This window comes from Amblyomma americanum, chromosome 9, assembly GCF_052857255.1.
Source record: "Amblyomma americanum isolate KBUSLIRL-KWMA chromosome 9, ASM5285725v1, whole genome shotgun sequence".
Taxonomy (NCBI): domain Eukaryota; kingdom Metazoa; phylum Arthropoda; class Arachnida; order Ixodida; family Ixodidae; genus Amblyomma; species Amblyomma americanum.
The window spans coordinates 68,966,881-69,038,969 of NC_135505.1; the positions used below are offsets into that span (position 1 = coordinate 68,966,881).

At 45.4% G+C, this 72,089-nt stretch overlaps 1 protein-coding gene across 1 annotated transcript; it reads right to left on the reverse strand.

Annotated features, from left to right (window-relative positions):
• Window positions 1–31,893: 31,893 nt before the first annotated feature.
• Window positions 31,894–37,150, reverse strand: LOC144103406 (uncharacterized). The gene is made up of 4 exons (XM_077636132.1): window positions 37,081–37,150; window positions 36,181–36,263; window positions 34,411–34,749; window positions 31,894–32,751 (listed from the first exon to the last, which is right to left on the reverse strand). Exons 1-4 carry the CDS (start codon window positions 37,148–37,150, stop codon window positions 32,734–32,736), a joined length of 510 nt encoding a protein of 169 aa, XP_077492258.1. The 3' UTR covers window positions 31,894–32,733.
• Window positions 37,151–72,089: the final 34,939 nt, after the last annotated feature.

Consider the following 72,089-nt stretch of genomic DNA (forward strand, 5'->3'; position numbering starts at 1 on the left):
ACCCTGAGTTGCCCATATTTGGTTATAGCGATGGTGCGCAGTCGACGTGGGCAGGACTTACTTTCAGATTCCTGTCCCGTCCCCTTGTTGGGCTCCATGCTGGGTGGCTGGCACCATGACCGACGGACACACTTTTTATGACTGCCTCTCTCCTTTCAAATGATCACCCTCTAAAAAGAGTGCGCAGCGAGTCGCCTCTCAGTTTTTCAGCAAAAAAAAAACTACGTTCCCAAAATATCGCATCGTTCATAGCGAACAAAAAGAAAATCCAGCCAGACTTGTATCCCCGTTTCTAGTATCCAAAGTTCTCACAGATTCCGTGGGCCCTAAGTATAAAGTCACGAAACTAGCTTGTGCTGACCTTTTTCTTGAACTCCTCGATATCATTCAGATTTGAAAGCTGGCTAACATCGAAACCTTTGGTGATATCCCTGTCTCCGTCACCCCACACAGATCTTTAAACACTGTGCGCGGTGCGATTTCTGACAGTGACTTTCTTCATCTAACAGAAGAAGAAATGCTCGAAGGATTGTTAGATAAGAATGCGACTAATGTACACAGAATAAAAATCCGTAAAGAAGACAAAGAAATTCCGAAAAAGCACCTGGTGCGTCCGTTTCCCTCCTGCAGCCTAGCCGAGTCCATCGAGGTAGGATATGCAAAAATCTCCGTCCGTCCGTATATACCTAACCCTCGACGCTGCTTCAAATGCGCGAGATTTGGCCATGGCTCCCAAAGCTGCCGCGGCCGCGATACTTGAGCCAAATGGGCCTCCAATGATCATCGATCAAACAACTGCTATGCTGCGCCGCGCTCAGGAAACTGCGAAGGCGACCACGCCGCTTAATTATTCAAGGTCGTGCCCTGCATGGAAAAAAGAAAAGAAAATAATTACCATAAGGACCTAAGATAATATAAAATTTAATGGGGCAGACAGCGGTACGAAATGACTCAGGGCCCATTCTCTTTCAGTGCACATACAAACTTCGCCGATGTCGACCGTGGGCGCGTCGCACCACACGGGCCTTCGGCACCTGCCCAGCTCACGCCTAGTGAGGCTGACGCAGGGCCATCCGCGCCTCCGGCAGATGCAAGGGCCCGCCAACCCTCAAGTCGGCAGCCTGCAAGGCTTCCCCCGTTCGGGAGAAGCCCACAACCTCCCCTCCCCTCCGGCCGCGGGTTCGGCGCAAAAATTGAACGCCTGCAGCGAGGCAATGAACATAATTCAGAGCTCACCTCCGCCGCCACTCTCTTGATAGCAAAAAAGATAAAAAAACACTAATAACAGGCCCTCAACAACGAGGGACCTAAGGTTCTCAATACATTCCCCCCTCACCCCCCCCCCAAATTATCATGGCGTTCCTTATCCATTGGGACTGCCGCCGTTGAATTCTAATTAACTATCGCGACACAACAGATATCTTAAATTCTCTATCTTTTGTAGCTCTGTGTCTGCAGGAGACGAACTTGGGACCTATCCATTAAAATATTTTCAGCAAGTGTAAAGACTCGCCGTGACCGTGAGCAAGCGAGTAGGCTCTGTGGTAGAGTTGCTGTTGTAGTTGAGAACGGTGTTGGAACCCGCGAAATTAAGCTAAAAAAATACAAAGCAGTTGCAGTCACCGTTCTAAATTTTAAAACAATTACTATACGTTCTGTATATTTTCCACGATACCTCACCGTCACAGTACAAGCTCTTGAGCAATTTTTACGGGATTAGCAGAGCCATATCTGATAGTCGGGGATTTTATTGCTCACTCCTCCTCTGGGGGAGTAAATAGAAAGGCACCAAAGGTCGGGTTTTAGAAGATTTAATTCTGTGCTACAACGTCTGGCTGCTCAATACAGGCAAACCCACATATTGCTCTCGATCATCAGATAAGATGGGATGTATACACTTTTAACTCTTCATTGGTTTTTAACAATTTCAAGTGGGATTTTCTTGACAACATATGAGGAAGTGATCACCTCCCAGTGGCATTTACCTTTTCATCACCACCACCAATCATTTCAACTAAACCGTGCCTTTGGAAGCTGCACTTAGCGGACTCGCCACTATTTCGAGAAAAGGCATGTCTGGAGAAATAAAATTTCGGATAATATTAGGATTGACAATCTAAATTAGAGTTTTACATGTATCATTGCGGCGGCACGTCTAGCTATTCCGCAGTCATCTGGAGTAGTACGCCAAAACCACAAGATTTGTATAACCAAGATTGCAGAGAAACAAATAGGAAACAGAGTAAATCCTGGCGAATATTTCACAGCTTCTCAACGGCAGAGAACCTAATACGTTTTAAAAAGGCGCTCCCAAAAGCTCAAAATATCCGTCGCAAAGCTGTAAAAACTTCATGGAAAGGCTATGTGTCGTACATAAATTGTTCAGTTACACCAAAACAAATGTGGGAACAAGTCCGCAACCTAATAGAAGCTGTTTGCCTTGCACAATTCTTTTCCTAATAGCTCCGGATACACAAACAAGTAGTAGCGAATAGGCCGACAAACTGGGGGAACACTTCGCCCCAGTTTCTAGTCCCTCACACTACACACAATCATTTTAATGTATAAGAATAGAGCTGAAATACAACGAATATCGACAAGGGGCAGCTCAAAAGAATATTACAATAAATTAGACTACAAGAAATCCGTAGAGTACTGTCGGCCGGGAAACAGATGGCACCAGGCCCTAATGAAATCCAATATGAAATTCTTTCCCACCTCTCGGAAGATGCTGCAAAAGCTCTTGTGAAATTCAGCAAAATATGGAAGTCTGGAAAAATGCCAGAGGCGTGGAAAAATGCCGTCATTGTGCCATTCCTGAAATCTGGAATACCGCCGACCTCGGCTGGAAGTTACAGGCCAATAGCACCTGCGATTTGGCTTGACAAATGTTTTGAAATTGTGCTCTAAATTAAGTTAATGTTCATTATTGATTCACCACGCAATCTTCTTCATATCCACCAATGTGGATTTAAAAAAGCATGCTGTACAAAGACCATCTCGTCCGTCTTGAAAACACAGTCCGTGAAGCATTGATACAAAAACAGCACTGTCTTGTAGTAGTTTATGTCCTGGAAAAAGCTTATGATCCCACTTTGAGGTTTCGGATTCTTGTAACCTCGCAGATATAGGTATCCGTGGTAGGATGCTGAGCTGTTTTAAAGACTTTCTTTCTCACCGTTCATTTCGTATACGCCTAGGTTGCACGCTTTCTAAAAAAATCATCAAAGAAAATAGGGTAAAAATGAACTCAATAGCGCAAATAATTCCAACGTCCATCTTCAACCATTGTCAAGTCTACTTCAACCGCTGCAGAGCTTGTGGGCCTTCGGGAATCGATTCGCCACATCTGCGGAGAACCGCCTCAGGAGTGGTGCATTTTCACTGACTTTAAACCTGCGCGACACATTTTAGGATGCTTCCTACGCCACACAGCCTACCAAGCTCTGGCTCTTGATGTCATTAGTCTCGTATCATTTGCTCAGGGGAGCGGCCACCGTATAGTGTTTCAATGGATCCCCGGACACTGCGGACTCGATGGAAATGAAACCGCCGACGGTGAAGCAAGGAGCGCCTTCAGCAGTGGCCTGCGTACAGCTGTACCGTTCTCTATAGTGGACACAACTTGTCTCCTTTCGGAATTGATGAGGAGGGCGACGGCTAGGTACTGGTCCGGCCAGACACCCGCCACATCAACCTTAAACGGCTAGATCCGACGATGACCTTTTCAGTTCCTCGCGGAATACCTCGCCCTATTGCATGTGTTATCCGCAGACTACGTTTAAATGTGGCATTCACGCGCAAATACTTGCACTTAATAGGACAAGCGGACTCCCCGGAATGTACCACATGTGGCGTGCTAGAGACTATAGAACATCTTTTAGTGGCGTGTCCAGCGTATACACGTGAAAGACTCATACTCGCATCTGCTCTGAAGCCTATGGACACATCGCTCCTCTCTGAGGATTTGATCCTCGGCGCTTGGCCAGATAGTTTTAGAACTGTAAAGGCAACGCGAACGCTCTCACGCTTTTTGAGCGACACGGAACTTGCCTCGCGTTTGTGATGTCAGAAAGTGTGCCTTGTTTTTTTTTAAGTAGTTTTTCATCTGCCTCCTCCCATCATCATCGTCCCCCATCGTTACCTTCTTTTATCTCCTCTTCCCGTCCCCCAGAGCAGAGTAGCAGGCCAGATATTTATTTTTCAGGCCAACCTCTCGGCCTTTCCTATCAATAAACCCCCTCTCTCTCTCCAACGTCCATCATGTATTCCGTATACGTTAACCACCACCAAATTTCACAAACATCTTAACATCTTCGAGCTTATCAACAGGCAAAAAACATGATCACGCAATAATGTTGCAAAAGTCGGAAAACATGGGTTTCAGGGGACGATTTCATCAATTCTTCCAGGGATGTTATGTGCCACAAATATTCTATGAACTTTCCGGAGAGTTTTGCATTCTCAAAACTAAACGTAAAATGACTAAAGTATTCAGAAAATGCTTCTCAACCTTGCAGATAAATCACTGGTGGCCTCTTGCATGCCGTATTCTACTTTCCCTGTTTTGCTTCATATTTTAGTTTGGTTTAGATATGGCTCATTTCAAGCTGTCTGATGTCCTCTGTTCATTTTTGGTTGTCTTTTTTCGAGTTGCATTCCAATTTGGTCATTATTTATATGCACTTTTTTGCGTAATATGCATGCAATAGTGTGCCTAGGGTCAGTTTTTTTTGTGTAAATTTTTGCACATTCGGTCATTCACCGTACTGCCTGAACAACCAAGAAGCACGCTATGCTTAAATATGACCGGAAAAAGTCACGTTCTAAACAACGATAAATAAATTTTGATTTCATTTGATTTTAGATGCAGCTACACTGAACAAAAAAGCGGCTTCGGCAGAACAAATGGGATTTAAGTTCTCTCCACAAATAACAGTTGCCGTCCTTTTTTGACTGAAAAGAGACCTACAGATTGATCCCACCCCTCGTGTGAATGAAATTGTTCTCCAAATAAAACATGAGAAAATTCCTAAGCATAACTTTTGACAGAAAGCTCACATTCTTACCCCACATAAAAAATCTAAACCTCAAAACGAAAGCTTGCTGATCTCTAAATATACTGAAGGTACTCTCGCGGAAACACTGGGGGTGCGATAAATTTTGCCTTTTACAGATCTACCGCTCCGTAGTACGGTAAATTTTGGACTATGGATGCATTGTGTATAGGTCTGCAAGACCACCATACCTCAAAAAACTGGATTCTGTACAAAACCTGCCTCTCCGTCTATCAAATGGTGTATACAGAACATCGTACATAAACAGTCTATATGTAAAAACCAACCAACCATCTGTTGCAAACAGAAGATCAATGCTTACCTGTGCATATATACTGAAAATAAGATCCTTACCAAAACACCTTTGTTACCCTATAATTACCAAGCGCACATCTAGACGACTGTTCAATAATTTACCGCAATCAATATGAACTTTGTTATTACGCTTTGAAGATGATTGCCATGAAATGGAAACACTAGATGCTCTACCTAAAATTGGCCCGATACATAATCCATTGTCGCCATGGTACTGCCTTCCCGCTGCGTGTGACTTCAGTTAACACAGTTTCTTAAAAAACAAACACAACATGAACACCAACTACAAGAATACTTGGCTTTGAGAGTGAACTCTTAAAGCTACATAGTGTTTAACACGAATGGCTTGAAAACAGCGATGTACGTTGGAAGTGCTGTTGTACAGGGAAAGTGGGAAAAGATAGTAAGATTGCCAAGTTATGTATCAATTTTTACTGCCGAATGTTATATAGTAAGTATTGCTGTGGACAAAACAGTAAATAAAAACATCGAAAACAGTATAATATAAACCGGTTCCCTGAGCCTACTCACAGCGCTGCAGTCAGGAAATGCAATTGAATCCTTAGTAGGCAGCATCATACAGAACATAGAAAATTTCACAACACAAAGACATACGATAAGGTTCTGCTGGATCCCGAGCCTCGTCGGCATAGAGGGAAACGAGAGAGCAGACGCAGCAGCAGTGCGAGTGCAAAATGATGAAATATAAAATGTGAACATACCTTCTTAAGGCTGCATAAAGTTGATACATAACAAAATAAGAACAAATGGCAGAAAGAGTGGACTAATGAATTTAGCAACAATCTACACTATAAAAAACTACACTATAGAAAACTACCCTATATAAAATTCTGCACCAGACATATTTGCAATGTCTTGCGTTTGGCTCATGAAATCCTTAGCCATAAAACCCAACACAACCTATGTGCCATAAAACCCAACCCAACACAACACATAATACCCTCGAGGTTTCACAAATTGGCTTGTGCTGTATGGCAATAAAATGTATCCCACCGTCCTAAAACGGTCCTAATCCTGTGTGGTGCATACTTAGTGTTTCCTTCACGGTTCTATAAGAGTCGAATAAAAATTGAAGCAGAAAACGTCCTGAAAACAGTAAAGCGTCCCCAGGAGTTTCATCTTGCTTATCTTTACTGCGGTTTCAGCCAGTCTGTAGTTTTTTTCATTATCAATTCGTGTAGTGGCCGCCAATGGTTATGACGATAAGTATTTCATGCCGCTGCGCCTTACTAAAGATTCACTTGCTTTGATTTTTCAAATGTTTTGCCTTGCATTGTATTTATTTTTTTTTCTCATACCCGGCATTGCACATGTATATTGTTTTACACTATTTCCAAAACATACAGTCACATACCCTGGTTGGTACTGTGGCGCTCACTAGTGTAATGCTCTTATATGGATGAGCTCTATATTCACAACCGGTTAGAGTGTTGCGAACTTATGGTCGTGGCGAAAGCATATTCATTCTCCGCCTGCCAGCAAAGCAAAAACTTTTGCATTTGTTCTTATTTTTGCAAAGTAAAACACCGAGTGTTGTCAACAGCATCAGCGTTTAGGTTATCAAAAAAAAAACGGAACGCATAACTGTCCTGCGAAAGCATAACAGAAGTTTTTGCCAAAAGCACACGAACAACCACTGACACTGTGTTTGAGGCTTAATTGAGTCGTTCCTAAAATCTCTAAAATCTGCTAATATTGTGAGGTCCAGATCATTGTCTGCGACACGCGCTTCTTCTACGGCTCGATCTTTTGTGCACCGTTTGCTACAAAGGTTTACAATAGGCGGCGCCATTGCAATGAACAATAAACTTTTGCAACAGACAGTGCGTCTTGACCTTTCAGCAATCAGTTTTGAAAAGCCTCCTGCACAAGAAACTTCGATTTAATATCTTTGATCGCGTATCAAAACACAGAACACTGAGAAAAGTACGCTTTGGTATACACGTGTACAAGGACTGCAGTGCCTGTCCACAGAATCTCGGACATGAACTCTGCTTTAGAACAGTATATATTTTCAAAATCCGTGTTATAGTTCGAAGCAACCTGGATGAAACGCTCGCAGGATAATTTTCCTTCAGACAAGGGCAAAGAAACAACCCTTGCGTGTAATTTAACTTCACTCAGTTCTTTTGCAACTTCTTTCTGTTCTCAGCTGCTTTTCTCGTTGATGAGATCAGCGTCCTTTCTCCAAATAGCAAGCAGACTAGCCCACGACTGCCAACTAGAAACCAGGTTTCATATTGGTTCCCGAAGACACTGGAGCGGGTCGTTCCACATTGTCCACGTGCAAATAGTAGCAACACACTCCGCCTTCTTATGTGGTCTCTTCTGAAAGTAAAGCCAGCTTCCTACACGTGTATTTGTCAGGTACAGAGGCTGAGCCTTGGTTTGCTTTTAACATACTGTACTGAAAGTAGCGACACGTGTGTCGCGTATCGATTACCGGTTGCCCGTGCTCCTGGAAGACTAGGCCAGATCGAAAAAAAAACTAGATAGATACGAGCGTGCCCAACCTGAACCCGCGATGGCCCAGCTTCATCCGCACTGTGACCGCCAATCTATTAACTACGCCTACTTTGGCGAATTTTCATAGACGAGATGATTTGTCCCCAGGTCTGTCGTTCTTTCAGCTTGTTAAGTATATGTTGTTTACATCACACTCACACGAAAAAGCAAGCAAACAAACGAATAATGCCATCAGGACGTCAGGAGTATGAAGATGAATATAAAAAGATAATCGAATTGATATTAAAGACATTAAACTCCGCGGACGCACGAATGTTGCCTAGCCACTTCACATGCACAGACAAAATGGGGAAGGAGAATGTACAAGCACTGATATAAAATGAACTGTAAATTTTCAATGGCCGTAATGTGTATCGCATGAACTGTGCGTTAGCAATTTACTAGCAAATTAAAGTCATCGCTGAAAAGAAACATAAACATCGATGGCTCATTACAATTCTTATGCACTCGTCAGGATAGTAAATCCCTGGATGGTCCTCGATGTGCTGCTTCTTGAACCGGAGGCATGGACACATTTTATTTGCCGTTGTTCAAGAGCTGTGCTTCTCAGCTATATGTGGTTAAAGTAATCGGACGCTTAAACATTTCTTGAAGCAGCAAACATGAGTACTACAAGAATAAAGCGCGCAGATACTCTCCAGAGTTCGGCTGTCGTTTAAATTTTAGTGCACCCGTTTTATCCACACCGCCAAGGTTGAGGTATTTAAGCGTTTATTTAGCTTGACCAGGAGCACTCAGTTGTTTGAGCCACGATGGATCTTTAAGAGATGATTTTATAGCACTTTACCAATGCAAGCATAACCGGCGCGGGACCACTTAGAGGAAAGGTCAGAAGCATTTACCCGCTACTTTAACCCAAACCGCAACCCATAACGTTCTAAAAGGTGCTCATTGTCTTTATTCTCGGGCCCAGGCCTTAAAAAGCCTCCTAATGCAATGACCTGAAGCCCGTACCGCGCCTGTACGGCGAAGCCAGTACCACGCGTGATATTCCCGGAAAAGCTTTGACGCCTACTGGCGGTCTATTTGAGCGAGCGTGTTCCTAGGTGTCACAAAGAAAATTATCGAGCGTGTAGTACTTACCCTACTAGCATGTTCGGAAAATGTAGAAATATAATTGCCAATTATAACAGCGTGCAACCGCTTAGTGTGGCGCAAAACTTGGACCGAATTTGGGCCAACCGTGAAATCCCCAAAGAACGCAGAGCAATATCGGTTGCATAACTCTATTTTCCAATTTGGCCAGTTTTCTACGCAGAAAAGTTAATGCACAATTCAGTACATCACAAAAGAATTAGCGAGGCAGAAAAAAGTATAGATTTCTTCATTATATGGGGCGAAAAGTGAATGACAGCTACATCAACACCTGTCATCACCAACACCCGGCTACCAGGTGTACCTAAACTGCATGACCACTGGCGGCGCATTCCCAACATTCCCCTCTCGACCACGTGTCTCGTATAAAGCGGACATAAATGGGTCGTGCCTCGGAAGCTGCGAATACTGGGGACTGAATAATTTTTTGAACGCGGTAAGATTGTGGCCGATATGGAACTTACCATGAAAAATTCTTGTTTTTGTCCCGTGAATGAAAGGTACATGGCACACTTTGCAACGAATAGCGTGGTCGGCAAGGACGGGGATGAGTTTTGCTTCCAGGAAATCCTTCTATTTGTCCATCACTCCAAACAAAAATATTGGGAGGAAATTCGCAATGTCGATAAATCAGTGACAATGGGATCCCATAGATATTCTTATTTCCCTCAGGAATGCAAGTCAATTTTGCGGCCTTGCAGTTTTGGAGACCTTCTTGAAAAAAAGACGGGGTCAGAAATATAACTGGAATCTTTGTAAGCAATTTTTTTAGCATAGCATTTTCGGCGCGGGCATCTCGCTCCTTCACAAATCTATTCGCAATAGCGTTGTCGCCTCCAGCCAGACGAGAGAATGTCGGCTCGGGTACTGGTGATGAACACCTATACAATAACGTGAAGAATCACTTGAAGAGAAAAGAGTACTGGAGATGAACACCCATACAATAACGTGAAGAATAACTTGAAGAGATCACAGTACAAATTTGCGATCTTCAAACTCTTACCGCAAATAATACTGCAGCTAGATATATGACTATGTATCCAACAAAATAGAGGCCTTTCGTAATTTGAATGCACTTAAACCCGGGCAGTCCACCATTTAGTGAGATTTCATTAAACAATTTCTCCAAGCACAATACATTTTTCAAGGAGAATATAGTTGTTCACACCCCAATATTCTTCTTATCTCCACTAACGTACGGTTCCTGATAGATAAATCTATATTTGCGTCCCACATACGCTACGTGCTATGCAAACAGCTTTGTCTGTTATTAGAATAATATCGTATTACATTACCAAACTGGAGGAGCGTGTGGTTCTGGATGTCTGCGTGTGGTTTTGGATGTCTGGGATAGGTGCGCTACTTTGCAGATGCAGAGCCTTTGTAACATAGCACGTCAGTAATGACGGAGTTGCAATCTGCACTAAGTGGTAGCTGGAACTTTTTGCACTGATTCCTTTTGAAGTGGTTTTTATTACCAACTTTCCGAACATTAAATTCACAGTTTAGTGCCGGAACCGACACAGAAGCCTCATAGCATAAAAGCTGTGTAACGGGCCAAGTATTTAGGCACCGCAGGCAAACGTAACATTTATCGCATGCCATTAGCACAGCTAAATTCTTACTGTCGTTCAATAAGCGCCCCACCGTCGCGCTTACCTCCAAATCTAAAAACCAATTTTCCCTCCTCAGCAATGCATCAAAAGTCATTATTTCATTGAGTGCAATAACATAAAGAATATATTATAATAAATAAATACCATAATTATACGTCTCTTCTTTCCCAAATAGACCACATTCACGATGCTTACTTGCACAATATTCTGCACAGCAACAGCTTTCCCTCATGCATTTCCGGCACTATATATCTTGCCCAAGGGCAACTGTCGGTCGAAGTTTTCTCAATCTGTTAAGGTCGCGGGGGTTGCCAAAATTTCAAGTTTTTTTTTATTTTCCACTGCAATACCATTAACAATGACACTTTAAAAAATGTTCAATATCAAAGCTACAAGCGTGCCCTTTGTTCAAAAGTCCACTGAGCGCTTTTTTACTAAGAGGGTAGTAAGAGAAGGAATGGGAGGTACTCGGATGTTAAAACACACTTTTCGGCTGATCGATCAGAAGTAGCTGGAACGCGCTTGAAGCCTTAAGATTGTCCTCACTGCTTTTCAGTACTATCGTTTTTGAAAGAAAGAATAACTAATCAACTAATTCTACATTGAAGATGAGCCTGTTGACGTGACCAAACCCGCCCCTACCTGCGTAGCAATAGGCAAAATCTTGGTGTACAACATCGTGTCTGAAACAATAAACTGTACCGTAAAATAAATTGCAAATATTCTATGCCCAGAACTGAATACTTGACTTTTCGTGGATAGAAAGTCATGCAATTTAAAGAGATTTTGCATGTTGACTTTTACACTTGGAAACGTTTGCAGACAGCTCGAGCCTTGCATCTGATACAGAAATAGACTGAAAAGATTGACTCTGGCAGTCATGCATTGAAAGCCTGATCAGGTAAAATATTGTAAAAAATGCAAGCTTTGTTAAACAAATTTATCCCGGCAAATTACAGTGAAGAAAAACAATCATTCTGAAAAAATTATACTAGGGATCCACAGTCTAATGGTCGCTTTCATTCACCTGTTATTCGAAAGCTGGTCGCAGCTCCGGGTGGCGTAAGACATAGGTAAAGACCTTCTACTGATCGCATGAGAAACAACATCATGATGCCACTATTTGCATAAACGCACCCCGCGCCCATGCCCCACTGGTGGAACAATGCGGACTATTCGAAAGCTGGTCGCAGCTCCGGGCGGCGTAAGACATAGGTAAAGACCTTCTACTGATCGCATGAGAAACAACATCATGATGCCACTATTTGCATAAACGCACCCCGCGCCCATGCCTCACTGGTGGAACAATGCGGACTATTCGAAAGCTGGTCGCAGCTCCGGGCGGCGTAAGACATAGGTGAAGACCTTCTACTGATCGCATGAGAAACAACATCATGATGCCACTATTTACATAAACGCACCCCGCGCCCATGCCTCACTGGTGGAACAATGCAGACGCCGACTAATCAATGAGCACGACGAATCATTTGGCGCCTGACGAATTACTGCTGCTGATCGTGCGTTGAAAAAGAAACTCCGCGGTCGTCGTGTGGAATTTTGTGGGCGCAAAGTTTTTGTTACTGGGCCACAATGAATACACAAATAAGGCTGAGCGATGGCGGCGGGACCAAACCGACGTCTTCTGACAATGGCCGGATCTTTCCCACCTGCTGCTGATTTTGTGAGGATTGAGGTTACGGATTATTGAGATGAAACTGTAGCAGTGATCTGCAAAATTAAAACTGTGATCTATCTGGTGCATGGCTTCTTAATGGCTGGTAACTTAGCATGCAATAAGCGCGTCTTTGCTGCTGGAAATATAACAACTGGAGGCAAAAAAACATTGCATATCAGTGTTCTCTGCACGTGTAGCTTCGATGCTTAGACCAAGCACCGATTCGAGGCTTCTCTACGTCTTTTTATGTAACATAATATAAGGAGGAAACGCGAAGTGAACTTCAGTTACTCGTCCTGAGGGGTTCGAGAAACAAAGAGGAAAATTATTGTCCCCAATATCAAAAGGCTTATTCAATAGTAAAGTGACGATGTTGACTCAAGCGCTGCGGAATTTAACGATCGAAATTGCATAAACTTCCTGCTGACCAACTTTAGTTTGCTAGTTTGTGCTAAGATCCTTCCGGCATTTCTTAATCATCTCATCACATATCTATAAAGAGGTGAGGACCTAACTGAGATTCCAGGTCCTCTGGCCCAAATATCTTACAAAGAATAGATTAGACACAGCCTTTTTCGCAGGATAAAGTGAAGAAATCCTAACAACACTATGTGAAAAGGAATGAGTTTAACACATATCTCGCAGATAACTAGTTCCTTTAATGCATTAAAATTTGAAATCATGACAGTGAACGTTACATAAAATAATTGCTTTAAGTAAATGCCACACACAAAAGCAAATTTCAGCCATAAAAAGTTTTGAACACTGGTAAATATCTCGCTTTGTGGTTCTCAAATATTAACGGTTGAAGCAAGGTTACTCAACTCAAGAATCTGGCCTTAGGTGCCAGTTATGAGTGTCATCCTGAAAAAAAAAAACGATCTTACAGTTCAGCGCGCAGACTACATTAACCCTAGTAGAATGCTCAAGATGCCAGAAATTCGATTTTCTGAACTATGAACTTCGGTCTTCATTTCGGCTAGAAATCTAACGTTTTGTTGAATGTAATTCTGCGCAACAATATAAACTTCTCAGGCCAAAGGGCCCACAGAACAATTTAAACATGTCTTGGCTTCGTTATTCCCCACTGCTGCAACGTTGCTACTTCACGCGGCTAAAAAATGACAGCCCATTTCACTTCGCTAGTTCATTGCCAATTCATAATAGAAAACAGCAACAAAGAAAGGACGAAAAAAATCGCGTAGTTTCGCCGCTGAGAAGGGACCTTTTGTTTAGAAATAGGGTAGTATAACAACAAGAAAGAAAGATCAAAAATAATATAGAGTAAAGCGGTAATTGAGAGCGTTTGAAAATGGAGCAATGGCATAACCTCCTAACGTACAGAACAGAAAAGTAATGTGGGTTCACAACTATGAGTGAATCGCCCATTTTGAACCCAAAATGCTCCTAAAAACAGCGCAAGCTCTAAGCGATACTGAAGTGTTTTGGGTACATTGAAACCAGGGCGCTGTAGGGAGTATGAAAAATAGCGATGCGGTGTAACGTAGACACGAAACTAATGCAAGGCAGACTGTGCTAGTGAGGGTAGGCTAGGTGGAACGAAGGCAGTAGATTAAAAGGGAAAGAGAAGGTGAAGAAAACTTGCTGCTAAATAGACAGTGATTAGAACCTAATGAAATCAAGTCACGAAAGAGACTAGTGGGCCGTGTCAATAAATAAATACGTACAAAAAGGCAGAAATGAGGCAGAAGTGGTGCGAAGGAAAAGCAAGCAGTGGGGAAGAAAAAGAAAAACGGCGAGAGCAAATACGTTAGCTTTTATGCCTGTGCTTACTATTTTTTCAGAGTTTTTCAACCATTCCACCACATCAGACTAAGCGCAGTTTCTTATTACTAATTCCTCTCTCTGCAGCGCTGTCTACCCGATCAATTCTCGGTCCTTAACAGTTTTCTATTTCTTTCTGTTTCCAAACAGTGCTTTCAGCTTCACTTTTCCATCCAATATTTACACCGCTAATGTAAAGGCTCCTGCAAGCCGTGTTGGCTTTCGCCAAAACGATTCTTCAATCCCGTGGCAAACCCGGGCACATAGCTATGCCTCGTACCTAGCGGTAACTTTGTGCTAATCAGGGGAGCGTGACGTTGAAGCAACAGCGTGCCATTGCACTGAAACGCTTCTGAAGAGAACGTGTTGAAACTCTGCGATGAGCAAAGCAGGCGAAGGTTCGCAGGGACTTTCGCACTCTCCGATTATGGGCGCTATGCGAGGGGTGCGTGCATCGCGCGATGGGGCTGAAGCAACGCTGTGCTCTTGGTATCCGCCGATGCTTGCCAGGAAGGCACTCACCATCTGAGATGTGAGGATCCCGAAGTACGGGTTCACCAATAAGAAGACGCCCATGAAGGAGACCACCCCAACTACACCAGCCAGGCTCTCAATCCGCAGTATCGGAAATGTGAAATTGCTATCGACATCTATTGGGAATTTTATTTGCCTCTTCCTCCCCGTAACATACTACCTTTTGTCATACAGTTTAAAGAGTACCAAGAATCTCGCTGCACACGTGGCAAGTAACTTTTGGGTTTTGGTTTTAATGTACCGCAAGTCGTGTTTTATATTATTTACCAATGGTTTGTTGCTAAGATCTCTATCGATCTCAGCGCAGGCAACAGGGCACAGTCGAAGATATTTTCATAGCATGGAAGTTGACTTATTATCTTTTCTCCTGTTTAGACATAGCTCTACAATTGCGAGACAGCGGAATGCGGAAGTTCAAATTCGTTAGTTAGTTCCAGCATCATGTGCGAAAACTACGCACTCGACATTAACGTAACGAAAAAACTTTTTGCACTATATAAAATAAGAGGACGTAGTTCAAATGCAGAAGTAAAGTTAACAACTATTTTTTTTGCTTTGCAAGAATAAAAATTTGCATGCTTGAGAATGAACGGACTACAGCCGTGCTACTTCATGTACAAAGCACTAAAATCTGTAGTCCACAGGACTCCAGACAACCTTAGCCGTGAAGACGACTTCTAGCTCTATGCTATACGAAGTGGGCTCTAATCCTAGGCTGGACACAGAGACGTTCATGCATAAGCAGAGCAGGAGATGTGTGGGCTCTTTAACTTTGTTACCGGGTTTAGTGACTGCCAAGCTCAGAAGAGCCGAACAGCCATGACCACTTTCGACAGCGAAGGAGCAGGGTTGTGTGCGCCGGACTCAAATCAATTCGAATGTCGAAAAATATTAAGCAGCGTGTCTTAGTGGCCTTTGTCTCAGCACAGTGCCTAATTAGCAGGTTTGTTGACAACACGTTGCTTTCTCGTGCGGCCATTGATATGAGCTGATTAACGTCCCAAGGCGGCGCATGTGCTATGATAGACGCAGTAGGAACAGGCTAGAAACCCTTTTCGCCCAATTGTGTTTTTTAACGCCCGCTGTTTTCGGTTAACCCAAAGTAATTTTTGCACTTTCTCCTCCATCAAAAAAGTCTGCTGTCATGGATGGATCTCGAGTTCTTTGGTTCAGAACCGGGGGCCATTGATTCAAAACCATCGGACGGGAGTTGTTTCATGTGCAGCAAATGTAGATCTAACGGCTTCATCGGCTCCAGGGGACAAGAGGAGCTGATGAACACAGAAATTATAAATTTAGATTATGGTTACTTTATTTACATTTATATTTTGAATACCTGCCATACAAAATAAGAAAGAAAAGTCTATTTTGCTCTCCACGGAGAAATTACACTCAGTTTCTATATTTAGGCTGCCTGCCTGCTTTCTTATCTTCGAAATCTTTAAAAGGGGAACTAGGAAGTGCAAGACTGAAAAAGGTAGAAGCCTTTAAGTCCACTAAAAACTCATACCCAGGCCGTTTGTGAGTCTAGACTGCGCCAATAAATCAAAGAACACGAGAAGTTTGCCACGCTGAAGCCCCAGGTACTTAATCAGACAAATGCATATCAGATGCGGAAGTGCGTATACAATTGGAGATTTTCAGCTGTTCCACATGAAAGTTTCCTTAAAACGACCTTCATCGTTTTCCCGCTCGCTTCCTAAGTTTTTCTTGGAGCTTTCGTGACGTTAGTTTCATGGCGCTGCAAACGAAATTCTTCAAAAGTTGCTTATAGTAAGCAGGATGCAGTGCTCATCCTCTGGTAAGGCCTCGTTTGGGACTGCAGGCGTTTACTTTTTTATTTCCTCGAAACCTTCTGTGTGGTTCTCTCATGAACGGCTTAGCCTGTGAGCCGTTTGAGTTCAACAAGACATGGTCTCATTTATCTTTCAACCGAAACTTCGAGCGCATGCGTGCTGGGGAAAAAAAGCTTGGGCATCGCCATGCCCCAACAACGGTAGCGGACTCCTGAACAAGCCAGAAGAAGTAGGAGTAAATGCAATGTAATGCATCTACTAGCCTTGCTTAATTTCACAGCGTGGTTGGTATTGCAGTATAGAGCGTGCATCACAGGCTGTTTTTTGAGCAGGTCACCTCGTGGCTTGTACATTTCCTTTTCTTCTTCTTCTTCTTCTCCTCAAGTAATATGGCACATACCCACGTGGGGGGGATTGGCCAAGGTACTCTATGCGCATCGTTTTCCTTCCCATCGCAGTCGGGCGCGTTTGGCTTTCCTCGCTGCTCAGTTGGCTCTTCTGAAGAATACCCATTCCCAGATCCGTGTATCTCTATGTTTTCTTTTTGTATAGCACTCATTGACGATGCCCAAGGCTTCATGTGTTTTCTAGAATCAACAAGAATGATTGCTTTTCGCGTCTGGTAAGAAATGTCCCTCGCATTTTTTATATTTTTACAAAGCTGGGAAACCTCGATTAGTTTTATTTCTTTCACATTTTGTAGCGCTCCAAGCAGTGATCATGGTTAACGAATCCAGCGCGAAAAGACAAGGACAAAGGAAGAAGTGGGCATGACTGGCGGTGAGAGGACAGCGCCAGTCCTGTCCACTTCTTCGTTCGTCCTTTTCTTTTCGCGCTGCATTCTTTAACCATGATAACGACCAAGAAGCGTAAACAGCCTCTTAGTTCAAGCGCTCTTATGAAGCCTGCGCATGCGTTAAAAAGCAGGACCCTTTATACACAGCAGATCAGTTTATACTCACAACAACTTTTTATTTCTTGCATGGGGGCCATAACCATAACTAACCTGAATTGCATACATAAAATACAAACGTCTGTTCGTCATTTCGTTGGGGCTGATTGAGACGCTCACACTGGCGATTATTTTACTCTGCTTGATGGAACAAGTGAGCTTAGTTTAAACTTACATACAGTGTTAATGAGTTGCACACAACAATGCCGAAATAACCAGCAAGAACTTAATGCAAGAGCACAATTAAACAAGTCAACAAGCATTCGTGACTCGCATTTCTCACAATCTTCGAAAATCCCCCTTTCATTGAGAAAGCTGAACCAACAAATGCTGCGTCACTCTATTTTAACATTAATAAAGAATCTTCACTAGAATCAAATTGAGATTAACGGCACTAGCATCTCCGAGCCAGAGGTTTTCCTTGAGGAGCAAAACCCTCGCTACTCCATTTATTAACATTGCAAAAACGCTACTGTTTGCTTTTGCCTGATCTGATTGTCCTCAGAGCATTGCATATGGGCTTTGTTGCAAAAAAAAGCTTTTTCTGTGCTGAATTTTCTCCTTACTTGCATTTGTGCGTGGAATTGTATAACAGAAAAAATGGTATTAGGTTACTTATTTTACCTTTATTCTCTCTGTAAAATTTATACTTTTGCGTTATTTTGTAAAATGTGAACGTATATACTGATTGAATAGAATGATGCCATCACAGTGTGCCATCAAAAGGGGGTTTGAACGCAACTAAGTGAACTTGAGTCACTTTGTGCTTGTGCTCTCTCCTTTGGTTTGACAGATATAAAATGAATTTGAATGACGTTGATGACGTTTAGAACACTGCGTTTTATTGGCACAATCAGATATAATGTTCTCGCCTGGTGCGTTCTAAGTCGTGGCAGTTTGTCGTCACTGTCACATTATGAAAGAGGTATTTTGCTTTATATACATCGCTTTTGCAATTTTCCGCCGACTCGCATATAGCTCGTTAGAGAACAAGCTTCACTGGCATAAGAATGTTTGTCATCAAAAAAATAAAGGTTATACTGTGCGCTGCCATTCAATTGTGAAGTTAACTGTCGCATGTGAATAGAGCGCCCCTGTGTATGGCTATTGGATGCAAGTTCCGTCTCGTGGATTCCTGCGTAGCACGAATGCATTGGTTAGGGATTAGAAGGTAGGAGTCAAAGCTCGTTGTTTTCCGTCTTCTTTATCTGTCGAAAACAGATCGCGGAGCTTCAGCCGGCTTACGCTCAAATGCGTGTAGAGGTGGAAATAAAAGACCAAGAGACATATATATATGGGGAGAATGAAAAAACTGTGCATCCTGCCATGATGCCTATATGACCATTGAAAAGAAAACAGAGTGCAGTTACCCCGCAATCCTCGCTACTGGTTTATTAATAACCTACGTTTTCCGTGCGACGGCACCGGCTTACAGCGTCAGTGAAAACATGCTTAACGCTGAGCTTTGATGGAAAATGCTGTGTAAATATTCTTATCACAAGTTTATGCTTCGCAAATAGATGTCCGTGTTTTGTTGAGAAGAGGAAGCTTTCATTCGGTGAATAAGATAAAGTCACATGTAGCATCGCATGCTTAGCATATTCAGGAGAAGTGTTTCGAAGCGTGTACACAACACTGGACCTTTTGCTGAAAACAGTGAACAGATTTTCTTTTTTTCAGCCATGTTCCACAAAGTAATGTATAGAGGAAGGGCATTGCCCTTTTCTAGTGACGACACATTCACTTTTTTCCTCTTTTCATTCAACCTATAGTTTCTGTAACGCTCTTTTGTGAACGATTTTCTTCGTCTACAAATATAACCATTATGACAGCAGGCGCAGTTGTTCCATGATCCGATAGTATTTTTGGCATGAAGTGTCATCGGTACGCTACAGGCACCAAGCAGATGAGACCAGACCAATAACTCCGTTAGTTTGACTGTTCGGTTTTAATGATCCGGAGCACCTCAGGCTAAGGTGGACGCCTTTTTAGAGGCTTGCGGATAAATTTAGACCAGATAGTGTACTTGCATGTGCGTTGACATTGACAGCATAGGAGCGTTTTTGTACTTGGCCTTGGTAGAAATACAGCAGCCATGGACACAATCTAATCTGCGACGTTGTGATCAGCAGACAAACGACAAAAGCGCTCAGCCACCTCAAGTGGCGGTAACACAATTAGGGAATCTGAGATTTAGTGACGCGATAACAATGGTATCCTTTCTTTAGTAAAATCTTGTCGTCTGTTGGGTGATGCCGCCGCCAACTGCCCACGTGTCTTCAGCCAATACGCATCCACTTTGGTCTCCACCCTTAAAAATCTTTTTCCCTCCATCCAACAACTCACCATCACCCTCCAGAAGCCGCACGCACACACTTGCTGTCACTTCTATCCCAAAGACGCCTCCAACCTCGAGAAGCACTTGAAGGAAAAAGCCATGACTAAATACGGTTCAAAATACGACAGCAAGGCGTGGACTTTAGAAGTGAAATGAGCACCCAGTACTGCTAACACATATTTTACACAGCGCATAGTGTGATCTCGTGCGCCTTTTTTCTCTCTTGAATCCCGGACGGGACGATTTTTGCTTCAACTACGGAGTACCTGTGGAAACTGCACAGTTTTCCTTTGGATCCATACTGCAGTGTTTGGGTGCATGCTGACTGACAGCAAGACCTCTGCTATCCTTAAGAACATGCTGTGACTTAGCGAGCCCTGTCATCGTTCAATGAGTCGCATTGGTTATCGCGTGTACTTACTTTAAAAATTTCTTCGCGCGATTCGCAGCAGACTTATTGCATTGCCAAGCTCACACAGTGCTTTTCCTGACCTTTCAAGTTGCTGCATAGAAGACACAATTAGTGTTCGACTCTTAAAGTCCTTGCGTGTTCGCTTAGGGAGAGGAACTAAGAAGCTCCGAAGTTCTGGGCTAGCTATGCATTTAACCTATTGTTTCATGAACATAACATGGAAGGCGGGCGGGTTACGACCTGCGAACACTAAAATTTGAAGCTCCCGTGTTAATATCAGGGAGCAGTTCTGCCTGAGATAGTACAGCGCTGCTTTTTGTGAAATCTTCGCGTTGCCTAGCAAAAACCTTGGAGAGCATCATGTATTAAAGTTCACCAGTCCACAGCAGGCCTTTTTCTTTAGGAAAGCCAGCTTGTGCGGGTAGTGGTGGGAACTTTATTACAAATAAAGCGCGTATCAGCCTCCGAAGACGACCTACAGTGTATCTGACGTCTTCAGTCAGGGATGTCATAGGACGATACAGCTGCTTTGGCTCACGCAATGAGGGTCTGGTGGACCCCAAAATCGGAGCAGCTAAGTAGTGGTAGCGGTCAGCGCGCTCGCCGAAATGGCGAATACTAGTGTTTGCTTGGACCGGCTCGGAAGCAGCAGCATAGCACGCGCTCTCTAAACCCTTAAAAAACGGCACATGCCAGTTGTGTGTGCACAATACTATAATGGGGAAGCCGGCTGCTTCTTTTTACTGGGCTGAGGCACGGATAATAACTGGTTAACGTCGATAAATAGTTATAATGCGGAAATGCTTTCATGTCGTGTTTCGACAGTATTAGCCAATAAACATTGCATGTCTCGGAAATGACATATAATTAAAGGAATTTCAAGTAATTGGAAGTTGGTCTTTAATAAAGTGAACACTATAATATTTATGGAGACGAAATGCAGCAATACAGGTGTGCTTGAGCATAAAAGCTCTAATTTTTTTATTTAAAGCTATCGCAGATCAAGATTAATTTTATCAACAAACACATTAGCACCATGCATCGGTACCCCACAGCGGGACCATTTGGCAATTTATAGATAATATGGAAAATATATTATAAACGAAACAATACACTCGTTTAGCCCATCTGTATGCATTAAGACGCGAAGGAAGCTACATAGCCACGGCTTTTGAAGGTTTAAAAATTAAAACACAAATATTTTCATAATTATTGTGAAGTCTAGAAAATCTAGACGCCTCAATCGCTGCATTAGCAAATATTGATTTTGCAGCAAGATATTTCGATTCTATGTAGGGTTTAGACATGGGCGTTTTGAAGTATCGGTTGGACAATGAAGCTTAAGGGTACAAAAATACGATGTCGACTTTCTCAGCGCCTGAATTTTTAGCGAGGCCTTTCTGAATCAACGTAACGGGCTCGCGAATAAATGCCAAGTGCCCTGCTTCTATTAAGTAAACGACACCTCTGCCGGCCAAAACGAGCAATGACCGCGGTAAGCAGTAACGTCATCACTCATGATGGTTGCATTGGCATTGAGTTTTTGGCGACCCGTCACCCCAGATATATTTGCTGCTTGTTCAAATTTCCTCCAGGGTCAGTGAATACTTGGCGTGTTTGTGTGCGTGTTTTATTCCATCATCGATCTCGTTGATATTGTCATTTCAGCAAGCAATAAAGTTTCATTGGAGAAGACGACTGTGTCGCCGCGCTGCTTCTTCGTACTTACTCCAAGTGGATCGTTAGTTTATCTGCACACGCTGCTGTTTTACGTGCACTTTGCAATGTCTCTGGACGTACTTTCTGCACTGTGCTGTCAGCTAGGGTCAATGGACGTCTCCGTGAACGCGTGCGAGATGAGACGTCAGAAAAGTGGATCTTGAAATCGCGCCGCAAGGAAAACCTTCAACATCCGCTAGTAAAATAAACTGCAAGATGGAGAACGAAAATGGAACTCTGGTAGGTCAAATAAAGGAAAATCTCAGGATACTGAACGCAATGACAAGAGTTTGGTGAAGCGTAATGTTTTCAAAAAATAATTCAAAAGACAAAAAGTTGACAAGCGTGAGGTCATGAGGCGCAATAAAAGGTCGCGAAAAGAATAAAAGTCATCCGACATTTCCGGAAGAGACATTGATATAGGAAGGCGAGTGGGCATCGTCTAATGACCATATTATCTTAGCCGCATAGATTCTCAATGAGCAAGTAGTGAGCCTGTAATCAGGTACGGAATTTGTCGCTGCTGTATTTACTGTAAGCAATGTAACCCTTAATTGTTAAGCGTGACTTTCCAGGTGCTGATTAAAAAGCGCACTTTCTACTGGACAGCGAAATCAGTGTCCTCTTCTCCTCTAAAAGTGCCTGGGCCTTCAGCGTCGAGTGCACCCGCACATATGTTCTCAACCAAACACGTTGCACCTCTCCATGCATACTTTGTGCTGTCGTTTAAAAAGCCCACGTCGCTTCACTCACCCCTCTTATAGGCCGCTCGCCTCGTTGAAATATTCCTGTGAGAAAGGAAAAAATCAGAAAAACAAAAGTTGAAAACAAAATTTGCGGGGGTTTTCTGTTCGCTTTGCCTCACTCTGCCAGACTAAGAATTGGAGGTACTATTAATAGGGAAATGGCGAGAAATGACTCTTTGGCATGTTTATTAACTGTGCATGGCCCCTATTACGACTGCTATTCGATTGAAGAAACCCAACGTGTAACAAATATTATTTTGCGTGATGAAGATAACAAAAAAACAGAGTTATCGTCAGTTATTAATTCATTCATGATCAAAATATATCGAAGTAAAATATTCGCCCAGGGATCTCAAACAGAACCGATGGGAAATATATTTTCTGGTTGTGCAATTTCATCTCTTGAGAGACGTCGATTTTATTTTAAAAGGTACGTGGCCCACGCTTGTTGTCAACGCAATAAGCAGTTTAGAATAAACCGTCAATGCGATCTGTCATGCTTATCTCAAGTTAAAGAGACCCTCTATGCTTGCTGCAGCTTGGGACAATAACTGAACATCACAACGTTTGCTCGCAGTTCCAGACTACGCATTTTGCATCTCTGCACAAGGCGCACCGCAAGCGCGGCGATGTCCTGTAAGCGGGTCTTGACCCTGCTCCAGTCGGAGCAAGGTTACTCGCAATAGAAGGTGAACTTAAAGGCAGCGTTATAAAAGCTCTATGAAAAGAGAAGGAACCGGGTAGAGATGCAATCTGCTGAAGTGCTTGCATTTATACTAAAAAGTCAGAAACTGTAATGATTACATCAGAAGCAATCACCCCTGAAAGTTTGCAAGACCGGTTCTTTGCCTGACCCCTGAAAGAGTCATTGACCGTTCTTATGAGGGGAATTGCGTAAGTAAGTCAATTATTTTTTGAAGCAACTGAGGAAGTGAGAATATATTCAACGTGCTCTAAAGCTATTTGGGAGCAAGGTGAATTTACCGGAGAGAAACAGTCGTGGGTGTTAAACCGATCCTTTGAATCGTTGGAAATATGAAAGTGCTTCGGGATATCTCTCCCCTAAACCTGCCGGCGCAAATTATACTACTTTTGAAAGTACTGAGGGTCCCCGCATATCAGCAGCGGCAAGAGTGCTAACATATTGCAGTGCGACTGCAATATGTCAAGTGCTAGGACATAAAAGTTTGTAAGGGACAGAAATTTTTGTAAGACACTGAATTCACCACTTTATAGGACTCCGATTCTTGCTTGCAGTTTTCCCAGAGGGCTCTTATCCACCAGGGCCGTAAAATGGGCATTCAAGCAAAGCCTTCACTTTTCGTAGGAGACATTACGCTTCCGAGAAATGGGAATTGGTGTGCAATGCGTCACATGCACTGGGAAATGAATTTTTAGACGACTCTTCACTGCCTTCTCCTTCCCGTCCGCGAACTCCCTTCTTTTCAAATACCGGTTTTATCTCAGATTTCCGGCACTACGTGGAGTGGCCTTTATACAAAGTAATATTACACCAATTACAAGAAATAAAGACGCATTTATTGCGTTATTTCTTTCAATTTTGTATGCCTTTACTGCTAGTTATTTTTATTATTGAAATGACAAAAACGAGAAAGCAACACATATGTATCGCGATTGTAGAAGTGTCACGGATCTTTCCAGAGAACACTCCGACCGAAAGAATGAACTAGGCGACGGCTGTACCCACACAAACGCACATTTAATACACCCTACGTGGCACACACACTAGAACACAAAACTAACAAAACTAACACAAAACACAGAGGCTATAAATACACACGACCCGGGCACACTGCTACTAGCGTCTACTACTAGTGTTCTACTATTAGCGGTTGGCGTTCGTGCTCACGGCTGGTTCGGTGTGGCTGCGACGTTGTATGGATCCAGTAGGCGGCATCGAGGCGGCGTTCGCCGTGCTTGGGATGGCGTCGCTGGCGGCGTTCGACGCGCTTGGGCTGGCGTCGCTGGCTGCGTCGTACAAGCTCCAGGTCCAAGCGTCCGTGGAGGTGAAGCCGGTGTCATTGGCGTGGGGGCACCACCCGGATGGGCGGCAACAGCGCTGGAGACACCCCTGGCCGTAGCAGGTGGTAACGTCCTCTGTTGACTCCCCGGAACGGGCTCTAGCACGGCAGGAATTCCACGATGCGATGTCGTAGAACGCGAGCTCACCGGAGCAGTAGCCGGCGTCGCTCTCTTCCAGCCAAAGAGTCCCTGACCTGCCGGAGCCTCCGCTTCTCTTCTGTTCCCCCCTGTGCCTCGCTCTCACTCGCCCTTTTGTAGCCTCGGTGTTAGTCCACGTATGCCTTGTTGTCGTCGTCTTCTCTTCTCCACCAATCATCTCTCACCACCTCACCGAATGCTTCTCCACCAATCATCTCCCTCCACCTCACCGAATGCTTCTTCTTCCTCTCTATTTTTCGGTTAATTCGTGTCGTCATCTTCACACCTTTTTCCTTAAAAATTTAATTTATGCTCCTTATATATGTGACAAGGGCCCCCTCTCTCTAGAGTTTTTCCATGAAAAAGTGCTCACGCCATCCTCATATTCAAGCCATCCAGCCAGCCGACTATCTTCTGTGGCGATTCTGGACTCAGCCCACACCACACCGAAGATGTCCAGCACACACCAAACGCACACCACTAACACAGCAATAATAATAATATTAATAATAATTGGTTATTGGGGGAAAGGAAATGGCGCAGTATCTGTCTCATATATCGTTGGACACCTGAACTACGCCGTAAGGGAAGGGATAAAGGAGGGAGTGAAAGAAGAAAGGAAGAAGAGGTGCCGTAGTGGAGGGCTCCGGAATAATTTCGACCACCTGGGGATCTTTAACGTGCACTGACATCGCACAGCACACTGACACCTTAGCGTTTTTATGGACTCAGCCCACACCACACCGAAGATGTCCAGCACACACCAAACGCACACCACTAACACAGCAATAATAATATTATTAATAATAATTGGTTATTGGGGGAAAGGAAATGGCGCAGTATCTGTCTCATATATCGTTGGACACCTGAACCACGCCGTAAGGGAAGGGATAAAGGAGGGAGTGAAAGAAGAAAGGAAGAAGAGGTGCCGTAGTGGAGGGCTCCGGAATAATTTCGACCACCTGGGGATCTTTAACGTGCACTGACATCGCACAGCACACTGACACCTTAGCGTTTTATGGAGCGTTTTCAGAACACCAACACACCACTGCCGCCATCCGTACAGAGTCTTTAATAAACATGTTCGTGTTCACAACCCACTCCCTTGTATGATCACATAACACCAACAACAGCCGCAACAACATAAATCCCAGAGATACATTAACACAACAACAACAACAAGATACATGCCACAGATACCTAGCGCTGTTTAGTTGGCTCTACTGAAGAAGTCCGCTCCAACGTTATCTTCTGTCTTCATTGAAATTTGGGTTTATTAGTACCTTATCCCACCCCAACATTGTCAATAGCCACTCTTATAAAGGGTAGGTCGATGGCTGGCATCTTGCCCAGAGGTACAGGACCAACTCTTCCCTTCGGAACTGTGCGCTGGCACACGTCACATGAGCGAACAAAGCGCTTAACGGCACTCTGAACACCCGGTCAAAAAAACACCTCGGTGATGATGATGATGATGATGATAATAATAATAATAATAATAATAATAATAATAATAATAATAATAATAATAATAATAATAATAATAATAATAATAATAATAATAATAATAATAATAATAATAACTGGAACGGTTTTTTAGGGAAAGGAAATGGCGCAGTATCTGTCTCATATATAGTTGGACACCTGAACCGCGCCGTAAGGGAAGGGATAAAGGAGGGAGTGAAAGAAGGAAGGAATAATTAGGTGCAGTAGTGGAGGGCTCCGGAATAATTTCGTCCACCTGGGGATCTTTAACGTGCAATGACATCGCACAGCACACGGGCGCTTAGCGTTTTTCCTCCATAAAAATGCAGCCGCCGCCTCGGTGATCCTAGACACCGTTTTTTGGACACCCTGGTGTCCGGCCATAATGGCGTCATGTCCAAAGCGCAGCATTGTCCATCGCATATCTATCGGTAACACCAGCTGTTGGACCCGCCTTCCTGAACTATATATGCACTCCCTGTGCAGAAGGCCATTTGCAAATTGATATTCGAATGACGAACGACTCTTCTTTCTTTTCACTCTTTCCCCGACTCTTTCGAAGCATTTTTTCAGACTCCGGTCTTCTTTTTGCCTAATTGCAATTTCTCCCGGTATTACGCTCAGGCACATCGCAACAGGAGTAGAGAGCGGACGCTGCCTTGCTCGGGCTGTCGCTTGAGGTCTGGTCTCCACAGCTGACGAGAAACTGACTGCACCCGTCTGAGCTGTCGCAGGCATTTCCTCCTTTAGATGTTCTTCAACGTCGAGCATCCTCCACTCGGAATAGGGGTCTTCGACACCTCTTGCAACCGTAATGTTCCCCAAGATGAGATCGTAGATGGGTTGGTCTACGCATTTTGCCACTGCCTGTCCAGTATAATATGGCGTGGACACTAGAATCCTTGCTTCAGGAAGGTACCTCACTGTGCTATCTACAAGAGCGACGGCGACGCTTCCCCTGTGAGATCCTCGTCCTTCACCAGGCTTCTACGAACCAAGACTATGTTGGCTCCGCTGTCTCTAAGCACCAATATAGGACGGTCCCCTATTTGCCCAACCACAACTGGCATTGCTGCTTTCGACTTGGGTGTTCCACTCACTGCCTCATTTTCCAGCGGCGTTTGCTCTCCTTTCAGCTGTGGAACTTCGGGTGGCGTGACAAGTTCTACCCTTGAGTCGACAACGCATGCAGCTCGGTCCTGCGTTCTGTATCGGCACTCATCCAGAGTATGACCCCTCCTCTTACAACCTTGACACACAACCTGTGTTTTCTGAGCAGCGCTACTAGCCCGACAATCAACTGCACGGTGTCCCACCTTGCCGCAGAGAAAACACCTTACTGGCACCTTAGACGCACTGCCATAAGCTCTTGGTTTTGCCGCATCTGTCTCTAGGACCTTTTGGGATTCCTCCTTTGCCTTTCTCGAATTTCTTCGCCCTTTAGCCTCAAAGAATTGGTATTTAGTGTCGGCGAACTCTTCTAATGAACACAGCTTTCTTTCCTTCAGGAATAGCGCCAGCTTTGAGCTGCACCACGCTAAAAATTGCTCTGTGACCAGCTTGTCACGCACCCCTTCAAAACTCTTTTCTGTGTTTGACATATCAAGCCCCTATTAAAATAGTTGGATAGCCTGCAGGAAAACTGCTTAGCGGTTTCCGAATCCTCAGGTATCGCGGTGCGAAATCTCTCACAACCCTCAGCCGTAAGCCTGAATCTTTGAAGGAGTGCCTTTTTGACTTTCTCGTAGTCCATGGAATCAGCAGCAGGCATCCTTCCAAAAACATTCAGCGCCTCTCCGACTAAACACATGCTATATGCCGTGGCCCATTCACAGCGCTCCCAGCCTTGCCCCAAAGCTATCCGCTCGAATCGTTGCAGATATGCATCCAAATCATCCCTCTTGTCATCGAAAGGAGCCAGCAGCTTCCTTGGACAAACTCTGGCTGGTCAAGGAGATTCTGTACCCGCTAAGGAACGCTGATCATTGTGCGTGATCTCCTCATATCCTCCCGCGACATGCGCCTGTTTCCACAAAATAAACTCTTTCTCCCGTTCTATCCTTCTTTTCTCCTGTTCTTCTGCCTCGCGAGCTCTTTTCTCTTCTCGCTCTTCCGCCTCGCGAGCTCTTCTCTCTGCCTCGCGAGGTCTTTTCGCCTCGCGCTCTCCGCTTCACGAGCTCTTTTCTCGTTCTTCTGCCTCACGAGCTCTTTTCGCCTCGCGTTCTTCTGCTTCACGAGCGTCTGCGCGTGCTTGCGCACTTTCCTCTCTCTGCCTCTTTCCCTCCTCATAGAGATGCATCGTCTCTTCCTTGCTTAACCCTAGCTTGAGCGCCAGCTCTAACGTTCTTGCCAAATCCATCCTTTCTGCCGTCGAGAGATCGGAAAAATCCGAGACAAACTAAAAGAAAAAGGAAATGTATCCTGGCACAGGCTCGCCACTTATCTTTGTCACGGATTTTTCCTGAGAACACTCCGACCGAAAGAATAGACTAGGCGACAGGTGTTCCCACACAAACGCACATTTAATACACCCTACGTGACACACACACTAGAACACAAAACTAACAAAACTAACACAAGGCACAGAGACTCTAAATACACACGACCCGGGCACACTGCTACTAGCGTCTACTACTAGTGTTCTACTATTAGCGGTCGGCGTTCGTGCTCACGGTTGGTTCGGTGCGGCTGCGGCGTTGTATGGATCCAGTAGGCGGCGTCGAGGCGGCGTTCGCCGTGCTTGGGATGGCGTCGCTGGCGGCTTTCGACGCGCTTGGGCTGGCGTCGCTGGCTGCGTCGTACAAGCTCCAGGTCCCAGCGTCCGTGGAGGTGAAGCCGGTGTCATTGGCGTGGGGGCACCACCCGGATGGGCGGCAACAGCGCTGGAGACACCCCTGGCCGTAGCAGGTGGTAGCGTCCTCCGTTGACTCCCCGGAACGGGCTCGGGCACGGCAGGTTTTCCACGATGCGATGTCGTAGAACGCGAGCACACCGGAGCAGTAGCCGGCGTCGCTCTCTTCCAGCCAAAGTGTCCCTGACCCGCCGGAGCCTCCGCTTCTCTGCTGTCCCCCCCCGGGCCTCGCTCTCACTCGCCCTTTTATAGCCTCGGTGTTAGTCCACGCATGCCTTGTTGTCGCCTTCCTCTCTTCTCCGCCAATCATTTTCATTTCACTTCATTTATTGGTTTTGTTTGGCCAGTACAGAGACCGCAAACAAGGGAGAGCAAGCTAAAGGCGCCTAGTAGCGCCTGACAGAGGCCTGCCCTCCCCATGTAAAAAAAAAACAAAACAAAGTGGCATTGGCAATGGTACAAAATTTCCATGAGTAACAGAAACTTGAAAAGCAGCGGATATATTGACAACGAAACTGAAATCAGTCATGCATAGAGCTAAGCACAACAAAACTAAGAGCAAAACATAACTGATTAGGTAAAAACACACCACAACTAGCTATAACAAAGATATTCATGAACAGATTTCCTAAATCTGACCTCGGACATATTTTGTACTGACAATTCTGTTAAGTATGGATAGGTGTTTAATGTATGAGGAATTATGTGAGTTAGTTTTTGGAACCCATAGTTTGTACGGGATATTGATGCATGGTATTGAGGGTGCCTTAGACTGTAAGCTGTTTGGGCAATTAAATATGTGCTCTCGAAAGTCTGCCAGTTTCCTTTCATAAGGTTTCCGATATAAACAGCAAGCTTCTTGCGGTAAGCGACCGTGATGGTTAGCAGTCTATGGTTGAGGAAGGAAGGACCCGTGCTCTAACCGAATGCTTCTCCACCAGTCACCTCCCTCCACCTCACCGAATACTTCTTCTTTCTCTTTATTCTTCGGTTAATTAGTGTCGTCTTCTTCACACCTTTTTTCTTTAAAATTTAATTTAGGCTCCTTAATATATGTGACAAGAAGGTTTGCTACTAGTAGGAGGCAATGGATGCGATCGCGAGCGCTTAGTCTTTGCCATGAACACTTGGATTCGCGCAGCAATAAAGGCTAAGAACAATGCATATGAATGGAAAACGTGAACGCATCGTCGCTTCGTAACGCATGCCGCAGAATATGGTGATTCACCTGAATTGGAGACAGTCTTTATTGCTCAAAGGCAGAAATGTTAGCAGTCTTCTTTCAGCAATGCTGAAGCAATCTTCAATCAGAATGTAGTTCTTACTGGCAAAAAGAAAGCAAAGAAGAAAATCACCATAGCATAAACTCGTATCTCGTTGTGACGTTTACTGCTCAAGATTTTGCCAGCTCAGCATGACTACGTATTTCCTCCAAGCTTGCTCGAGCAGTTGTGCAGGTTTCCACCGCATATGCAGCCTAATTTGTGATCTGAGCCCGCGATATGCAATTTTTATCACCTGAGCTTGAGTATCTGCTGACCAGGATCCCAAATGTAGAATGTGCCTACGTTTTTCAGAAAGGTGGCCTACAGCGTGAACCACAGCTGCCCCATGTTACTTTTTTCTGTCTACATTATGTGTCTCCGGAGCGTAATGGGTAAGAGCCCGTGTTGAATCTCTAACTTAAAACACTCTCTTAGCGAAATGAGGCCGGTAAGGCTTACGTAAACAGCGCGGCGGTCTATTGGACACACCAGAAAATAAACTGTCGACAACAGAGCCAAAAGGTGTCAACAGATCAAGGCGCTATAGGCTCCACTCAGAAAATTTTGATTTCTTTCAGACGCAAAGGGTGCTTGTCTTAAGATAAATGTTAAATATGCATGCAGTTTTGTGGCGCCTTTGAAACTGACTTTTCCGTATCCTATACTTGTTTAATGAGTGCATTGATACCTCTGGAAAGAAAACGGCAGGCGAAAATTCAGAAAATAATGCTGTATACAAAACAATTCGAGGCCATTTTTTCAGATCTAAAAGATACACTCTAAAAGTGTTTAAGAGAACGGAAGGAACACAGTTAATACCATGGCTTGCAGTAAGCAAAGCTCAGCAGCAAGTATTAGCAAGCGTACGACTGACAGAGTGTTGACAGCGCCGTATCACCAATTTTAGAGATGAGACAGATTGAATCCTTTCTCTAAGATAGCAACAGCGGAATAAATTGCCTTTGTAGTTTTTATTACTACAGTCAACAAGTCACGAATAAATCATTTACGCTTGAAATTCATCGGTTGTAGTGCCGATTCAGAGACGACTCATTTAGGTACACCTTTATATAAAGCTTTATAACTCATCATTTGTGTCGAGAACATCCTACACATTGCAATCAGCAGAGAAAATCAAGACACAAGAATAAACACATTACATTCTGCTGTCCGAGACGTCTCCGGTGGCAGATGAGAAGGTCCATATGAAGCGCTAAACCCCTTAAATACAAGACGGGCATTCATTCATCCGCCATGAAGAGAACCTCAATGACATTCTACTTCAGTATAAGACTATTGTACAAGCAGCCCTATGCTCATCGGCTATTAAAGTCTTCAATTTAGCACTTCTTATTGGAGGCTACTGTCTTGTGCAAAAACCTTCATGTGGGCCGTGGCTTCTTAAGCGCACATGTCCAGTTAGCTAGGAAACACAACTTATCTTACTAAAAGTCAGTATAGTAAATAGACGTAGGCAGTGTATTTGATTGCAGTGTTGGCTTTCTTAAAGTTTTACGCGCCTGATAATGCAAATCCAATGGTGCCCAGTCATCCATGGGACAAATCTAAGCTCATGTTTCATGCCACCTGCCTGTGCGATTTCTTAAATTATGCGCAGAAAGACTTCAACTGAAAGATATCAAAGGAAGGCAACAAGCAGAGCATTCGTCACTACTGGCCGCATTTTGAATCCTTTAAGTGTGATGACGTGCACAATTTCAGTTACCAGCCCACATTTTCATTCTTTATTAACCACACAACTGAGTTTATAAAACAGTTAGTGGAACGTTAGCATTGTATTAAATACAACAAAATATGAGTGTGGTTAAAGAACCTTCTGATAAAAGCAAATTATTCAAAGGCGCCGGACGCGGTATATCAGAGGAACTGAGCGCTCCTTATGATCTCGTACTCTCGCTTGTATTTTTCGAGGTACGGGCGCATGTAGTACGCCAGCGACGCCGATATTGTCAAAACAAAGATAACGAGCAGCCAGACAAATCTCAGCCGACGTCTCTTGAGTGTGACCGTAGGCATCGGTACGGACGTTGAAACAGCATTAGAAGCCAATTGCAGACCCGAAAACCTCTCGTTGGTCGTCCTGTTTTCTAAGACAACGGCGAACGGTCCGTCGCGTGGCGCCACCAACATTCCGGGCACGACAAGGAGCAACGGAGGCTGCCGCGATGTCGTCGTGGATGTTGTCGTCAGCTCGGCCATGGTGTCACTAGTGCCGTTGCCGCTTTTGTTCTGCATCGGCGAGCACCGACAGAGCATAGGAGCCTGGGGAGGGGGTTCGCGCAGATGCCGGGCGCCATGGGCGTTGAGAATGTCCAGGAAGCGGCGCAGATGCGGAGACTCACTTTAGCTTGTAATCGGCGCCTGCATCGAAAAAGCGAGGCAAGACGAAAAAAAAACAATTGTTTCACGAAAACAGGTTGGTCCATGAAGTCACGAGGTGCGCACATCGGAAGCTATGCATAAACATTCACGTAATGTACAACATTGCGTTTTACTGTGTTTGGTGGCTCACTGTTCCGTTGTGTCCCTCAGTGTTTCTCTCTTCTACGTCCCGTTCGTCACGCAGTATTAATGGAATACGACGTTATACTATTCAACGGTGTCTCAATCGCTCGCAACAGGAGCACTTCGATGCAGGGGACGTGAATTAGGCCTAGCTCAAGTACTCATATAACGCATTTCAGAAAACCAAGCTTAAGACAGGAACCAGCACAAGAAACAAAGGATACAAGCGCTACAGAATGCCAAAGCTTTTGTCGTGTGTTTCTTCGCTTGTCCTTCCTGGTGGACCGGGCGTGAGAAGTTGCAGTCTCTTCGAGCCCTGGAATGGAGGCTCCACCGAAATGTCGCAGAGAGCTCCTCAATTTTTTCATGCGTTTTTCATTCATTTATCTCGGTGCTTAGAACTGCAACCCTGAGATCTATCCTAATAAGGTTCAGATTGGCCGGGAAGTGAGCGCGCGTATGTGACCTCGAACATAAGGGTGTGCGACAATACTACCCCTGCAGTTTCTTCGCTCCTATAAAGAGTAAGGGTGTTGAGAGGCTGTTTTGTGTTGAATTTTTTTTAGCGCAGGAGTAGCTTTCTTACCTCGGTTTTCTTTCAAGGACGAAATATCTTGTATATTTTCTGCAGAAGTGTATGTCTGCTCTGGGATAATCGCGACGAAGTGCGTGTAGTGCATAATACTTAAGGGTATTTTTGATAGCGTATTCTTGAAACCTAGATAGCTCAATGCGCTGTTTACATAAACATAGTTTTGTGTATATTTTGCGTTAGTTACTATTCCTTGGCAGTGTTTATGTACTATCGAGCAGTTCCTTTTAAATTTTCCAGATGACTGAGCACGGCAAGAGCTGAATGTTGCACTTCGTTGGCGCACACGCTGAACGAGTTGATGATGATGATAGATTTTTATGGCGCAAGGGCAACTATGACCAAAGAGCGCCATAGAACACGGTGTTTTCGACTGGTAAAGGTCCTTTTCCCAATCATTTCACCCCTTACTAGCCGAGCACCAGGCAGGGGAAAGCTTGTACCCATTGTATCACCGGTGGGTATACAGTGGAACTGGAGATCGAACCCGGCAGCTCCCGCGTGCGAGGCGGATGCTCAACCACTTGGCCACCGATGAGGTTACGCACACACTGAAGAAGGGACATTCGAAGAGAATAGACAAATCAGCTAGGAAATCTGTCCCCAATGCGGTTCCGCGTTTTCCGAAAATACGGCTGATCTGCGGTGGAGGGTACACATGAACCGTAATTTTTTTTGTCAACAGCTATGTGTACAGTAATGCCATGTATTTTTCATGCTAACCTAATATACAAACCTGTGACAGCATAAATGGGAATGATGTACTGCTAAGCCATTGCCTGCCACGTGCATGTACCAACTGGAGAAGGAACCTTTCATACGGCAACGCGTTATCGAAAAATCACGAATACCCTGATGACTTAGGACAAAAGAGCCGAACAAATAATTTTGCCGGCGGTTCAAGGGGGCATCGATAGACGTACCTTCGTGGTCTGTCGTGTTATGGGATGGCGGTAGGGCGCAAAGACTTCCACGGCGGATGTCACTCTAGTGCTGCTCCGGCGACGCTGGACGAGGGCCGGTCGTGCAAGAAGGGTGTCTGCCATCTGTTTCCGCCAGGCGGCACTCAGGCGGTCGCCGTTCTGCAAGCCATCGTCAAACTTTAGAGGCGTCTCACCACCATAGTATAAATCTTCGTAATTGTCCGCAGCGACGCCCAGTTGACCGGCCAGGTCTTTGTCCTCACCGACGAGGAAAGACCGGACACGTCCCGACAGCATCTGCTTCCAGAGCTCGTGTCGTTGGTCGGGCTTCGGAGATTCCTGCAGCGCCGCATGTTTGCACTAGTGACCAGATTGCTGCACGCCTTCCTCAACACTTTTCCGCCAACTTTACTGCTTAGCTATGCTCCTCGTTGCAAATTAGGAAAATCTGCGAGCGTGTATCGCGAAATAGAAGTCTACTATGCACAACGAATATCTTGGCTTACAATCTGTATTGAACACAAGCAGTTTGTTGCTTTGTTAAATTTTTTTTGTAAATATTGTTAATGTTACTGTGGCTGAAGCACAAAGCTCTGAGCTGTCGTGCTATTGATAGAATGTCAGGGAAAGTTAATTATGCCTGATAATAAGGATAGCAGCACTTGTAGAATAAATAAATATATAAATTTGATGGTGAGGAGAACTGTCATGTTCTGCGGTGAATAGGAATTATAGTAGTGCCAGTCAGTGCTAGCAAATATCGATGAAAATATGCTCGCTTATGAACCGTTAACCATCAAAATATACAATTCACAGTATAGGTCACAACCAGTGCTCATCCAGCGGATAAAATGGTGAAACATCCGGGCACGGAAAGCCAGATCTGGTGGGTAGCCGCAGAGAATGGATTGCGATCATGAACACCGGGTGGGCAAAATGAGCTTTCCTAGTAGGCTTGCCTAGAGCGCTTCTAGATGTAACTCGCATAGCATAAATACTCCCCGTGAATACTTAAAATTTTGTGGCTAAAACATTATATCAGCAGACATCATAACGATGGCATCGTCACACGGTCGCGGTTACTATATCAGGATTTAAAAGGTCAGTGCCGAAGATGAAACCCTCCATCTGAGCCAAAACAATGTGATCAATGCATTTGTAAACGCTATGAACCGGTGTCTCCTTCGGTATTTCGTTTTTTAGTGCAACAGGAATGAGCTAAAGCATGCATTTAATTCCTGACACCTCTTTGTATTGGTCACATGGAAACACTTAAACCGACTGTGACTAAGCAAACTCTATGACTAGATGGTAGTGTGAACTGTCCTTGAGAATGAAAACAGTGTTTTGGTTGTGTCATATTTAAGCCGCGGCAAATGCATAACGTAATTACTAGGTGACGATGACAATTCAGTTTCTTGTAGTGCACCAAATGCATTTTTGCACTAAGAATGCTAATACCTGTCCAACGTCAATGAACGAGATAACGTCGTTGTATCTTAATTCAAATTACTTTAATGTCGCGTCCGAAATTTAGACAGATTCGCAATATATGGCTGGGAGTTAGGACACGGGAACATCCCTATGTCTGATTATCATAGCCGGAGTGATCATTTGTTTGACTGAACAGGTGGAAAACGGCTTAGCGTTGAAGCGTGGAATGAAAAACAAGCCGTGGACCAAACTAACCTGGGCGAGCTGGGCAACGAGTCCACTGAGGTAGTTTTGCCAGCGGCGAGCATGGCCACTGGTTTTCTAGCCGCTGCACACCAGGGCCAACGTGATGACCGGCAGGGATCGCATGCCACAAGCTGCAGCCCGTATCCGCTGCACGTCGTGCTTTCCAGAGGCAGCTGCGGGAGAAGAGGGGCGTAATGGCAGTTGGTTGGTTGGTTGGCCACAAATAAAGATGGCACATACCCACTACGGGGGAGTGGCCAAGGCACAGGCGGTTGGCTGCGGGCAATAGGAGCGTTTTCAGAAAAAAGAAGTAGTAATAGTATATTGGCTAACCGCCGGCGCCCAACCGCTTCGTTCTTTGTCTTCTACTTCCTAATAAGCAGCCTGCGGCTACGCTCAGCTGCTTCTTTCTTTTGCAAGCTAGGGTTAAAATTAGCTGACACTGGTGTTCTTAGTTGCTAAATACAGGAGTATAATAAATGGAATCAAAAGTAAGATGTCAAAGTAATTATCAGACAGTGATGAGCAGGTAATCGATTGGCAGCACAGCCATGTATAAAGTATGTTAACGCACGGTGTAGGGATTGAGGAAATGTGGTTAGTACGCTTATGATCAGCATATTATACTACACAGGCATTGAAAAACTGTCGCCTCAATTAAAAGGTGAGCATTGGGAGAGTTGTACCAATTATAATTCGAATTTCAGCGGCGTAAGAGAGAACACCAATCTTCGAAGCGGTTCTCCCTTTGCTGCTAGTCAAGGTCTTCATACTCCTTCGCTTTTTTCTTGACATTACAACCTGCTTGCAGGATCTTTGACTCCATGATCTCGCCAATGTGTATTCCTTCGTCGGTGCGTCCCGGTTACCGAGGCACGTGCTGTGTGGTCTTCCCGCTGAAGTGGTCCCGTCTCTGCTTCGGCTGCACTGACAGCCATCGAGTCAGAATGGTTTTGTCTTGATCTTAGAGGCGCGTTCAGATCAAACTACTGTACGCGCTCTGCTGCTGCTGCATGATGTCGTTGGCATTCGTGGAATCTGCGCCTCCGTTTGGTCTCATGTCCGGTGCTAATCTCATTCGTTCACTCGTCACGTCAAATTCACTCTGCCTAAAAAGGACGCTGAAAGGGTCTCTTTAGTAAAACTTTTTTTTTATTTTGAGTTCTTCATTCTTCACTTCATACCATCAAATCATCATTTTTCCAGGGACACAGAGACGAAGGGGCTCGGGATCTCACGTGTTTGGCGCCAAACAATAACCTGCCTGTTGCTCAATAATAGGCATCTCATTTCGCTCCTGGCCCTTGCCCCCTCTACCAAGTTCAACGTTTACCTCCCCCTAATTTATTTATTTGCATTCTTTTGCGGTTTCGTCAGCATGTAGTTTTACAGAGATCAAAGGGGCGGCGCATTCGCAGGTGCCGCTTTAAAATCTTAAGGCCTGATCGTGTATAATTTGAGCTCGAAAGACAGCCTCGGTTTTTTGCAGAGATGTGAATTCATATCAAGGTAATAATTGCACTGCGTATAAAATGGCGGCGCATCTTGTCTCTGTGCCTTTTTCCAGATGCCTTGTTAGAACCTCTGTGTGCTCGCTGGCCGGAATGGGCGTCAATCTCACTGCAGCTGTACCTTACCGGTACTCACCTATGGGGCGCAAACGTGGAGGCTAACGGAAAGGCTTCAGCTTAACGACAACACTGCCAGTTATGGAAATAAAAATGATAAGTGCAAAGCAAAGAGACCTGAAGCGCGCAGAGTGGGTGAAAGAACAAACGCGGTCTACATTTTAGTCAAAATCAAGACGAAGAAATGGGCTTAGACAGAGCAAGTAATGCGAAGGCAAAATAACAACTGGTACTTAATTAGAGAGACGGAATTGATTCCAAAAGAAGGCATGCGTACCAGGGAGCCGCAGAGAGTTTGGTGGGCGGATGAGGTGTAGAAGTTTGCGGAGATACGGTGGCCGCAGGTGGCATATGACAGGGTTAACTGGAGAGACATGGGAGAGGCTTTCCAATGCAGTGGGATGGTCAGGCAGATTATGTCACGGCAGTAGCACTGAAAGCGCGTCTTTAATCTATTTCCAGTACCAAGGACGCCGCGACTCTATAGCATTTCAGGTGACATGAACTACACTGTCCAAGTGCCACTCCATACTCGCAGCTGCAACAAGCTTGTCCTAGTCGAGGGTTTGACGGCATACCGTCTGGTCAGGAATCATGTTGATGCAGATTGCTGGTCACTGGCCAAAGTCAAAAGATGAAAAGACGTTTCGGGAGCACTACGGCTCCCTTGTTCACTATGAAGCAATCGGCGCACGGATTCGTCCTTTTGTAGCACCCAGTAGCGTTTTTAATGATTTAGCATAGATAGGATGTAGAGTTCCGTCGTTCCTGTTTAATGTGTTAGACGATGTCTGCATGATAAGGGACTCAAGATTCTGCCGTGCTGATGTGTTCTTTTCTGTTGTCAATATCTTTACTTGATCCCAGTTAATCTCGTGGCAGGATTCTTGCACATGCTCGGCGATGGCGTTAGATGCTGCTTTCCGGTTTCGGACGTCGTTCTGGTGCTCTCTCAGGCGTCTCCTGAAGTCCTTTGTTTCACCGATATATATTGATGAGCAATCGGCGCAGTCTATCTCATATACAACACCTGGAAATCTTTCACGAGGGAGCTTGTCCTACACATTCACCAGTTCTGTTCGCACCTTGCCAGCGGGGACGTGCGCGATGTTGACGCCATGCTTGCGGAAAATACGTGCAAGCACTTCGCTAATTCCCGCCACGTATGGGACAGCAGCTCGTTTTTCTTTTGTTTTTTCTGTGCTCTCGCGTTCTTCGGAGGTAGGCTGATTCGCTGTCATTCTTCTTTCGGTGTTCCTGATGAAGGTAAGAGGGTAGCCGTTTCTTCGAAGATCCGACTCTATTCTTTTCATTTCGCTCTTTAGATCGGCATCTTGACTGCAGAGCTGTCTGGCACGGTTGATCAGGGAGACAACCACAGACCGTTTGTGAGCGACTGGGTGCACAGAACTGAAATTTAAATATCTTCCAGTGTGCGTAGGTTTGCGGTAAACATTAAATACGAGGCCAGTCGGAGTACGGGTTACCGTGGTGTCCAGGAATGGGAGGCAGCCGTCGGTTTCTTCCTCAAAAGTGAACTTGATTGAGGGTTCAATGGAGTTCCATTGAACAATTACTACAATCATATTCATTACTACAATCATATTCATTTGTTCCTTCTGGTATCTAATAAGTGAGCTCCAAAAAATGAGTGAAACCTTCAGTTATGCTAAAGAAACCAAGGAGCTATTGCAAATGGAATCTTCGACAATTAAAAAATTCGAGGATTCCTCAGAAAGCCGAGGTATTTTTAAAGAATCTATATAAAAAATCTTGTATTCTATCAAACGACGAGAATCAGATAACTAAAAGCGCATTTATAGATTTGAATCAAGCCCTTGTTGGCACTTCAATGAAATGAAGCAGGCAACACTGAGAAATTATACCGAATTTACGGACACGCGACAGTGATTGCAATTTTACTGAGAAAATGGAAATAAATTGTGTAGTTAATGCCGGTCCGCCTATAACTAGTGTTCTCTTTTGTCGGTGTGCGTTAAAGAAATCCGCATAGCCATAATACACATGGAGCTCTCCACTATGTCGTCTGTCGAAACGCATTAGCTGCTTTCCAAAGTTAATCTCAATTTTGCCACGAATATTTGCAATGTTCGTTTTTCAAATCTGCCGCCACACCACTTCATCGCTTTGTTTGCGATGCAAGACGCAACTAGATTTATCTCGATTGATCGCAGCCAGGCAGAGCTGATTCTATGTTGTTCCGGAATGTTCTAGTAACTTTGCACACTTTATCTCGAAAGTTCGCTATCAGCTTTAAATTTAGCACGGCCGACAGCGGCGGGCATTCTGTTCGACGGCCACCGACCACGCTTGTCGCTTCGCCGCCGCCGAGTAATTCAGTCCATATTGGGTGGAGGTCAGCTCAAAAACCAGTTTTCTTTTAGAAGACCCTTTTGTCCATCTTCATCGCTGCTTCGACTGCCGTCACCACTATTTGACATCTGGTGGAGGTGCGGGGTTGCCTTCCATATTCCGGACGCCCCCTTCAAGTCGTGAAGCCAGCCCTCAGCGCTTCGCACCCGAGGACGAGCCGCAGCTCAGCGAGCCAGCCGACATCTCCAGAGAGAGTAGCCTGAGTTCGGGAAACTGCCGGACCGCACCAGACAGCGAAAAGACGCTGCTACGAGCACCGCAACCTCACCGAAGATGTCGACATCGATCATACTGCAGCAGCCGCGGGTGCCGCCAAAATTCAATGGATCCCTAGGCAAAGACCCTGAAGAATGGTTGGACCAATTTGAGCGCGTGGCGTCATTCATTAAGTCGGATGATGCGGCAAAAATTGGAGACGTGTTTTTCTCATTGGATCGCTCCTCACGCACGTGGTACGAAAACTACGAGTCGTCCCTTACGATATGGGAGCCATAAAATAGGGAACTATTTACGGTATTCGCCAGTGTCGTGAGGAAAGAAAGAGCCAAACGACTCCTCGAGTCCAGGATCCCGCTTCCGAATGAGGCCGTCCGCGGATACGTCGTGGAGATGAAGCTCCTATTTCGCCGCGCCGACCCCGAATTGACCGAGGAAAAGAAAGTTCAGTTTTCAATGCGCGGCGTAAAAGAACTCTTTGGCAACCTCGTCCGCCAGCCGCCAAAAACAGTAGACGAACTCATGCAAATGCAAGAAGCCTGCACGACTGAGAACACCCTCGACGTCCGACCTCGGCAGTACAACCGCCCTTCCTCTGCCTGTGCAATTTGTTCGGACACAAAGGCCACCACCAGCGACAGCTTGCGAGAAGTTATCCGCGAAATCGTCCGAGAGGAGCTACGCCGATTACTGCCATCCTCCCCACAGCAACAAGCAGCGACTCTGATGGATGTGGTACGGGAAGAAGTGCAAAAGGCACTTGGCACCCCGACGGCCACAGAAACCCAGGCCATGACCTACGCCGCTGCAGTAAGGACTGCTCAGCCCCAACGACAACCCCCACGTCCTCCCCAAGATGAGCCACTTGTTCCACAACGCCGCCTCTCAGTCCCCGCCCGCCCAGCCTATGACCGACGCTCAAGCCCCAGGAAATGCGACGCCTGGAGGACTTCCGACAACCGGCCGTTGTGCTTCCATTGCGGTGAGGCCGGCCATATTCTTCGTCACTGCCCGTACCGACGTATCGGTCTTCGATAATATGCCGTTAACGCCCCACGACCACGCTTCGGACAACGTCCGCAGGAAATCGACCAGTACCTGCGTCAAGAAGAGTACACGCCGAACCGCTTCTTGCACTCACCATCGCGGTCAACCTCGCGCTTTGCATCGCCACGCAGCAGCTACGCAGCCGCGGTACGAGGAAGGTCTCCCAGGCCCCGTAGGGAAAACTAAAGGCAGGAACCTCTTGAGGTGAGGTCGCTCACGCCCGAAACGCCGAAGATCCTCCACCGACCACGCCCCATGAAGACACTGCACCCATGACGCCGCATGAAGAACCGACACTCGCTGCACCGACGCCGCACACAATGAAAACCCCGACCACGACGCAAGCTGACTTGAAAATGACGCCGCCACCCAAAAGAGCTTCGACCACACGCCCCACCCGCGATTCGCATACGCGACGAAGCCGTGACCCGAAGGCAAGTGCAACAAACAATGCAGAAGCCGGGACCTCCGACTTAGAAGTGACAATCGAGGGCCGGAATGTTACCGCTCTAGTGGGCACAGGAGCCGATTACTCGGCGATGAATGAAACATTCGCTGCGCAGCTGAGAAAAGTCACAACGGCTTGGGACGGTCCACCAATTTGCACCGCAGGGGGCCACCTCGTTACGCCATCAGGACGATGCACAGGGCGAGTGACTACCAAAGGACATACCTATCCTGCGACCTTTCTTGTGCTATCGCAATGCTCCCGCGAAGCGATCTTGGGTATGAATTTCCTTAATGAGCATCAGGCGATCATTAACCTGCGATCCAAGCTGATCACGCGTTCGACGGACGAAGCCATCGCTTCGTTGCAAACTCGGGAAAATCACGTTGCCCTGAGTATCCTGGAGGAAGAAGTGAGCGTCCCACCCCGATCAAGCGTTATAGTGACCGTAGGCGCCACGAAAGACATTAACGCTGAAGCCATGATCGAGGGCAAAATGCAGTTTCTTCTAGACAGAGGAATCAGAATCGCAAGAGGGATCGCACCTTTCCGCAATGACCAGGCCGAAGTGCTGCTGACTATCTTCAGCGAAGAATACCGACACATTAACAGAGGAACGACGATTGCTTTCTTAGACAAAATATACGGCGTACGAGACTCCTTCGCCCTCTCCGACCACTCCGCAGAAGATTCGCCTGACCAAGAGAACTCGCCCAATTTCGACATCAACCCAGCCCTGCACCGGAACAGACAAGACCAGATCCGCAATCTGCTTCAAAGCTAGAGTGAGTGTTTTTCGACATTGCCAAAAGTGCGACAAACGCCAATTGCCAAGCATTTCATTATAACAGTCCAACATGTCCGACCTCTCCGTCAAAGCCCCTACCGTGTGTCACCGCGAGAACGACAAGCCATCCGAGACCAAGTCGAAGAAATGCTTCGCGACGACGTTATTCAGCCTTCAAACAGCCCATGGGCGGCACCGGTTGTTCTAGTGAGAAAGGAAGACGGCGCACTTAGATTCTGCGTGGATTACAGCCGCTTGAACAACATAACAAAGAAGGACGTCTACCCCGTCCCCCGCATCGACGACACACTGGGCCGCCTCTGCAACGCCAAATATATCTCATCGATAGACCTCAAGAGCGGCTACTGGCAAATTGAAGTCGACGAAAAAGATTGCGAGAAGACAACATTCATCACTCCGGATGAGGTGTTCGAGTTCAAGGTGATGCCATTTGGCCTCTGTTAAGCAACAGCGACGTTTCAGCGAGTAAGAGATATAGTGCTGGCAGGCCTGAAGTTTAAAATTTTTCTGGTATATTTAGAGGACGTCGTTGTCTTCGCCTCGAACTTTGAAGACACCTCAAAAGACTTCGAACAGTACTAGACGCCACCAAGTCGTCTGGCCCAACGTTGAAGGCAGAGAAGTGTCACTTTGCCTACGAGGAGCTACACTTTCTAGGCAACATCGTTAGCAAGGAAGGAGTATGCCCGGACCCGCAGAAAACAGCTACTATTGAACAGTTTCCACCACCGGCCGATAAGAAAGCAGTGCGCAGATTTCTTGAACTGTGCGCATATTACCGACGATTTGTGAAAAAATGTTCGCGCATCGCCGAGCCCCTGGCCCAACTGACGAACACAGACGTGCTTTTTACATGGGAAGCGCCGCAAGCAGAAGCCCTCAAGGAACATCGGCGTCGTTTACCGTCCCCACCGATCCTCGCGCATTTTGATGAAACGGTCGATACTGAAGTTCGATACTGAAGTGAGTATAAAACACTGCTATTTTTATCGTTTTCTATATCATCAGTTATTTGTTTCCTTGTGATTTGTTTCCTCGTGTCTAGCTTAATTATAGACACTAAGCTCGTATACACGCTAAAGGCTTTTAACCTGCAAGGTATCTGGATGCTTAGACGAAATTATTAAGGGTGTGATGCATTGTTGGTGTTCCATGTTTTCTTGCCTTCGCATCTTAAAAACAAAAGATTTCTGAGCCATAAAATATTCCTTCTCGAGATACCATTACTATTGCTGTACTATTACTATTACTATTTCTGTAGCCTGTACCACAGAACAGTGCCGCCTGCTCGTTTGCGGTCCTCTTTCTGGACTCGCCGATTAGAGTGGTCTTTTGAGTTTTTCTTTCTTTACTGACTGCTGTGCCGGTATTTTCAGCGAGCCTTTCGAGCATTTGCTCTGCGTGGGCTAATGATTGCGCAAAATTCACAATGCTTCGTAAAGCTTGCTACGATGGCGGCAACGTATTTCTTAATGCCGGAAAATTTACCAAGGCTGCTCACAATGGTTGAAAATCACAACTTCGCAATGCTCTTGTCTGTTCTATTGAACGGAGATAAAATGCTTCATGCCGAGTCACTACGTTGTATATGTCCAGTGTCTCTCATCCTCGCAGAGTTTTTTTGTCGTCTTTTCACTGCTGTTTATTTTTTCGAACAGCGCAAAAACGCTACCCTCGCCAGGTAAACTTCTTCCTTTGCGCGCTTCAAGACTGAGGTTGTAGAAAATGTTCGGCTTTGTCGAGAAAGTGGTAGCATATAATACTGTACGGTGCACATCTAGGCCTTAACTTTATATTTTCTTTTTCAGTCTCTTAGATGTCAAGGTCAAAAGAACTGGACGTGTATATAAAACGCAGTGGGCTGAGTAAAGCACTATAATAATAAGCCTCACTACGTCCAAGTTATTGTTCCATTAGTCTTGTCCTGCTCCAGCCGCGATCATCCGGCCTATACACTAGTGCTATAGCGAAGACCGATATGTTTATGCGGTGAGGCAGCGTGAACTGCTGCTGAGGAAATGGGCCTTTCCAGTGTGACTGTACTTTCCCTACATTAGGTTCCCTGGTATTCAAGTTCGTCGTAGTCAGCTGGCACTCCAAGTCTAGATGTTCAATTGAACAGTCGCTTTTCTTCTATTTGGTTCATAACTACAGCACTAAAGGGATTTAAATCTTGCCCAACGCACGCGGTGCGGAAATTATATGCCGGCGTCTTCAATGCAATTAACGTCTTTGTTTATCGGCTGGTAAAACTTTTGTTCGCTGGCGAGCTCTTCTTAGAGTGCTAACCAGAAAGTGTTTATCTTCAGGACTAATGAGGGACTACGCGTGGTAACGCCAAAAGAAGCACTCCTGCATGAGTTCACAGTCCTAATTTTCCTGCAGAAAATAGCGTGGAAAACAGGATTAACGTGCAGACAGTATAGCCTGATTACCTAGCACAATAAAGCAATAATGTAGGATTCGGCAGCTTCCTTTCCTAGATTGGTTACTTTTTATTTGTCTCTTTAACAACGCTCATATTTGCGTGGCGTTTTTGCCTTAAAAATTAAAGCGTTAATATTTTAATTTATTTCTTACAGTTTTACTCGTATTTTTTATATTACTAATCCCTTCCTAGCGATTTTATATCGAAAGAATTCATACGTGTTCGATACTAACTCCACTACTTCGAAATAACCTATTTGTTTCAAGCGAAACTCTAGCCTCTAGTGGCTCAAACTGTGGCCTCGTATTTGTTCCAAACCAAGCAGCTGACGACAAGAGTTTTTAGTAGCCCATTGAAATCATTTCCGCTCCTACTGGGCACGGCAGGTGTCATGAAGTGGTGCTATTTGCTGTGAATAAAAACCCCCACTATTTTTCGAGCAGCAGGTTTCCCGCGGCACGTCCGAGCTGGGCGCAGAAAAAAAAGGCTCCACACATGAGATGTTACTTACGCCATTATTCCGTGAATTTGGCGACAATGGCTTTGTGTAGCATTAGCATAGTTCTCTAAGACTCTTTTAGGGAAACACTTTATTCCAGTGTGCCCATAGATAGTTAGCTTCCCCATTTGTACTCTGCTGCATTGAGCCTTACTATTTATTTTGCTGATGCCCATTTCTGGTTTCCCTGGCTTCTACCCAGTTCATTTGCCTTTGGTTTTGTTCTAGACAGCTGGCGGTGAAACTGTTTTTTGGAGCTTTTGTTTCTGGTAAAATGGAGCTATGAAGACTGAACAATCCGGTATCTTTCTCACCTTCACAGTGTTCCGAATTCTTGTCTGCCGTAAATACCGGTGAATGTTCTCTCGCCTTTAGCTTGGTGCTTCACTAGAGGAAACTTCAATAAGCACAAACTCTGCTAAGCTACCCAAAACCTGTACTCTAAACTTATGCTTCCTCAACTTTTTTTAACGCACGCCAACAGGAAGGTGTTCTTGTGCCCTGAATAGCTTTTGCCCGCCAGATCTGAGGGCAGCAAGCCGAATAGACAAGAGAGCTGTTTGCTGATAACAACACGCGACTAGGTCTTAATGGAACGCAGCTTCATAGTGCATCCAATAGAATCTGTCGACTTAATGAGAGGCCCTAGAAGACGCACCCGCCTTTCGAGCCGCCTTCGCGTTCCAATTCTTTTCGGAACAGCTCCTACATGTGGCGCGGTGACGTAACTGTGTTTCAGGAAGGGTTGTGAAAGAAAAGAAAATTGCAGAAAAACGCATTTCGAGAAAAAAGGCACAGAAGACAGGGCGCCGAGGACAACTGAGCATATGACTTTAGCGTTGCATTATCGCCGCGCATCGCATGAATTGTGATGTACTGTATTCGACGCCCCCTTGTTTATTAATAAGGGATGGTGGATGTCCTGTTATAAAAAAGGAGGCAATATCATTCGCGTTTCGTAGGAACAGAACGCTTTCTTGTCTTTGTGGTGACTGAAAAAAAAACCTATTTTTTTATTCTTCAGGCCGCATAGTTCGTTGAAATAGAGCCTTAACGATGCTGTATATTAGAGAAATAGCTTAGAGAGCTTTTGCGCAAACAACGTTGCCCAAACAAGAAAGAAAAGGCTGTACTTGAATGAATAAAGAAACAACTTTCATAATTATTGGGCCGTACAATAATCTGGAAATCTGCTTATTATCAACATAAAGATCCAAAGAAGAGGAAGCGCAGAACTGGTGCTATGAGCTAAGCATTCATTGGATGCAACCTCCAAAGCAGGCCCACACGCGCAGCTTCTACGCTCTGGGAAACCAGGGGGAGTACTACGACGAAACAGTAGAAATAATACTGCGATTGTCAGGAAACATGAGAGTCGTTAGTACTGAGTGTGGGACATTACCGAACCAAGACGGGTGCTTGAAAGGAGGTGTTTGATGCACTGAGAGATTAAGTACTAGCATCAAAACATTTTCTGTTCTCCTCAAGCTTTTCGAATGATTAAAAAAATTATTATTTTGTGTGCGGACGCAGTTTTTATATTCCATGCATAATGATTTCCCCAAACTATGAAGCCAGCTAGAAAAAGTACCGTGTCGTTAAGACTTTCAGTGCTTCAGAACGTAACAGCTTTGAAATTGGTGTAAATGAGGTTAAAGAATATACAAAAGATATACACGCTGTTTGCAAGAAATACTTTACGCTTTGTGTTTTATACTGCCACGGACCTGGCTCGAGCTACCTGCGCGCTAAGCCGTGACGAGGACGAAGTGGTCGCGTTCGCGTGAGGCGCGCTCGAGCTGGCTCTGTCTGGGCGATTAAAAACCTCGGCCGTTCTGCGGTCCCCCTCTACGTCTACGACTGTTCTCCGTCTGGCCTGTGACATCTGGTGGAGGTCGCTTGGCTATTCTCGGCTGATGCTCCATCCTTCCTCGGAGAGCCGAAGCACAAGCCCGGTGCCTCTTATGCGAACCCCCGTCCATCGTGTCAGCCGCAGGCTCCGCGGCTTGTCTCCAGAATTCGGACTCCAGCCTCAAGAGAGCGCACCCATGGCTACGACCACGGCAGCAAGGTCAGGCAGCGCCCCGTTCATACCTGCTTCTTTTGTGAGCCTGCAAAATCCCCGGATCCCGAAGCCCTTTCACGGCGGATACTCGGAGGACGCCCAAGACTGGCTTGATCAGTTCGGGCGCGTTGCGCGTTTCAACGGCTGGGACGACAGTGCTAAGATCCGGAACGTTTACTTCAGCTTAGAAGACGCCGCTCGGATCTGGTACGAAAACCGCGAGACGAGTCTAACGACGTGGCAGGACTTTCGTCGCCAGCTGTTGGAGACTTACACCAGCAGCGATCGCCGTGAACAGGCCGAGCGGGAATTGACCGCTCGCATTCAGCTACCAAACGAGAACGTAGCGATGTACGTGGAGGAAGCGACGCGCCTCTGCAACCGAGCGGACCCGACCATGACTAAAGAGAAAAAGCTCAGACACCTGATGAGAGGCGTGAAAGAGCAATTGTTCTGCGGTCTTGTGCGAAGCCCGCCCAGAACAGTCGCCGAGTTCCTCTCCGAGGCTGTGCTCATGGAGAGGGCGCTCCAGCAACGGTACAATTTCGGCTCTACACCCCCTGGATGCTGCTTCGGGGGCCAATACAAGCTCCCTTCGGGACATCGTGCGTTCTGTGGTCCGTGAGGAGCTGCAGAAACTTCAGGGGATTTTTCCTGTGGACTCTCTGACTAGCGCCATTCGGGAGGAAGTTAAGCAGGCGCTCAGATCGCCCGTCGCTCCAGTAGAGCCACCACCACAGCCAGCTGCTTGGCCGCCAGCGACGTATGCGGACGTGCTGCACCGTCCTGCGCCGGTTCCCTGCGCGCCACCGTATGCCCCTTCGGTAGTCGCAGTACACGCCGAGCAGCCGGTTCCCTACTGGCAAGCTCGAGGACAGGCGCCGAGGAAGATCGTTATTTGGCGTGCGCCAGACCGACGTCCCCTGTGTTACCATTGTGGCGAGGCCGGTCACATCTTCCGGCGGTGTCCATATCGGCCTCTGGGATTGCGAGGCTTGTCTGCAGGTAGTCCCCGTCCGCGGCATGCCGAACAGCCTCAGGAGTTTGTCGAATACGTCACCCGCCGGCGTGGTTCACCACCTCCTCCGCGCCGAACGTCCCGATCGCCCTCACCTCGCCATCCGTCGCCTCATCAGTCCGGTTATGGACCTGGTGCACAGCGTGGGTCCTCGAGCCCGCACCGGGAAAACTAGAACAGGCGACCTTTGGAGGCGAGGCCGCCGAACGCCATATTGCCGAAAAGCTTCCACCGACGCGCCGACTGACCCTTCCCGAATCGACGACCACGATACCGATGACGACGACGACGACGACGAAGACGGCGCCGACGACTGGGTCTGGTAAGACCAAGGTCTCCCTTGACATACCCGTGCTGATTGACTCTAAGGAGGTTAGCGCACTAGTGGATACGGGTGCGGACTACTCGATAATGAGCGGTAGGATGGCTAAGGTGCTGAAGAAAGTTATGATGCCGTGGGCAGAGTCACAGATACGTACGGCTGGTGGCCACGTGGTTACGCCGCTCGAAATGTGTACGGCAAGAATTACGGTGCGCGGATGCACGTTCGTGGCAACGTTCCTCATTTCGCCTGAATGCTCACGAGACGTCATTCTCGGTCTCGACTTTCTTCAAGAAAATGGTGCGACTATAGACCTTCGAAATCGATTGGTTACATTTTCAACTGAACTCGCTGCCACCAAACCCGCCCCCGAGAATTGCAGAGCCGCACTGCGTATATCCGACGATGCCGTAACGGTGCCTCCACGGGCGAGTATTCTGGCTAGGGTCACTTGCGACGCGCCACATTGCGGACAACGTGTTGTTGAACCAAATGTCTCTCTTTTGCTCACCATGGGTGTTTGCGTAGCAAGAGGGCTCGGCTTTCTATCTGACGGTCGCACTGAAGTCCTCGTGACCAATTTCAGTAATGAACACCGCCATTTATTTGGTGGCACAGCCATCGCCCACGTCGACCCCGTCCAAGAGGTGGCTGAGTGTTTCGCATGCCTAGAAGACACGCCTGGTGAAGTTGACGAAGAGGCAGTACGCGCCGTTCACATAAACGAGGGCCTCCCGCCCGCAGAAAGGCAGCAATTGCAAGAATTGTTGCTGCAGTTTAAGGACTGCTTTACCTCGTCGTCTAAGGTACGTCAGACGCCCATCACTAGGCATCGGATAGTCACGCACGATGGCGCGCGCCCAATACATCAACAGCCTTATCGCGTATCTCCCCTAGAGCGGGAGGCCATCCAAACGCAAGTGAAGGAGATGCTCAATGACGGCATAATCCAGCCATCGAATAGTCCCTGGTCGTCTCCTGTCGTTCTCGTAAAAAAGAAGGATGGCACGCTGCGCTTCTGTGTGGATTACAGAAAACTTAACAGCGTAACAAAAAAAGATGTCTATCCGCTACCTCGTATAGATGATTCCCTCGACAGACTGCGCCAAGCAAAATACTTTTCTTCGGTAGATCTGCGCAGCGGATATTGGCAAATAGAAGTTGATGAGAGGGACCGGGAGAAAACCGCCTTTGTCACCCCGGACGGCCTCTATGAATTTCGTGTGCTCCCCTTCGGACTCTGCTGTGCTCCAGCAACGTTCCAGCGAATGATGGATACCGTGCTCACCGGCCTTAAATGGCAAACATGTCTAGTATACCTGGATGATGTAATCATTTTTTCAACAACGTTTTCGGAACATTTGCAGCGGCTCAGAGTGGTGTTAGAAGCCGTCCGATCAGCTCATCTTACTCTAAAGCCGCAAAAATGCCATTTTGGATTTACTGAATTGAAGTTTCTCGGGAATGTCGTCAGCTCCGAGGGCATCCAGCCAGACCCTGACAAAATTTCTGCCGTCGCGGACTTCCCGGTTCCCACTGATAAAAAAGCCGTCCGACGATTTCTAGGCCTTTGTTCGTACTACCGACGTTTCATAAAAAACTTTGCTAAGCTGGCCAGTCCTCTGACGAGCTTGACACGAGATGAGGAGCCATTTTTGTGGGGTGCCGCGCAGCAAACTGCTTTTGACGATCTACGACGTCGGCTACAATCACCACCAGTACAAGCCCATTTTGACGATGATGCCGCCACTGAAATTCACACGGACGCCAGCAACGTCGGTCTTGGAGCGGTTCTCGTCCAGCGTCCGAACGGTGTCGAAAAAGTAATCGCTTATGCTAGCCGTGCACTTTCCCGTGCAGAGTGTAACTACTCTACAACTGAGAAAGAATGTTTGGCCGTAGTATGGGCCATCACAAAGTTCCGCCCCTATCTGTATGGCAGGCAGTTCAAGGTGATTACTGACCACCACTCATTGTGCTGGTTGACAAACTTGAAGGACCCATGTGGCCGCCTAGCACGTTGGGCATTACGCTTACAGGAATTTGACTTCACGATCATCTACAAGTCTGGTCGCAAGCACACCGACGCTGACAGCTTGTCGCGTTCACCCGTGCAACCTTACGAAGGTAACGCAGAAGACGAAGCATTCCTTGGTGCAGTCACGTCGTCCGACATCATCGCACAACAACGTGCGGACGAGGAGTTGAAGCTGCTCATGGAGCATCTAGAAGGTCACCATCCCTCGATACCCTCCCACCTGACTCGTAGGCTGCCATCCCTATGTCTTCGAGGCGGAGTGTTGTATAAGAAAAACTCCGCCTCCAGTGGTAAGAGTTACCTTCTGGTTATACCAGCCGCCCTCCGCCATGAGATCCTCCTCGCCTGCCACGACGAGCCGACCTCTGGGCACCCTGGATTCACGCGGACACTTGCCAGAGTGCGGCAGAACTACTATTGGCCCAACCTTGCCTCATGTGTGAAGCGATATATTCGGACCTGCCGTGAGTGCCAGCGTAGGAAGACGCCGCCTCTGAAACCGCCTGGCATGTTGCAACCTATCATGCCTCCTAACATACCCTTTGAACAAGTCGGCATGGACCTCCTCGGACCATTTCCCTTGTCGTCGGGAGGAAACAGATGGATAGCTGTTGCAACCGATTACCTGACGCGTTACGCCGAAACGCAGGCTCTCCCTCAAGGCACAGCATTCGAAGTTGCGCACTTCTTTATGCGTGCAAGAGTGCTTCGACACGGCGCTCCGTCCGTCCTCATCACAGACCGAGGGAAGGCATTTACAGCTCAGCTTGTCCACGACATCTTTGAGCTGAGTCACACCAGCCATCGAACAACGACAGCATACCATCCCCAAACAAATGGGCTCACAGAACGCCTGAATAAAACACTGGCCGACATGATTTCCATGTACGTGGATGTTGAGCACAGAACCTGGGACCAAATACTCCCCTACATCACATTCGCGTACAACACTGCGACTCAAGAAACAACCCGCTTTACACCATTCCGTCTAGTCTACGGCAGAGAAGTGCGGATGATGCTGGACGCCATGCTCCCGTGCGTGGATGATGACTTGACACCAGATGCGGGCTCCTTTGTCGAACAAGCCGAGCAAGCTCGCCAGCTTGCTCGTTTGCACATCACAGCTCAACAAGACACGGACTCCAGACGTTACAACCGGCGCCACAGGGAGGTTACCTACAACATCGGTGACCGTGTGTGGGTGTGGACCCCACACCCACACACGGATTATGACGATTATGATTATGAGGTTGTTCCACGTGGAACTGTGGCTACCGGTCGTCGGCAACCACGGACTGACATTGTGCATGTAATGCGACTTAAGCCATACTTCTCGCGTGAGAGCGATGACGCTCCACTTTAAACTGTGTTCGGGTTCTGCGTTTTAATTTATTTCTTTTTGTTCGTTTTCTGCTTTGTACATACCCTCGCATCGGGACGATGATCTTCTTTTTCGGGGGACTAATGCCACGGACCTGGCTCGAGCTACCTGCGCGCTAAGCCGTGACGAGGACGAAGTGGTCGCGTTCGCGTGAGGCGCCCTCGAGCTGGCTCTGTCTGGGCGATTAAAAACCTCAGCCGTTCTGCGGGCCCCCTCTACGTCTACGACTGTTCTCCGTCTGGCCTGTGACAATATTTATTTTCTTCTCTATCAGCGTGTATCATTACATATTACCGAAGGTTATTAATTTCGCACTCTGGAAATAGTCTAAACTGCCCCTGTCTCGACCTGTTGTTTGTTGAACCTATAAGAACATAACAGGCGAGCATTCAGTCGATGTACACGTTCACTGCACAAGCCCGGAGACCGGCTCAGGCGCACCAATAAACAACCCTGAGCCCGGCCCGTGTCCGCACGCCAAAGAACGGGTGCGACCCAGGCCCGGCAAAAATTGCTGCACATGACCGGGCCTCGGGCCGGGCAGGCCAGGCTTTTCGGTTCAGCCCAAGCCCATGAAGGGCTCTAAATGGTAGTGGCCTATCGTATCTGAAGTAAAGAGTTCAGAGTACTCGCTCACTATTACGTCTCGTCATTGGGGGTGTTGTTGAGAGGTGCATTTGAGAATGCCAAGGTACCAAAGTTTTCAGCCTATCACCAGGGTGATTTGTCGATTGCTTGCATGCGATCGGCAGAAAGCATGCTTTCAGGCCTTGTAACAATGTGAAACCTTTGGTCATGTTGACAGGAATGTTTGTCTAATTGCTCAGGCCAGTAAGCAATGCTGGGTCAAAGACCTTGTGCTGTGCCATCTTCCTTGGTATGAGGCAAATAACTGAACGCGAATGAAAGATCAGGTATGCAAGCTACATCGCTTGGAGAAAGTTGAATGTTTTTGTTGCACATTATTTTTAATTTGTTTTCCGTGTCGTCGCATGACCAGCACATACTGCAATGAAACTATGTCACTGTCTGCCGTAAGAGCGAAAGAAACGAGAGAGCCCGAGCGCGATTCTTAACGACTTCCTATTGCTGCAACAGAAATGCGAAAAACAAGGTCCCCGCGAATGGCTAACAGTCATCATGACGTCATTGTATCTGCCCTGATGACAGTGGAATTTTCGCCTTTTTTGATGGAAAACTTAGTCCCATCATCTTCCGCAATAACTGCCTACGTGCAAATCGAGGGTTTGCTACTATGTATGTGGCTGCGTCCTCATTTTTTCTTTTGTCTTGTGGTTTTCCCGGCTTAATTTTTTTGCCGCTGATTTAGGCGGGTACCGCGATACAGCTTGTTTCTACAAGTTAATTACCAATTTTTCTTCCTTCGTTTCCTTATATTTCCTGTCGACGAGAGAAACGGAGATAGAACTTGTAAACGCAAAACGAATGATTCTATTTGGCCCATGCTTACTTTTTGCAGTTATTACTCACGGATCGCACGTTTCTTTACCTTAGCGCTTCCTTCGCTGCCCAGACTACAGACGAAACCGCAGTTACCGTAGCAGCGCCTTGTAGTTCTAAGAGGGGGAAGGGGATTTGTGTAATTTACCTCTGCGAATATGGTAGACGTGAGCGGCTGCTCTCCATCTTTATGAGCACAGAAGGGTGGTTGAATGCTGAGCAGCGACACACCGAACTACTGACGCAGGTGCTCTGTTACTACAGAAGGTACTGGCGCTGCTGTTTGAGTTCCTTCCTTTACGTGACACAGAAGGTACTGGCGCTGCTGTTTGAGTTCCTTCCTTTACGTGACACACATGCTGATAAAGTTTTCTCGAGACCGCACTATTCTGCTGTCTTTCACGGATGTCGATGTGCTTGGGTGTACGTACCAAAGGTAGTCTGATACATTGTTTTAACAATTTAGGTTCCGGCCCAGTTGATGCGCAATGTGTTCGAATATTTGCGTTCGTGACTGTCGCGTATAGAAAGGAAACGAAACGGAATGCAGGTACCGGCTCAGTGTTATGCAACTTCTTTAATGCTTTATGTGCTAGCACGGTAACTTTTCTTACAATTTATGAGCTCATAAATTTTTCTGTTGCGGAAATTTGAAATTCTTCGCTGTCACCGAAATTCTTTTCTTTGTTCTCCTCCTGTATTTTACGTAGTGTCACATTCTTTTCATTGTATTACAATCTAAAGTTTATCCTTGTTTATTTATTAATTCATTTTATCCTCATGGTACAAAATAAATTGTTGACTGGAGGCGGAAAAGAAAGCAATGCAAAACCAAAACGAGGAAATATACGAAAAATTGAATTAATGAAGCAATTAGATAAAATCGATACTAACGAAAAAAAGTAAAGGTGATTGGCAAACATGAAATATTATGCATGTACTTGATAACGCTCCCGGAAGTGCTACATGGTGCCACATATAGAAATAGAAATAAAAATTGCAATCCTTCACGAACACAGTAGTTAAATTTATGAAGGCAGTCGGTAAAATATGTTATGAAATAAAAACTTCAACAGCCGTTTGAAAGCTATTAACGCTAAGAGTGGAAAGAGGTGCTGGTTTACTTGCCTTCTGAATAGGACACACCCTACATGCTTGTGGTTCCTGTGGTCCTCCTCGACGAAGTTCTGCAAGCATGCCACGACGAACTTCCTTCCGGACACCTTGGCTTTTCTAGAACGTTTGAACGGGTACGTGAGAAGTATCACTGGCCGAGACTACTTGAAAATGTCCACCGACACGTTAAGACTCCCGCGAATGCTTACGCCGGAAGACCCCACCTCCAAGCCGGCCGGACTGCTGCGACAGATTGATCCCCCTCGCGTCCCTATCCAGCAGGTTGGCATGGACTTGTTAGTTCCCTTTCCGACATAAAAACTGGGTAACAGATACATTGTGGTCGCCCCTGACTACATCACCCGATACTGTGACACGAAAGCCCTCCCCGACGGCACCGCTGCCAAAATCGTCAACTTCGTTCGTAGCATCGGTCTTCGTCATGGTGCCCCTGCAGTTGTTCTGACAGCGGCAGTGCATTTACATCAGCACTCACGCAAGAAGTTATGGGGCGCAGTGCTCCAGTCAACGCAAAGGAACTCCCTACCACCCACAAACCGACTGACCGAGAGCCTCAATGAGAACCTCGCCAATATGAGTTCTATGTACCGTCTTTGTCAAAATAACCAAGCAACGGGGTGTAGCTTCTTAGCCGTGTAGCGGCGCAATTGGGGCAGCTCTTAAGCTGCAAATCTGGTTGAGGTAAGAGGACCATTTGTCCTCACCTGTCGACACATTTCGAATTGTAGGAACACCGTACCGGCTCCGCTAGAAGGCTATGAAGCGAAACCCCGCTGCTCGGTTACTTTTGACAAAGGGGGTACGTAGACGCTGAACATACAAACTGGGACCAAACACTGCCGTACGTGACGTTCGCATAAAACACTGCTTTTCAAGAGACGACGCGCTTCACGCCATTCTGCTCGGTACACGGTCGCGAAGTCACAACTATTCTCGAAGTCATGTTACTGCCCGACGTTGTCGATCACCCATCCGTCGCAGGCACTGATGACTTCGTTCGGCGCGCAGACGTCGCCCGCCAGTTGACCCGGCAGCGCAACCTTGCCCAGCATGCACGCGATGCCCCGCGCTACAGTCTTGATCACAGGGAGGCAGTCTACCATCCCGGAGATCAGATTTGGGTCGGGACCCTCAATCCGACAGCGAGGTTGCGCAGGGAAGCTTCTACACCAGTACTTCGGCCCCTAAGACGCACTGCGCAAACTGAGTGACGTGACGTACGAAGTGTTACCACGAGAAACTGTTCGGTCCTCCAGACGCACACGTCGCAAGAATGAAGCCTTACCACGCCCGCGAAGACTGCTGCCGGGCCTCGGTTGAACTTCTCTTCGCCGTGCTTACACTTCTTTTTTTGCTTTTTCCTGTGGCATCGAGTCGATGCCTTTCAATGCGGAGGGGTAATGCCACACCGTTCGCCACATCGTGGCGCCGCCATGCGGTCAGATAAGATTGCTGGCGCCCCGCGTGGTCGTCTTTTATTTCGGCGCTCGTGCCTCGGTTCTTGGGCTGCGCCGTGCCTCCCATACTTTGTACTTATCTGCTACTGAAGCGCTTCCTACTCTCACGTCTCGGTGACAATATATGAGCTTGCGGCTAAGAACTACCCACGGTGGCCATATCATGTTCTGCTGATGGAGTACGTTGTAGGTGCGCAGTGTTTTATTTTATGTCTGTGGTGAATTGCGCGACATTGGGTTTAAAACACCAGTCTTCTTAGGCGTATGTTTTACTATTATGTGCCCTGTTCTGGCACTCCAGCAATTTGTATAAATAAACAAATGAATAAAGCACAGCAGGCGGCCACCGCTTTGACCTCTAGCGCACCATACACTTGTGAAAACACTAATATAAACTTAATCCATAAAAAAAAGATGTCAAGGTTCGAAAAATGACGCGCCGATCATCTTACTGTCCGTTGCCTGTAAGGTATTTACTAAGGAAGCATGTAATAAACAAACTTAGACTTGAGTAACCCAAATGATCAGGAAGGCTTTCGGAAAGGAGACTCGACAATCGATCATATTCGCAATATCAGCAAAGAGATAGACAAATGCGCAGAGTATAATCAACCCAAAATTTTGGCTACATCGCACCAAAGACATGCGCTTTCGAGAATCTCCCAGGTAAAGCAACTTCTCCAGTGCACATAACCGGTCGAAATAGCCAAAATGTATGCGGCCACAGAGCCTAGGGTAACCGCATTTCGAAATTTTACTTCTCATATATATATCGTTTACTGTGGGCTGCACGCCTGTCAGTACTTAAATAGTCTAACAATAATATTTAAGAAGTTATTCATTCAATAATAGTTAACAAGCCTGCTGTTAGCACGTTTTAGCTGTATTCTGACGTATTGCACCACTGGCATTGCTGTCTCGTAAAAAGCGTTCTTCGAAGTCAAAAAGTCTAATTTTTGAAAACACTAAACTTTTAGGGGGCACAGCCTGTATATAGCCTTGATAGATTACGAGAAAGCATTTGAAACAGTCGAAACATCAGCTGTCATGTAGGCAATGCGAAATCAGGGCGTTAAAGAGGATTATGCAAAATTATTAATTACATTAATAACGGCTGCAGAGTTATTCTTTTTCTCCATAAATTCAGCAATAAAATTTGAGTAAGGAAAGGTGTACGGCAGGGAGACACAATCTCGCCAATGCTATTCACCGCATGTTTACAGGAGGTATTTAGAGGTCCGTATTGGGAGCAGTCGGACATAAAGATAATGGAGAATACCTTAAAATATGGCTGGCGGCTTAGCATTGCCAAGTACGAAATAGTGCGCGAAAGCACAGTTTTTTGAAGATTGACATCGCCGCCGCGTACCTGAAAGCACGATTGAAGAGTTCACTGACCTAGCGAGCTAGTTATGCGTGTCTTCAAAATTTTTTATCTCCAGTACCAATTTGCCAAATGTATGCCTGCGACCTATGCTCAAGTGCCTCGTTTCAGCAGAAATGTTGCAACGCTAACGCTCAATTCTCTAGTGTCTTGGTCAGTAAAAACGTTTTATACGCCAACTTATGTAGAACCCGTCTTTTTACCACTACCACCACCTAGATCAAGCGCGAATATTAGTTTGATAGTACTATTAGCTGACGACCAAGACAATGTGAAATGCACAGCGCGAGATTGGGTTGCAGTGTAACACGAGGCGCGTTCTTCTGCGGTGTTAGACTAGTGCTCTGGTGCAGCAACCAGCGAAAATGGTCTGTTCGCGCCAAAATGGTTTGCATGCCAGTCGCGGATATTTTATTTATTTTTATTTACTTCTCTCACTTCGCAGAAACTCGCAAACATTGCAAAATCTTGCTTGACCAATTATTCAGTTCAATTCCATTTTATTTTTCCATGTATACATGGTGAGGGTCGAGGGAAAAAAGCCAGAAATTGTGGCTTGACATCCCCTCGGCCCCTACATTGCAGGGCAGCAGGCAACAAACATACACAAAAATCATTAGAAAAGACAATGAGGAAATGAAGCGTACACAAAAAATGATAAAAAAAGCAACAGAAAATATTCTGTACAGAAAAATATGTCCTTGGTTATTCAAATCAGGTCAACACTTTATGGAGTGAAAGAGATAAGGAAGCAGTGAAAGCACGATGAAATCTAAAAAGTAGCACATAGATACTGTATATTTTTGCGGCATGCTCGTGATACAACAATGTTTGCGGCATGAAACTTATTTAAAAGACGGGGCCGCGTGTTTGCTAGGCTATATGTACCATATATTGTGCGGCATGTTGGAATATGCCACAGTTCGCTGTGTCTTCTAGGGTAAACAGGGAGACCATAAAGGTGGCTCTTAAATTAATACGCAGAAAACCATAGCAATGTTAAACAGACTCGGAAGGTAACAGCACTTTATAATTGGTATGAAAGGGCTGGAAGTTTTGAGAGAACAATTCTATACAATGCAGATAGTGGCCACAGTTCCTAATCACGAGAGCAAATTAACTACATGAATAACAAAGGGGTGGAGAGCATTTGACAAGTTTTCGCAAATAATGAATGGAAGATTACTGAATATCCTTTTGTATCTTACTGCTACTCATCGACGTGGCAGTAATGTGGAGGATAACCAAAAGAGTTCAGCTCAAATTAAGGACAACGCAGCGAGTTACGGAAAAGAAAATGGTAGGAATATCGTTTAGAGGCAGGAAGAGGGCAGAGTGGGACAGGGAAAAAATCGTGGTTAATGGCATCCTTGTCTAAATCAAGAGAGAAAAATGGGTGTGTGCAGGGAATGTAATGCGATGGCAATCTAACCGAGAGTCTTCAAGAGTAACGGAATGAATTCCATGAAAAGGAAAGCATAGCAGATGGCGGTAGAATGTTAGGTGGGCTGATGAGGTTAAGAAGTTTGCGCTACTAGGGTGGGTGCAGCTAGCACAAGATCCTGTTAATCCATGGAAAGTGAGAGTAGCGCAAAACGGGACAAAGGGACAGAGAAAGACAGCCACAACACAGGCGGTGTTGTGGCTGTCTTTCTCTGTCCCTTTGTCCCGTTTTGCGCTACTCTCACTTTCCATGGATCACCGTTACCGACTCGCCCAAGTTTCTATCCTGTTAATCGCGGAGATATGGGAGAGTTCTTTGCACTGCAGTGGGCGTAGTCAGGCTGATGATGATGGTGGTGACGACGATCCCACATAAATGAGAGGAATAAACTTCAGACGACGTATATGGTGTCTATTCGAATGTCCATTCCTGTGTTAACGGCTTCGAAGCTATTAAAGAAGATGTATACATCGTATGGAGGGTCCACACCCCGGACGACATGCCGTTGTACGACAGCTCCTACTTCATCGTTAACCTAGATCATGGCTTCGTTCATTCGGTGGTCTGAAGAGCATAGACAGGAAGTGAAGAATTCAAAGTATAGTTTAGGGTTGTGGGGTTTAAGCCCATAAAGCACTGCAGATCTTGAGGGACGCCTTAGTGGAGGGCTCCGGATAATATCCACAACGTGAGTTTCTTTAACATGCAATAACATCTCACAGTAACGTAACGCCTTCACAGTAACGCCTTCACAGAAATGGGACTGCCGCGGCCGAGAACGAACATGCGTCTTTCGGATATGCAGCAGAGCACCACAAGGACTGAACCACAGCGGCACCTAAAAGTCGGAGGTGGAGAAGAAAATGAAATGCGTGTGGTGACACCGACGAGGCAGAGAAACCCTGCCGCGAAAAACGCCACAGATGGTAGTGCTCGACGTCATCGCCATTTAACCGCATTTGGTACCACTAGGTTGCCCTGACTGTCGCAGCGTTGTTCATACAAGCGTTTGGCGTGTAGCTGGAAGTAACCAGGCAAGATAGGACTACACAGATAAATTCAGATACTGTAGATTAGGATAAAATGATCCCACCAAATGCTATGAGCCGTTCTGAGCGCCTGAGAAAGATCGGGTAAACGCCTAGGTGGAAAAAAATCCAGATTGCATCGTGGCAGCGCAGAAGGTGGAGCGCCTTAGGCGCGAAAACCCACCTTAATACACTGCAACTCTCGATGCGAGCAACACAAACGCAGCTGTCTATCTTTACCAGGAGCTGAAAACGAACCCAAAGACCAAGCGATGACAACGTTACTAAAAGCACATACACTGGGGCGACGCAAAGCAACGCTCAGCAGCAATTGATGCTGCCAATAAGCAACGTCTTATTGTTGCGTTGCACGAAAGCTCGAGGCCAGAACACGCCGCTCTCTGTGTGGGAAATGGGAAGGGGAGGAAAGAAAATTTGGATTACACATTGAATCCATCCGTTGAACTCCCGTTGAGAATAGACTTATTCGCCTACAAGGAAGCGCTGGAATTTTTTCGTAGATTGCACCATCCCAAAGTCGATGGCAGTACTGCTTAACGCACAGAAATCTCTTACACCACACGTGTTTCAATATACCCACTGTGAAGCTCACCATAAAACTCGAGCGTTGAATTCCAGCTCATTGATTGCGACAAGCTCAGATTTTAGCAAATGGTCACGCACGTAACTGTTTAGCGCAACCTAGAGTTTAATATAGTGTTTAAAAAAGAACATTCAGTGCAGCGCGAATAGCTGGCTTCCTAGCCTATAGGCGGCGCCGCCGTCTCTTGACCTCCGCGAGGTGGCGACGATAATTAGGCGCCTTTCGAGGCGCAGTTTCTGAATTCGTGATATCAATGCGCTCTCGGTTACAGAGCTGAAGAGATTTTTTTATACTAGGCCAATGGTAATATTCTTATAAACAAAACGTGAAAAACACGTTTCCAGAACGGGCGAATGGAAGTCACTAAAGCACTCGGGTAGATAGAGCTTTTGCGTCCTATGATAATGATTTCTGTCATTGCTACTAAATAGTGAGCTGAAACAATGTATTCGGCTTGCGATTTAGTGGCGCCGTAACCTCTGTCTTCTTTAATGGACTTGAAAGTAGAGCGTAATCAGTTGATCAGTGGGATGCTCTGGCTGGATTTCGGACGAAGAGAATCTATCCAGGAGGTGCTGACACTTGTGATCACCGAAAACATCTTTTATGTTTTTGGTGCACACAACACAGTCGCTGAAGTGGGCGCGCTCTCTTAGCTTATTGGGAGTACTACTCGTTTTGGGCTACAAAGGAAGCAGCTCAGGCACTGAGGAGGAGTGAACAGAATGAGTGCGCGCTGCCGTTTTCAATGTGTATAGACTGCGTTTGTGAGTTTGAATTCAGTGCTGCAAGCCTAATCTTTAAGCCACACTCTGGAAGGCTGGTAACAAACAGCTAAACGCTGGGACTCAACAAATGATACTCATTGCAGTTCATCACGCCCCGAACAGCTAACATCCCAGAAGAGAAATCAACACTGCATTCCCAAGAATCACTGCGCCACTGTTTTTCTACGCATATCAGAGAAATTTGTGGAACCTTATAAATGCTTTGTTGTTGGGGCACTTGGCCCGTCTGCATTTTTCGAAGGAGATGAGGATCTCATGGCGACTACTTTTAGCGTCGCGTCGGGTGAAGGCCACGCTGCTGAACCCTTTAAAATGACTCTGCATACGTCAACCTGCTCTTTTCCTTCGCCATTGCACCGCTCCCGAGGAGAATGCATATATATTGACCGCTCTTCCTCAAAGATGGTATCGTCTTTGCATTACAGCGGAATCCGAGGACGGACAAATTCAATCTTTGTGTTTTCGCAACTATATTCTGCCTTTGTTATCTCGGGGTCCTGACTCAAGAAGATGGATGTAAAATGATATATGCTGTGTCGAATGGCATAACCTGTAAAAATTTTTTTATTCTTAAATCTTTTTTGGCACAAAATATGGTACACTCTTTTGAACTTTCGATGGATGTGGCTATTTGAACTTGGAGCGTGTTATATCAGTCCTGTATTTCAAATTTCGCTTTCCCTACAAAAATGTTTTGACAAATGAACATGATTATAGGTTCGCTTCTACAACTTCAAGCGCAATACATGTTAGCATGCAATACATATTGTCAACCTCAATCACGACACCTTCGGAAAAGCTGTTCGTGTTGGCCATTCTCTTGCACACTATGTTGTGAGATAAAAAATATATTTATTGCGCGATGCCACTCTTTAAGAGTTAAAGCGAATGTGGATTTGGTAATGTAATGCCAAAAAATTAGGAATCCAATCAATATATTGACCTTTCCGAAGCGATATGTTTCGTGCTTCGATCTGATGTCTTGATGCTTTTATTGTTGCTGATAATGTCACCATTTTGCTAACTCTGAAGAACAAGAGCAGGATTAGACTCTTACATCCACTGCAGTTGATATAGTGATGACATCGGTTCGCTTTAGAAGAAATCTGAAAGACACTATGTTCGTGTTTGTTATACACAAGCGCCGCAGAGAAAAAGGTGGAGTAAGGAAATACAGGATATTTCCTGGGGCTATTTTCCGTATAGCGCAAGCACATCATAAACGATAAAGAGATATCAATTTTTAATCACCATTCATTTCTACACATGGAACGGCTGACAGAGGCCGTCAAAACGAAGTGCACTTATTTCGTCGCGCTCGAGTGTATTCTGTCGCTGTAAGTCCTAAGTCTAGGGAATAAAAGCTTTACATGTCATATTCTAGGTTCATAATCAGCTTCAGTGCAATGCTATTTATTTAGGTTAGGAAAGTAAACTTTAGTTGCAGTTGCGGGAAGATCAGTGTCCATAAAATAAGTGCGGTCACCAGCTTTCGAGTGGCGTCCATATGTGTAAATCTTAGGTCATCAATGAGTGCTTCATGTAATAACTCAGACAACATGCATTTATGCCCGGTATTTCGCTCCATAAATATATTTGCCTGGGTTGGGGCATAGCCACAACATGTCCATTGTGCAAATTGTTTTGTGATTAATGGAGCGAGTGACATGTTTTAAAGTGCTTTTTTGGGGATGTAAAAAGTATTAAGCTCGATGACATCTTCACCTTCAAGAAAATAGGGACATCACGAAAATGAGAGCGATTTGCGGTATTTGGAAACACAAGGAAACCGAAGCAAGCTGAATAATAGGAAAGGGCTGTCATCTTCGTTTTCTAAGGAATTGCAAAACATAATTGGTGCTGGCAATTGCTTTTTATCTCAAAATAACAAGCAATGCCTATTTGAGTTCATTAACACTGCGAATGTGTAGTAAAATCTAACCGCAATAAAGAATAAAAGATAATAGGAACTTACAGCACTGTTTGCGTTAAGGTGAAATTAAACAGATAATTTAATTTGAGAACTCAGAGCGCTCACCAAGAGCGCAAGCCTTTCGCCGCGCGTCGGTGGTTGCTTAGATCTCTGAAATTTGTAGGCGCGTCTTTTGCAGCACAGTGACCACGTGCACATGCAGGTTGTTATCGAGAACAAGACTGCACCTGTTGGGCGCTTGCAGAAGCAGACGCCATGAGCCCTCCCCGTCTCTCCATTAGTTCACAATTTTTCCAAATGAAAGCTGTACATGTTTTAGCATAAAACATCTAGCCTAGTTTCGGTAGGCATGACGATGTCCCAGAAGTTAGGCATGTAGCCTGCGCTCCTAAGCAATGTGATCATAATTAGTAAGCGAGAAAGGCACTGAATCAGTTTATACAAGCAAGTTAGGTTCCGTTCTTTTGCGGGAATTTATTAATCAAAACAAATTGATATGTGTGCATATATCCCCTCAAGTTCACTGTTATATCGATTTGTCATGTGCCAGCTGGCTCGGATCATTGCCCTTTTGCGCATTGAAGTGGGTCCCCTTCTACTGCAGTTATGGCGTAGACCTGCATTGTTCGTTTCTTACGATCGCCCGTCTTCTCGATATGGAGATTCACCAGGAAAAGCATCCTTGCATGTCATTTTCGTTGCAAATATTTAAGCCATGCACGTAACGTTTCTTTGCAGTAAGTTTTCCAGAATGTTTCATAAACGGGGTAAACTGCTTCTGACAATGATGCATGTGAAAACAATCCTTCAGGCACCATTTTTTTATTCCTTGCAAACCAACTCTCATTACTAACACACACACAGAAACTGCCAGCTAATTTATAGATGCGCTGATTTTAGTAATAAGAAGGGCAAGACGAGATTTAGGCATGTACAGGGTAGAAGGGTCGTAGTCGGCAATGTGGAGGAGAAGAGTGAGAAGTTAAGTTGATGGTGGGAATGCAATAAAAACAATGTTAAAAAGTAATGAAAATCGGTAAAGAACTCGCGAGGTTTGCTAAGAGAGCCATTGAGCCAGTGTAAAAAATCCATAAGAAAACGTAAGGCAGAAAATAGATGCGCAACATCGAAAAAAAATTCTGGGCCAATGAAAAGTCAAAGCGATCACCACTGTCCTCACCTTCAACACGCTGACTACCCCCACTGCAGAAGAAAGTGCCCTCGCATATCTCTCCATTTAACCCAATGCAGTGCCAGCTGCGGAAACCAAATTCCTGCAACTTCTTAATCTCAACCGTCCACCTAACTTGCTGCCACCCCTGCTACACTTACATGCTCTTGGTATCTTGGTATCTAGTTCGTAATCCTTCACGACCATCTGTTTATCTTGCCTTCGCATTATATGCCTCATCGAAGTCAATTTCTTCTTAATGAATGTAGCGATAGGAAGGCAAAGTGCGAATTGAAGAAAATCCGAGTAGGCGCCCACACAGCATCTGTCAGGCAAGCTCTTAATTTTTACTCATGAGGGATCATCATGTTCTTGAACTCGGCTGCGAGATTCGAGTTTCACCTTTTCTTGTGTGCGCCCAGGGCAATGCCCTCGCGGACTGCACTTCCATTCCCCTTGACCTTTCAGTTGAGGCTGTTCACTCGGTAGTCAAGAGTAATTTTGTGCGTCTGCGCCTTCGCCTTCGTGGAATAAAAGCCGAGACGTCAAAGGTCACGAACTTAATCTGGGTAAAATGAATCCGGAAAATTGAAAGTGGATGAAGAAGGATTGTAACATTGTAATGCATGTTTTCCATTCTTTCGAGAATATACAAAGTGGAACCTTTGCCTCTCTCGAGACAGAGTGGAAGCCTAGCCTGAAGCAAGCAACGCCCTTTAGAAGCGTTGTCAAAGTTTTATACGAGCCAGGCAGAAAACAAAAGTCACACTGGGTGTTTTAAAAAACAGGCTAGAAAAAGTACCCATTTGTGCGCAAAATCATTGCAGTTTTAAGTATATATAGGTACCATGTACACAAAAATATACACATCCTTTCTGTCTTTCTGCGTCAAAAAAAACACGACAATTGAAGTACGTTAATACAAATTGCTGACGGAACCGACACGGCGTACACACAGCCCATAATACACTCCTTCTCGTATATAGCTTATTTTTCGACTGCTGTGTTTCGCAGTGTTCAATTCACAGCACGAATGCAATTTTTGCTGTTGAAGGAACGCGTTAATACATGTTGTGCACAAACAGTGATTTATGGCATTGGATTGCGCTCCCTTAAAAAAATGCATGGCGTAATATGTTATTGCATACTGCATGGCGCGATATCGGCTTTGCATGACACTCTCGTAAGAGCTTCCATGCGCTATTCAAGTTAGAGGCTTACGACAGGGATTCGAACCTCCAATATGAGCATTCAATTGCATGCCTTTGCAGACTTGCGAACCAAAAATGTGACGCCCCCATTTGTCGTACAGTGTTCAGAGTGGTGTCATGTGGTTTCTCATTGAATACAGCTTACATGTGCTAGTAAATTTGGAGGCTAGCTAGCCACAAGACTCCGAACCGACGACATACGTACCTTCCATTGTGTGCCTTTCCAGACTTTCGTATCGAAATTGGGATTCAACCGTTTGTCGCATAGCGTTCCCGGTTGTGCCATACGTGCTTCTGTTTGTGTGGCTGTTGTGTGGGTGGGTGGGTGTGAATACACCCAGGGGCAGTAATGCTTCCGCATTTCCACACTTTTTAATGGGCAATCCCAAGTGGTCATAAATATATTTAAAAAGTATTCAGCCAGTCAGATAAAATACTCCACTTCCCATTTCCACCGTGCTTTCAGCATATCCTCAAGCGGTGGTCATGCGACCGAAATGAATTTCTGTTGGTCTCACTCGCGAACAGAGGAACTGAACAACTAGGCGGCAACGATAGTAAAAAATGTGTTCGGCGTTCGGAGGAAAACCGAATCACCATTCATATCGGCCGCGTCAAACTGGCGTCCAATCAACGAGGTAATGCGCCCAAAGGTACTACGACATTCTCGAACAATATAGAAGCAGTTAAGTGTGGCTGAAATCTTTCGAGATACACCTAGTTGCATGTCTTGTAAAAAAATCAGTGTTCAAGTTGTGTGGCGGTGGCTCTGAGGCCAAACAATAATACATTAAGAAACCTTATTTATTATTTCACCTGAAAGAAATGCAGCTATAGTTATTTTGGCACACCATGTTTTCTAAATTTTCTCTTTGCAAAAAAGCTGTACACCAGTGCAGCGAAGACGTCAAATAAATCTTGATTATCATAGCGGGAAGATTAGAATAAAGCACCAAGAATTGAATATTTTCTCAGAATGCAGCATAAAAACTAAAAAAAATAATGTAAGGTGTAATCAATCAAAGTTTGCTTTCAGACCAGACGTAAAGAACCAAAAAAGGTGCTAAAAATTCTAATAGAAAGAGACGCGAATTTTAGAGCTTCTGTAATTTCGAACAACACATAGCTTAGCATTCTTATATTATAAATATATATTTACGTAGTCTAACGTTCGACGGAATACCGTCTGGTCAGGATGAAGCATAATAACAGGGGGAAGTTTGTTATATATTCCATAAATAACACTTATTTGTGCTGCATTTCAACTGAGCTGATTTTCTTAACTGTGCCGCCTTAAGATTCGAGTGCTCAAATGGCAATGGGTGGAATTTTAATTTTGTCTGAATGATATGATGCCACAGACTCAACAGCATTCATTCGTTAAATTTCTTGCCCTTCTTCACACTGTTCAACAATCATCATTTCACAAATTAACCGCGTGGGCCACCACTATCTTTCTCTTCCCTTTGACAAGCAGTCCTAATGATAGAACCTAAAGTTTTTTTGTTTTTTTTTCGTGTATTCATTCCTGTAAGAAAGAGAGAATGAAAAGGAAACGCAGGGAGGTTAACCAGTTGTGTCTCCGGTTTGCTACCCTACACTCGGGATGGGGGATAGGGGTTAGAAAGATGACAGAGAGGAAAACGAAAAAAAAAAGGAACGGGCACACATGGAGACACACACACAAGGCGTTCCAGTTAAAATCTTTCACACAGGCCGGTAGGTCCTTTCGATGTTGTAGAATTCTTTTTTCGGATAGCGGTTGGTCGTCCAGTTGGTCAAGTTCGTGGCTAAGGCATGCCCTCTGTGTAAGAGAGCTTTTTTGTACGAGTATATTATGTAGTGCTGCGTTACGAGTCAACGCAAAGCACCACGAAATGATTCCTCTAATCTCATCGATTTTAGCTTCCCGCGACCCCCCTGCGGCGTGACTAAGCTGGCAGTTCATTCCTCTCTGCAAACACATGTTTTAGCGTGTCACGAAATTTTCGTTGTTTATTAATGCCCTGCGTACATCGAGTAATTTTGAGGCTTCTTCTTGGAAGAGAGCTGACGAAACGTGAATCGTTCTCGTTGTCTAGGGCAACCGACAAGCGCGAATGCAGCAGGTTTGGAGTGTGGCCTATGTACGTCTCATTCCGAGAATGATTTCCAAGTTTTGCTTATATCGCTCCCAGTTGTTTAAGAGGTAGACGGCTCACAAATTGTTTGTCTGGGGCAACAGGCTAGACGTAATATTGAGAGCAGCTCGCAGAGAAAAGTCGTAACAGTGACATTGATTTCTATGTGCATCATGCATAGTTTGATCAATCATGAATGCGGCTGTTTCACTGGTTGCCGATCTATTTACGGACGTTAAGAGCATATTGCGATGCCTACAGACATCGGAAATCATTCAGATGACCGGGCTTTCATCTCACTTTCGTAGGAATGCGATTAGGTTGTAGCTTGGACGAAAGAGAAGTAGCAAGCTGCACAAAAAGAATGTGCGCTTTGCTTAAACATTGCAAATTTTCTTTCATGCCCTGCATAATTTTTTGCAGCAGTTTTGCTTATACTACTGTCGCTTATGTTTGCACTACTAAATATTGCCAGTACAAAAAATTTTAATACTTACAACTTCTTGTGTCATAACATCGCCCTTCACACGTTAATAAAACATTCTTGAATTCTTCGGCACTTCGGTTTAGGCATCCGGTTAAATTTCGCGTTTGCAAGTTTGTAAGCACCTAAACATTCTCCTCGTTACTTCGTATTATTTCTTAGGAAAGTTGTCTCCCGCAGCGGGTGCGTTTTTGCACGAGAAGCTTAACACAAAATTTATTCCACATTTATCCTGTTACAGAAAAAATGAAGATTAGTGGGGTAAATGACCGAAGCCCCGCATTAAGTCACTTCCTCTTCGGTTGTCACATCTATTGCAGATATTTGGTGCCTTGGGCAGGAACTGCACGAGCCCTTCTACGAAATGTACTGTATTCAAAATCCCTAAACGTTCACATTCAACCACCGCCGGATAGTCTAGCGGTGCTACAGAGTAACGCAACGGTAAAGAGGAGATGAAGGAATGATTGATATGTAATTAAACGCCTTAAGGAAGAGCGCTAATAAATAAAACTAGATAGAGCAGAGAACCACGGCAAAGTACTTTCTGCAACTTCAGAGCGAAAGGATAAGTGTACGGAAGCTATTTCTTGAAACCTTTCACTGCTCAGAAATTTTGTCGCTATCGTGTGTAAAGCTAAAGTAACGACAAAGACACTTTTTGCGAACTTCCGTGGTCAGTGAGAAAGCTCCTAAATCCTCTTCGAACCTAAATATATGCCTTAATAGAAATCCTACGTCTCCACCACTAAAAACGTCAGGCTTTACCCTCTTCTTGGGCGAGGAAAGGGATGGCGAACACGCGTGAGTTAACTTTACAGATCAGGCTGACATACCTTATTCCCGTACATTTGGCTCGCATCTCTAACATTTTCCTCGTTTATGCAGTCGTATATTTGGAAATGAGTTGCTTGTTGGCAGTGGGACTTGTTTTTATATTTTTACTAATGAATCTAGAGCCATAGGACAGGAGTAAACATTGAGAAATAGCAAATATATAGCCGTTAGATGCCTTCGAGCTGTATAAATGAACTATCCGATACCGTATCTCATATACAGAATTTGACAACGAAATAATGTTCGCTGGTTACGACATGAACGGAAAAGAAAATGTAAGTGGATGGAACGGGCTCACGAATATGTCCCGTCATTTAGATAACTTAACACAGTGCAGTAAGCAAAATATCCGCAATCTCTTGGCCGAAGATTTTAAGATCCTCTCGACTCAAACGCTCCCTGCATTGCTAGAATACTGGGATTTTCGATTAGTCTGCTCGCATGTATGACCAGTCCCGTTTTAAAATCCTTTATCCAATGCGACCGCGACAATATTTATTCATAGATTTTTAATCCCCCCATCTCTAATTCCACTCCTCGTAAGTGCCTCAGGGTGGTTTACATAGGCACAATAACTAAGCAGAGAAATTAATTGACAAATTATTGAATATTCATTTCAGGGCCGCTCTCGAAAGTCAACACATAAAAGCTGTTACTCTCGAACACACATAATAGGTGGTCCCGAGCCCCATGTAATTTTTAGAAACACTGATTGCATCGTTCATATACCTCAGGTTCAGTACAGAGATCGGAAGCTTGCGTGTTAATTATTTCAGCTGCATCCAGCAAAAACCCTGCACACATCCTGCACAGGACTACTTTGGTGTGGTGCGGCGCCCACCTAGGTTACGTGACTGTGAAATATCTATGCTAGCTATGCGATCGCGCACACAGCTAGAATACGTCATGGGCACCCTGTTAGCGCCCCGAATTAGCTTGCTGTTTGCCACTGAGTATCATTCAGTTCACGACAACGTATTCTAAGAAATGGCGCAGCTTTTTAAATAAAACAAAACTGCCCCACCTCCCCCACAAGTTGACCCATTGAATTAGTTAACTGTTTCAAGCTATGTTATGAAAGCATTTCAAGCAGAATGCAGCTTAAAAACATTCCTTTTATATTTCATGGAACAAAAGTGCGCGTATCCTGAACAAGGAGATAATCATCACATATCAGGTTTCAAGAACAGATGGTAGGGAGAAGTACAAAAGCGTTGTTGGACTTCAAGAAATTATTTTAAGATTCCTAAACATTTCTGGGCCTTTTTGTATCAGCCACTAAGATGTTCGAGTAATAGATACAAGTAATAAATAGATAAAAGATGCAAAAGAGTAAACAGCCAAAGTTAAATAACCACGCCTGTAAGTGGGGAAAAGACAACCAAAAGAAAAATGGGTTTTCTCACATCATTGCGAAGTTGTGCTAGACTGTTCGTTGTCTATACAACACCAAAGGCTCAATATATTTTATACTGAGAAAGGAGAAGCGACGTGCAAGTTATAACAATGGTAGGGAAGTACCACTGGGGAGCGGTCTCTTTCCTTTGTTTGCGGGTAGCATTTGAATAGCGATAGTTTCTGGTCTCCGCATATCTACTGTGATGCAAGAAAAAATGGAAAGGCAAGTGCCTGCGGCGCAGTCAGGATTGCTGCTTGTCGATCTAATTTGTCTCGATATAGAGGAGATATTAAAAGAACTTGCAGACGGGCTACATGGTGTTCAGATTCAGATGTCATTATTAGCGCTAACAAAACATGTACACGAGATGTAGTAGCGCCAGTCCCGTGTCCTTCCTTTTCATCGGCGTACGTGTTTTGTTAGCGCTAATATTGCTGTCTGAATAGAGCAGATGGTCTGGTATTACAGCGTAGTAAGAAGTAGCTGAACACTCTAAAATGCATTGCGATGTATCGTTTTCAGGCAGCAAGCTTTTTATTTAACTTGGGCGTACAAAATATTAAGTTCAGTATTGATTTGATTATTTTATGCGATACCATTTAAGCTGTTGTCTTGCCAAACCACAGTTCATTCTTAATGAAATTAGCTTAATGGTCGAAGGGGTCATGTCATCTGCGCCGCCAAATTTCAATGACTGACGACTACAATTTTCAAGCATTTTCTATTCGATTATCATTTAGTATTGCACTAACCAAAGCCACTAATAACCCTAAGGCTCCCACTGTTGCCCACAAATTAACGTTAATCCACCATATATTTCCGACTAATTGTTTCAGACTACCCCCTAATTCCTTCACACTAATCCATTTTCGGGGAGTTCGTCCTTGAAAAAATGTGGAGGTCCTTTGGTGCTCTTGAAAATGAGCCAACTTAAAACGCTGTCGCTTTTTCTTTAACTGGGAATAAAGCCCCCAATTTATGAACAACGTTGCTTAAAAAAGTTTTAAAGCGATATACTTTTATGGCTCATGAGTGAAGTGGATAGGAGGTGTCCCGCTTCGCTAATCCATAGCCAATCCACAATCCATTCTACACTGTGCAACAAGCAAATGCATAATCCGCACAATAATCCAAGAAGCCAGACCGTAATGCGCAATCCAATCCATTATCCAAAAATGAACGAACTGTCAATGAGGAAAAAATCAGAAAATATCGATCTAGGCCAGAATCGAACCAAGGCCTGTGGTGT

Coding starts and splice junctions, on each gene's coding strand:
- LOC144103406 (XM_077636132.1), bottom strand. CDS start 37,150: ATGAGACCAAACGGAGGCGCAGATTCCACGAATGCCAACGACATCATG. Junction 36,264..37,080: donor GCAGCAGCAGAGCGCGTACA/GTAGTTTGATCT, acceptor CTTCTCCCGCAG/CTGCCTCTGGAAAGCACGAC. Junction 34,750..36,180: donor CGGTCATCACGTTGGCCCTG/GTGTGCAGCGGC, acceptor GCGGCGCTGCAG/GAATCTCCGAAGCCCGACCA.